Genomic DNA, 69,010 nt, shown 5'->3' on the forward strand with positions numbered 1-69,010 from the left:
CATTTTTTTTTCTCCATGCTACAGTGAAGGCAGTATTGCCTACAGTTATAAGCACTATTTGGAATGCTATATAGCAATTCACTATCAATTTTCAAACAATTTGACAGTAATTTGTGCCACTAATGCAGTTTCATTTCTGACTCAAAAATGCAAGAGCAGACAATGGGTTATTCCTCTTTCATGACCGGTAACAAGCAACTATCAAAAACATTTTATGATTTTCACTTTTTGAAGGAGAAGCATTTACAGAAAAGACACAATCTTAAAAACACACATACAGACCAAGAATAGCAAACAAATTATTGATTCCTTAACTGAAAGAAGGATGTGTTTAGAAATTCACAAAGTTATTGTATTGCCAAGTGGTACCAAGACACAGGAAAAATGCAAAGCATGATTGAAATAGACAGCAACTGACAAAATTATAGTGTTTTTAGCTGTTGTTGCTTCTGCATTGGTCATCACACATTTTACATTTTCAAGATTTCTCAATTTTTAGTTACTAGCATTTTTAAGGTACTCTATTTTATTATTAATTGTTATTTATTTTTAAGATCTAAGTAATTATTAAGGTTGGAAATAACCACTAAGATCACCTAGTCCAACTATTAACCCATTCCTACCATACCCACTAACAGTGGGCCACAGTGCCATATCTATCCTTTTCTTGAACATCTCCAGAGATAACATCTCTTTTTCTGAGATTTTTTTTTCCTAATATCCAACCTGAATCTCCTCAGGTGCAATGTAAGACCATTTTCTCTCTTTCTGCCACTAGGTATCCAGGAAAAGAGCTCAACACATCACCCCACTACAACTTCCTTTCAAGGAGTTACAGAAAGCAACAAGGCTTCCCTGAACTTCCTCTTCTCTAAACTAAACAGTCTTAGAACACTTATTAATTTATTTCCTGAAATTCATATCAGGGCCTTACCAAAAATAAATATTTTCCCAGTTCCATCCCAGATTTGAAAACTTCTTACCAACGGAGTTCAGGATGAACAGTGCAGTGCAACCAAGCCTCCAATAACTGCAAAGATTCTCAAGCACAAACAACATGCTTTTAGATAAAAGTTTTGAGATGTTTCTGATAAGCCATTAAGACCATGTCAGGAGAAGCCAATTTTCATTACTGAGAGATCCACCTTAAATAAGAGGCAGGTCCACAGCTTATTTAGAATACATGTTTAATGAAGACAGCTGTTTTCAATCTTGACTCATCAGGAACTCAATTTCATACACATGGGATTGTCTTATCCTTTCCAGTCTTCCTCCTGTTCTGCTTCCATTTTCTCTCTAAGTTGTCCTAAGGAAAAAATAGCCACAGAATAAAAAGAACTTAAACAGGGTACACAGAAGTACTTTCTAGAAAGAAAAAATAAAAATAAAAAGCAAACAGTAACGAGCCTAAATTTAGTTGATTTTGGAATTCAGATCTTCTGTTCAGGTTTTATTAGCATATCATAAGCTGAGAAAATCTGTTTTCGTGTTTGAAATCTTTTTTTAACTGCATCGTACAGTAATAGGGTTGCATAAATATCTATAAACTTCTGGAACTATTTAGACCAGTTATATTTCCAAAGTACTAAAACGTTAACTTACCATTTTCAGTTTTTTAGCTAAATTTAAAAAATAACACACTTTACCAGATTTTATGACATGAGCAGATATCTGCAGCCTATGCACTGATAATATTAAGGTAGCAAACTGCATGATTACTTGATGCATCTCCTTCTGCACATCTTCTGTCCTTTGTGCATTAGCCCATATAACTTCAAATATGTTTTATCTGCCATTTTAAAAAATCCATTCTAAAACTTCTTGCCTCTTGTGTCATATGTTAGCTTTCAAATGATTACTGCTCATTGCAAACCTTAAACTTGTTAACTATTCAAGGTCTATAAAATGAAAATATGATAAAATGTCACTCACCAAGGGGAAAAAAATTAAAATGGAAGAGCTATTGTGGTAGAAAACAAAAGCTATATTTTTTGCAAGGACAGAAAGATTAGGTCCACGGTTTGTAAATCAGTGTGGCGTGTTCAGCATTTTATGATCAAAAAGAATAAAAAGAGACTTTATAAAATGGAAGATATTATCATCATTCGCTCTTTCAATCAGAGAATTCATACTGTGACTGTAAAGGAATTAAAGATCCAGAAACTAATGTTGTGTTCACATAAACACAGAAGCACCTTGACAAAGTCATTTCTTATAATAGCTCTTACTAGGTTTTCATCTGTAACAATGTAATCCTGTAACAATAAAAGTCTCAGTAAACGACAGTGTTGGATTGCAAGCCCTGCCAGATAACCCTAGAAGAAACAAAACAAAACAAAAAAACAACAAAAAAACCTCTTTTCCTTCCTAAGTCATGCACTACTAGACTACACTTAATTCATTTTATCACATAAAGCTTTTCAAGCTATATTTATGTTTCTGAAAATAAGAGCGAGGGGAAAAAAGTGGGAAAGTCACCCATCAAGCTTAAGCCTTTTCATATTCCATAAAAAAAAGGAGGGAAGAGGTAGAACAGAAAAAATATGTATGGAATATAATTATGCAGAAAAGAATATTCAGTAGCAGATTTTATAATCAATAGCCCGAACCTAAGGAGAGCAGAGAGTAATATTTAAAATGAGCTCAAAGTCTCAGAGATATTGATTCCACTACAGTACATATCCAGCACTGCTATTCTCTGCAAGTCTTATGGGTATAATTATTCTGTCCATCAGGAATTATATTGGTTAAGAAAAAAAATGACAAATCTGAATACGTTTTGTCTTACATAATTTTTAGTACCATATTGCCCTTTATTACTGTGTAGGAAGGTATTTTTTTCTATCATTTATTCCATACTTAAGAACGATGGAATGACTGAAAGTGGGTAGCTTTTGACAATTTTCAGGTAGGCTTATATTTCATAAACTGTGCATCTCATATTCTTACATAAACCTAGAATGATTTCTGTTGTCAGGGCATCCCCAAAAATAAATCAACAATGACTTCATTTTCTCCTGTCAGGATAAAAGTTATGTTTACTGACTAACAATCCTACCACATATGATGTATGGGAGGATGAACCTGATGACAAGCTACACTCTGGAAGCTTAGTAAAGATAAAATATCTATTTAAATGTGTGGTATCTGTGCATTTCTACAAAACTGTACACATCGTAGAAGTACTTAGTTACTTTTTGGAAATAAGTGGTTGCTTTAAGTTGAAGATCTCAACCTTAGATAAATACAAAAGTAGATGTTTACTGGGCAACCTGGACTAGTACTGTGTCCGGAGGTTTGTGGCCCTGCCTGTGACAAGGGAGTCAGGACATGATGATCTTTGGGGTCCCATCCAACCCAAGCCATCCTATGATGCTACAATTTCAAGGCTTCTAGCACCTGTGAATACCAGGACATCTTGAGAGTCAGCATGTGTGATACTAGTGTATATTTGCAAATCACAGGACAGTGGCAACTGAACTGCTAATGGAGAAGTGTTTTCTGGAAATGATTGCATTGTATGCAGAAAATTCACCATGATGCTCTCTGTAGCTGCAGATTTTTTTTTCTGACTACAAAGGTCAGAAAGAAAAAATACAAGACTTCTTATGATTATGTTGTTAGTGAACTAAATGTAAATCCCAATAAGTACTTAAACATGTAGCAGTGTTATTCAACTTTTCCAACAGATTTTTTTGATACCTTTGAGCTGCACGGGGCATGTGAGAAGGCGTGATCCTGCAGAAGCATGCAGTGTAACATCAACAGTTTAATATATTGAAAGTTCTCTGTTTCTAAACTGTTTATGCCTTATTGTATGCCTTCAGTGTTGCTTACTGAATTCTCAGAACTTCCTGATGCTCTATTTACTAATTTTCTGTGTACTAAAGCACACAGTACACTTTAGATCAAGATAAATACTTGAATGTGTCCTTTTTGGAGTCTCGGATAGGACCCGTGAGAAATGAAATCTTGATGTCAATATGAAACCATTTTTTAAAACTTTTTTTTAGAAATACACTCAGCTTATCTGAATGAAACTGGAAAGGACTTTGAAAGCAATAAATTAGAAGTACAGAACCCATCTTCCTTTAGCAAAAGGTGAACAACTTCAAGCAAGTAGACTAGTTAAGCAAATGTCGCTACATAAGGATAACTTCTAAAGAAGCAATTTAGAAGTTTTTTTTCCTATGTCTACACCAAGAAGACTGCATACATCTTGATACGCACATATTCATATGTACAGACATGAATACACATTCAAATACATCAGTTTACTGATAGACAAAAAACTAAGAGGAAGGTTCTAGACTTGAATTAAATGCAATAAATATTTCATCCACATATAAATCCATCCTAGTTTCTAGATTTTAATGTTTCACATCAATATGCCATGATTTTAAATTCTGATCCATTATGAAAATTATCTATGTAATGCTTTAAATGTATTTTAGTTACACATTTGAAATTATACAGATAAGTAAATGACTATTATAGCAAGACTATTAAGATGTGTCTGCCAGCAGAGATCACTTGTAGCATACAACCTCATTATGTTAGTCTTGTATCCACAATTGCTGTTTATGTCTTCTATCGATAAAACTCATTAAAAATGAAAATGGAAGAGCTACTGCAGTAGAAAAAAAAAGCTATAACTTTTGCAAGGACAGAAAGATCAGGTCTATGGTTTATAACTCAGCATATTCAAAAGAATAAAAAGAACCTTTATAAAATGGAAGATAAAAAACAAGAATGTTGGGAGATGCTTATATGTTGTTCACATCTATCGAGTAAAACTCCCTGTTGTATTTTCATGCTATCATCCCCACTATCCAATGGAGTTTGGTTCTGATTTTAAGTTTCTTTTACCTCAGAAACAGTATTTTTGGCAGAGAGGGTCCAGTACCTGTAATCTGTAAATCCTGCAAGAAACTATATGTTTTTCTCTCCTAATTAGGCATTCATCTGCACCCAATAAGGGCATATAAAGTTATTTTACTGGCAGCTTAAAAACCTTTTAATTTAATGATTCCAGAGACCTAATTTTCTTCTATATGGTCTATACTACCATAAATCACGGGAATCAAATCCCCCTTCCCATTTACCCCACCACATTATAAAGTTAGTAAATTGAAGTAGTCTTATATGAGAATTTGGTTTGGCTGTTTAAAGATTATTAAGAAGGAGTATGAAATAAATTAAACTCTAATATAAGCTTTATGAAGCTGAATAATTTTATACAGCTCCATACTATGCTGAAATGTTTTGGTAGTTTCAACTTTTTTTTGGATGTGTCTACTCACATCTTAGATGTGGTCTCAGGGTTTCTTTTTTGAATGAAGTATAAAGAAATTTTTTTTTTTTTACAAGTACATCCTTTGAAAATTAATAGGATCGTATATTAGATATATTACAAAAAACTCATGGTTTTTCCTCATGGATAATATCCTGCATATAGCTAAATCATTTATCAGAATCCTCCCTTCCAGTAAGCATTCCTTGTTACCACCTATCTTGGTAACTTTTCATACTGTATGCTGACTTTCATGCAGGTGCATAAGTTAAAAATACTTGATTGCTTGCAATACTTCATGGATAAGCCATGTCAAAAATCCTGTCATTTTTTTTCCTCTGTGACATATCAAAGCACGGTCCCTTTAGTCCATTAAAACATCCATCTAAATTGTTATTAGACTCCATGTTTTCTTATATCCCTTTTCTACCCTTGACAAATTCTGTCTTGACCAAATTTTATGCGTGCTAATGCGAGAACCATTTTTCAAGGAAATTTAGTGGATAATGTCTAAACACTTACTTTCTAATCTATCAGAAAGACATATTATCCTCATTATCAGAAATAGTAGAAGACTATGTAGATCCTCCTTCAGCAAAGTACATGTAGTCAGAAAAATTTTTAAGCATGTGCTTAAACAGAGGGCAAGACACCCTTTAATGAACTACTGAAGCATAAATAGGGCCTACCAAGAGAACATTTTCTATGATGTTTCTTTAGACAACTTCAGCACAGTTCCATAAATAATGAATCAGAAACAGCTCTTTTTGGTTACGGTGATTTTCTGAAAGGTTCAAGAATGTCAAAGTGTCTTGCAGACTCTTATATAGCTCATTCTGATATGAGAGCATCAAGTACAACACTAGTCATACGTACTAAGTTATGTTGTGCTTGGTGTGATAATGCAGCACTTTTTGATGAATACATAAGAATGTTGCATATAACTATGATTAAGATACTGGTTTTCAGTACATTACTAGAGCTGTATGAACACTGCAAAACTGTGATTATAACTGATTAACAGTGAATTGTTTTCATGCTCAGCCATATTGCTTCTTATTATCTCCTATTCATGGACTTTTGTGAAGGCAAACTTACATTCTCATTAGTCCTGATGAATGCTTGTCGCGTATATCAGATCTTATATTTATAGATGACCAAAAGTATCTATGACAAAAAGAGTATTTCTCCGATTTTTTATTATTTTTTTTTTTAAATAAAATGAACCAGTCATCTATACAGAAAACAGCAATAGTATCACAATAATTGAGAAAGAGTTTCAAGAAAGAGTCCATAAGCCTTAATGTTTAACTAGTATTTCTACTGAAGAATATATGTAACACCTCTAGTTTCCAGATAACAGATGATCTGGATGTCCACATGCTTGATGTTCATTGGTTCTTCTACTAGAGTAGACACGAAACACAAACAACTTACTATGGAAATAACTTAGATCTTGAATTTGTCTTCCTTTTTCTTCTTGTGCAGAATTACTACAGAAGTTGAAACTGGTCACAAAGTAAGTTCTCTAAGAAGAGCAAAAGCACATGTTCAGTACTGTGATTAATCAGCCTGCTACTATCTGAAAGATCTTAGTCTGATCACTTTCAAGTATCCACTGTTTGGTCTTCTTCATTGCAAACCATTATGAAGGAATAACTAAAGCAGTTATGGAAAAAACAAATTCACAATAATATTCTATACTAAGTATCTTTCCTGATTACAGTGAATTTGAGTAATTTGAGTAATTAAAGTAATTGATGAATTACAGCTGTTAAATACAATTAATGCCCTTTGAGACAAGAGTTACCTAGCATTTTTCTGAATCAAAGAATTGGAAAAGAAACAGAAATGGATTACCTGTAAGAGTCCTACTTAATTTGATTGATCATTTTATCTTCACAATTTTAAATATGTAAATAAGATTAAAAAAATCTTTTAGAATTAGCAGGAATTGCATCTGTGACTTGAGAAAAGAATAGGTCTCCACTGATTCATTAACTGCACACAGTTCTGTATGTGGATCTTTAATTGCGTCTGTGTCACTATTTCTCACAGTGCTTAAGTCATTTTCTTTAGATGACAATTTTATGGTATGCTTAGGTGAGTATTTTGTGCTTATAGAAGTACATTTCAGACTCAGGGACATTATCTCCTGTCACTTCTGTGTTCTTCAAACTACATTAAGTGAAATTTTATCTTCACATTTCTCACCTATCTAGCCCTGTAGGGATATCCACACTAGTGAAGGGGTTCCTAGGGATCTCCATATATTAAGCATTGAGCACCTTAAAAATAAATAAATAAATATATAAATAAATTCTACAGGCCAAGATGTCATAGAGAGACTTTGCCTCACTTTCTTAAGCACTGAGGTACGTTCTGCTAATTAAAAGTGCGGATAATATCTTTTTACTGGAGCTAGCAATCTGAGCCATACCTATATAAAGACAGATGCTTCCTAGATGGTTAAATAGCGTGGAATATTAGGAGGCTGAGAAACAAGTTTTTATCTTTGCTAAGATGTTTCATTTCCAGATTCTAAAAATATTTAAATATTCATCGAGGCAAGGAGAATGTGGAAATGACTCCAAAGCAATGAAGCAGCACACTTTGCTGGAAGTTTTTCTTCTGCTCCGTGCATCAGTGAATATTTAAGTATAGAGTAATTTCTGTGTGGTTTGCAGACTGTTTTCCACAGTTGAACTTTTATTACAATTAACTTTATTTTTCTCATTTTCAGCTGAAGTAGACCATCCAAAGACTGCTAAGGCTAAAAGAGTATTTTTTTAAAGTACTTCTAATTAGACAACTTATCAGAATTGCTTGCGCTACTCAGCAACCAGTACCAGACAAAGAACCACAGAACAAGCTTATTCTAAATAAAATAGATTTTGTGATGATGAAGACCCCAATCCTAGGCTGAACATTTATTGCAGACTGTGCAAAGGTATACTCTGAGCCACAAATTAGATATTTATAGTTAAGGTAAACAGTTTTTGAAACTGCCAACTAACACAGGTCCCTTGCAGCTACCAAATATCCCATGTTCTTTAAAACAAACAAACAAACAAAAAAAAAGTAAATATACAGAGAAACAAAAAGTACACATTTAATACTCAGAACTGCACTTAGTTATCAGTTAAAAATAACTGAATATCCCCGAAAGAGTTTTCCCTTCACATAAACATCTCTTTTACTTAAGAAGTAGTTTAGAGTGAGGAAAATGAGGAAAAGAACTAGCCACGTTTCAATCTAGTATGTAAAAAAAGTAGAATAGTAAAAATCATCCTTTAGGAGTAAAATTTCTCTCCATATTAAGACTAATGTCCAGAATAAACCACTTTCTTGCTTTTGAGAACTGCATAGAAAGGAAATGCTCCCAGCTTTATTGACAAGATGGCTTCAAAACCTGAAAACTTATTCACTACTTTTTTTTTTAGGTACTACATTTCCATGATTAATTTACTCAAAACTTCAGCCATAAGATGCTGTATTTGTAAAGTACAAGGTCTTCTCTTGTAAGGTTGAATGATATTAAGATGGTAAGAAAGACGATAGCAAATATTCAAAAGGTTATTTGTAAAGGAAAACTCACCAATATCAGTGCCTTGGCTGGAAAAGCTGGGGCAATCTCCACCAGGGAGCAATCTCCAAGAGATGCTGCCTTGGTGGTGGTCAGCCCTTAAATGAAGTCTTAGAGGAGGTGGAGTTGAGCTCCACCCCTTTCAGGAGCACAGCTAAATTTCTCTCACCTGTGCTCCCACAGCTGACCCAACACTTGCCTCAGTTGATTAATCAGAGGTTCAGGCTGTGATTACCGATTTCCCATACACCTCTTATATTAAGGAAAAGGTAATCATCATGTAAAATGATGGCACAGAACAAATAATTCTACTCACACAGGTAGTGATGATTTTAGGCAGACAGACTTTGTTACTTTTTAGTTCTTACTAAACTTCTGAATTGCACTGATTCTGCTATTTTTTCAGAGAGCATAGTATTTTACTTTGCTGTATTTGAGACTTAAAGAGTGTTCCTTTCCTTTGGCTATTTGCAACAAATCTGTTATTGAAAGACAATGCACCCTTTATCTGATCAGGCGAAATGACCAGATTTGATGTGTGGGGGAGGAAAATAAATAAATAAATACATAATTAAAGTACGCATTTATCAATCACTTTCCCAACGTGATTTTGTTCTACTCTGCCAAAGTATTGTAAATGGCAAAATATTCATTGAATGTAGTGAGATGAAGATTTCCATTCTCTCCCTTTCATTTGTGTGAGATAAATTTTTTTGGGGGGAAATATGTATATTCAGTAATTCATTTTCTCTTGCTTCACACACAAGATCAAAACTATTGTTAAAAATTGAGACAGTGATGCATTCTTTTCTGGGGAAAGAAAAAGGGGGGGGGGGTGTGGGGGAGAATGAGATGTGATGAGTGCTGCAGTTTTAAGATACTGAAATATCAGTATCCTCTGAGATATCAGAGGCTAGTTTGCCTAATTCGGGGAAGAAATATGCAATATGGTGTTTTGCACCAGATAATCTATTAAACATTTCATATTGGTTTTATATTGGGTTTTGATCTTTTCCTTATCTCTTACAAAAATTTCAAAATATATCTATGAAATGAAATACTATTTTTCGTTTCACATTGTCAACAAAAACATTTATTCATCTTGCTTAGACAAGAGTCACTGTCTTAAAAATTCAATGCATTCAAAATATGTTTCTCCTACATTAAGATACTTCATGGCTGTTTGATGCTCAGTGAGAGGTTTTTTAAATTGAAACAGTTATGGTAGAACCTGATGCATTCTGGTCTTCAGGTCCAAGAGGAATACTGTTGGCTAAGATGAGTTTTGAAGAAGTTCTTTTCTGCAAACTATTCCAAAAGAGACTATTGTTGGCTGAAACAAACCTGGAGATACTCCTTCCAAAAGACTTGTCCATCATGACTTAACAAATTTCTTATGATTTCAAGTGCTAATAGAATAGAAAAGTTTGAAACAAAGTATTATTGAACCACAAAATTTTAGTTATGTGGGTCCTTTTATGTTTTTTATGGCAACAAAGTCATTTAAGAGCAAAGTGCCTACAAAGAATGAATGAGAAGAATATAAAATTGTATTCCTTATGAAGAAATAAAAAATAACTCTGATTTTAAGAAATATTTAATTCAACAATGTGTAGGACTGATGTTATTCCTTAACAGATAGACTGTTTCTGAAACACAAACTGCTTGTAGAATATCATCAAACAAAAAAAGAATTAAAGTGCTTCTTTGATTCTGAAGGCAAAAATATGATTTAAAGTAGTATTAGTCAGCTTTTATGATCTTTAATTCCTTTGAGAGTTGTAAGCAATAAATACAAAACACAAAAATATTGTTTTTACTGTCTAGTCCACTCAGCTCTCATTCCTGCAAGATGTTATTAATGCCAAATTTCAGGCTTTAAGAACAAATTAAAAATTTACATGGTTGGTAATAAAACTTTTTTGAAGAAGAGGAATTTTCAAGTGTTTAATTCCCAATAAAATCCAAGTTCCCAGTTTATATGTTTACAGACAGATATTAAAACTGTAAAAACCACCCTAAGCAAAACAATAAAACACAAGACTTTTGCATTTGAAAATAAAATTTAAAATCAAATTACTTTTTGGCATGGAATACAATGAACAAATATCTACAGCACAAGGCCACTTTAACCTGAATCAGTTGCCATATTGAAACACCAAGAAAACCAATTAGGGTATAATATACATATACGTATAAAATCAGTTTTATTCACAATCAATGTTGGAATCCCACAAACTGAAGCTCTTCATCATGATTAACAAATCCATTATAAAAATAGAAATACTGTCCTATTCACTTTCATGGAAGCAAACCTTGTGATTAAATTTTTTAGATGATTTCTAAAGTATGATTTTCTAATTATTGGGTTGTTTGATGTATTCATGTTATTTTCTTCTTTTAGTTCTTTTTATTTTCATTTGTGATCCTATATTTGTATCCATTGTAAATATTTATATATTCAGCCATTGACTCATCTTAGAAGGTGAGAGCCTATCAGAGGAATACAAACTAAATTTTCCATAGATCCAAAGCAGAGATGTTCAGTACCAGTGAAATGGAAATGAGCACTAGTCCAATAAAACGATTAAGCCAATAATAAAGTTTAACTACAAAGTAAATTCCACTACAGTTAATTTAGCTATTTATAAAGCATAAATAATATATATGGTTAAGTTCTTCGCTGGATCAAAAGCATAAATTGAAAAAGTGTCAATTTCAATAGCTTATGCTGAGCCCGTGGCACAATTATTTCTGTTACCGATATGTAATTAAAAGTGTTATATGTTGTCGCAACAAACACATTCTCCATAGTCAAAACTTTTAGGTCTGCCGTCTATATAAGAGGTGTTGCAATGGCATATAATAATTGAAATTTGAGAGGGAAAAATCACATTCCTATTTCCCTGGAAATAAAATAAAATTTATATAATAGTTGGGATCATCTCCAGTTACAAAGACTTTTTTTCAACACTTTCAAATGAATTGGAACCACGTTCTAAATCACCCTGTCATCCCCATGGTATTCAGACAGGCTTAACTTCCCAGGGTGCGTTTTATATTAATGCTTTCAAATTTCCCTTTGATTTCAGGAGCAACACAAATATTTCCTCATTATTCACTTTTCATTCTTCAAATGTCAAAAAGTGTATTTCTGTCTTAAGTATCTTTGAAGAGAGATTCTCTTCAGCATCAGAAATGAAGCAGCCTTGAAAAATCAGCATGCTTTGACAAAGAAGATTTTCCTTTCTAATACTTATTTGATGAGAGTTTCCTTCAATTTCGGTTTGTTTCACTTTTTTCTTTTTCTTTTTTTTTTTTTTTGTTCTAATCTATGAACATTATTCCCATTGATTAAAAGTAACATCAGTGTTTACTTGGCTCACCACCTTTCTTGCATCAAATCCAGAACTGAACAAGCCTTGTTACCAGCCAAGGAAAGGGTCTGTGCTCACTGTTCTTAAACGAAGACTGAGAGTGCTATCTTGAAACGATAGCACAATTGAGCCTTACTGAGAAAAGAGAACACAGAAGCATTGCCTGTACAGATATGAATAGTTCCAGTCATTTGTGGGGTTTTAGTAGTTCAGGTAACTATTCCCAGTTTCACTGCTTCTGTGATCAGATATATTGGATATCACAAAGCTAATGCATGAAAAACCACATCCTGAGTGGTGAATACTGCTTTACATCCTTTTACTTCCACAGTTACAGAATGTAGCCCTCACTGTCAGTCTTCTTGCTTCAGACTTGAGATCTGTCTATACTATTTCTTGATATACTAGAAAGCTTCTGATCAAGGCACTGATTTATTTTTTGTGATAAGAGGAAAAGAATATAATTATTTCCAGAATTCTAATCTTCCTGTAAATTTTCATCATGTACACACCAGTATTGATGGTACATTTTAGACACAGACACAGCATGATGGAATCACAGAAATGGGACTCCACATTAAGCATGTGACCAAAAGTTTTTTAAAGTATAGAACAAATAAACAAGAACTGTAATATCTCAAGATGTTTCTTTCCTCCACCATGACAATTTGCATTACATTCTGATAAGATCTGTGAAAATCGAAGTATAATACTGTATATCAAAAGCACACTATAATATTATCCCTGCACAATCATTTTCCCTAACATTTAAAAAAACGATTTTGAACAGCTCTAGATAATATATAGCTGCAGGCCATTCAAATGTTAATAAAAATTCACATGTTCTGTAGAATGTTAAATGTGGTTTACACAAATAGCAATAGAATTTAAGAGCCGCCTGCAAAATAAACACATTGTTTATGTGAGAATTAATGTTCCCAAATTCTTCTCTTCAATATTTGCCCATCACTAAACATTACTGCCCAATTTTTATTCAGCAGTAGATTGCAACTTGGTTCAGTATTATCCTGTTCATCTTGTAAATTTTTAACTTATGCAGTATTGCTTCTTTGCTTTGCTACAAACACATATTTTGTCACGTAACCCAATCAAATAAATGCTTTGTTATTTTTAAAATATTGAAAACGACATTAATTTCTCAATCATACTGTTGCATATGTCCCAGATGGATTTGTATTGTGGTGAGGTTTTTTTATTTATTTTCTCCCTACTTCTACCTTGTAATCATCAATGCTTTGAGTTTTGCTTTTGGAACATATGCCACTACAATAGAATAAGCCATCAAAACAACCTATATCAGCCTCAGTAGTAGGTTTGGTTTATACTTACTTGTTGTTGTAGTATACAGCTTAGTGCTTTCATCAGCCAGTTTCTGTGTTAAGTCATGATGAAACAGGGATAACTCAAAATTGCTAAGAGAATTAAGTGCAAAACTGTTATCCAGCAAGGGGATGGCAAATATCACTTATTCTTGGAGAGTTGTGAGATTTCTTCTTGTGGTGAAGACAAAGAAAGAAATGAATTGAAAAGGGTAAATAATGTGTGAGGGCATAGGGAGGCCATGGCAAAAACTTGCCACTGAAAGCAGGGAAAGGCTCTCTTTTCAAATCTTGTTTCTTTTTTTGGTTTCTTCTGATTGCCCTATGCTGGTTATGTTTCAAGAAAATAAATTTCAGAGCAGGAAGACATTTTGTAACTTCTCTACACAAATATGTTTAGCAGGTCCAATAGAGGCTATCTAGTTTCTATTAGAGTTAGCCCTGAAACGCTTTCCTCCCAAAGACAAAGCAGGTATATTTAAAACATATTATGCTAGTACTACTGCAAAAGTTTTTTGATCTTAAACAGTTTGTCAAATCTCTCTGATTATTTTCTGTCCCCGTTTTTAATGTAAACTCTTAATGTAAACTTTCTATTTAATGCTATAATTTTGCTTTTCCCCTTGTTTCATTATTAATTATTAATTCTCTTCCATTTCTACTCTTAATCAACATATTTTCCAAAAGTGTGTGTTCTCTAGTTTAGTAAAATGTTTTGTATTTGATTGTTAAATGTCACCGACATTTTTCTCTTCAGCTTTTTCTCCATGTTATTTAGATCATAATCACATGTGTACATATGCACATCTATCAATCAAGTTTGTACACTGTTGAGTTTACACAGCATACATATAATAAAATCATGAAAGTTTTGCTCCTAAACAACACTCTTTTTTCACTCTGCAGTCAGTCACAATGAAATAATACCAAATATAAAATCTTTCTATCTTTTGTGCAGCCGCTTTTGTACAATGAAAATTTCACCTATAACTTTTCAGCATTTCTAGCAACATTATATTAGTTTGTTTATTTAACTTTCAGGTAAGCTTCTCAAATTGAAGTCCCCTATGACTTTTGTGTTTTTGATTTGTTTTATCTAAACATAACAGTATGTCCTTAGGGAACCAATCGTTCTCTTCTTTCAGCCTCACTCAGACTGCGGTCTTTTTCTTAAAATGTCAGTTGCCGTTGTTTTCATCCACTTACATAGATCATTACCATTGATGCTAGCAATCAAGTCATATAAAACACATCATCAAGTTTCATTTATGTCAAATTTGTCCAATACATGATCATAAATTATATCTCTTTTTTGTTAGCCAGCCCTTGGATAACAGTCACCCCAAGAAATCCACAGATAAATTATGGTTCTAGTTCATATAACGTTTGTATCAACAGAGTGAATGAACTCTTCCATTATTCACTTTTGCATTTTGCTTCACCATCTTTAATCTTATTGAAATACATGAATAGGTAACCATAGCTGGTTAAAAAGAGGGCCCTGGGCAGTAATATTGTGCCACTTACTTTGATCCAAGTAAAAAACATGTTTTGCAGTCCTCCTATGTTAATGGACCTCTCACTGTGCTCACCCATTACTCTTAGCCCAATCCTACCCCTTTCTCTCTGTTGCCCTGAAACCATATATCATTTCAAGACTGTCAGTTATACTAATTATTATTTCTTTTAAGCTGCCTACACAATTCAATACTAAAAGTGTAAAAAACATTGCTTCCAACTTCTCCTACCACACTAGTAGTAGGCCTGTGCTAAGGGAGTGTAAATAGACTTGTAAAACTGTATTTTCATCAGTCCATTTTGTGCCAAAGTAAATTTCCTTACTTTCATATTTGTTTCAAAGACTCTAGTTTACTCCTCTCACACCATAGTCTACAGATTCATTTTCACAGGTCAAATAAGCCTGTTGTCACCCTATTTTTACTCTTCTGACTTGATCTAACCAATTAGACACTTGCTTAGCAGTCACACTCTGTCCTGTAAAGTTTGTGAAATCAGAATGACAGTTTTCAACCAGAGCAGAAGAGAATTCAGCGAACCAAGTAAATTATCCTGAATACTGGTATTCACTAGAGTGTCTCACAAGGGTAGGAGAATAGTTCTGATGTAATATTACCATGTAAAAATTCAGGTGCAAATGTGGTAATATATTTCTATAACTCTCACCCTTGTAGCAGAAGTGATCTATTGACTTTGTGACCTGTTGGAAGAAATGAATAATAGATTTCAAATACTAACCTTTAATTATGTTTTGAGAGAATTTTCTAATGATCATCTCCTCTAAATATAAAGTACTGACTTTCAGTACTAAATTTTGAAAACAATTTCTGGAACAAAGAAAAGCCTGCTAAACTGTAAAAATGAAAACTTAGTGAAGATATTATAGTCCAAGGTTGCTGTAGCATGTATCAGAATAGAAAATTGTGTCCCAGAGAACAGAACAGTGTTAGCCATCATCACAACTGAAGACAGATACATTTCTTGATACATGAAAAAGAAATGTGGATTTACAGTAACATTTAACGTATGAATCATAAAACACTCAAACAGAAATCAATGCTCCTCTTACTACCAAGCATACTATCAGCCCCCCCCCCCCCCCCTTTGTCATAGAATGTGAATTTAACTGATTTCTGCATCTGAAGTGAAATCTTGCATATAATAGTGAAAAAAAGTTTCGGTTTTTTTTTTTCCTATCATGTTCATTTGTCATCTGCTCTCATTTGGAGCAGATGTAAGATGAAATAGAACAAGCTGGGCCCATCACTCAATACCAATTAGGTTATCTGAGAGGTTCTCAGAGTTGACAAGATACCAAGACAAGAATAGAGAAGTGTTCTTCATCAAATTAGTAGAAAATTTCTACTATTCCATTCCCAAAATAAATTCATTTATTCTGCAAAGGCAGGAGAATTTAAGGCCTGCCAGAGAAGAAATCAGGGAAGAAGTTTACTACCATCAAGAAAGAACTGGGCTATTTTCATTTCTTCTTTTTCTTAAATGAAAACACATGCAAATAATCACCAAATCCCCAAGGCTTCTGGACAGCTAGATTTTAATAACTGAAATTCACATCCAATCAATGCGAATGTTATTAGACTCTGTGTTCCATTCTGTCTGTTCCAGCTGACTGAATTGTTGAGTCAGAGCACAGAAAAACAATGCACTTTGGTTTGCTTTCCAAAACCATGGATTACCAACTGACAGAGTCATTAAAACAATTCCTAAGGAGAAAATAATGCAATTGATATTAACATTAATCTTAGGAAAACTACAAAAACGCAAACACACACACAAATGTCCATACCAAATTAATTAGGCTAGAGGCACAGACTACATGTATTTTTAAAAATCATTAGGGCTAGTTCTTAGACTATTTAAAAATAACACAGATAGGAAAAGTGAGAAAAGAAAATGCATTGTCAAATTATGGTATATATATACATTTTCTGGAGAGTGAACCTACTAATGAATAACAACCGATCCTTTGGAGAGCAAATATAATAGGAAGGCAAAGAATGGCAGTTTCAATTCATCGGTGAAGGAGAATGGAAAAACAAAAAGATTTTACTGGTCTGAAGGAGGAAACCATTATACTGTGTGTAAAGGAAGGAAATACAGTAGATTTGTAATAGACTGTGATCTCATGTCATCTTAATACAAGAACCCAGCGGCATGCACAAATGTGGTTCCAAACTCATTTCAGATTTCAAACCTTTCCAAGTCCCCTACTTAATAGCATCATTACTAGTAATACGTTTCATTTCAGAAAAATAAAGACAAACTGCAATTCCATCTATCCTCTTTGGGTTGTAATGGTAGAGCCATCATGAAGAAACAGGAAAAAAAAAATCCATCATCATTTATAGCTAAAATGAGAGATGTGTACAATCACTGAAATTATTTTTACAATGGTACCTTTCTCTTCTTGAAACTTAATAGCCAAAATCATAGTGGGGATGATCTGAGATTTGAAGACAATTTTCTGTTGCATAAAATGATAAGAATGAAATATTGCGCATGACTAGATAGTAAAAATGTGTGTGGAAACAAATTGTCTACCGATAATTCAATTACCTGTTGCTTACAGAACTTCAATTCGTTAATTATTCATTCTGAATCACTTCTCCACTACTGAGATTCATTGGAAGTCCATTCAGGTCTCACAAAGTACTTAACATCTTTTTGTGTCAAAGAAAGTACAGCATCATGAACCTCTCTAACTTCAAAGATAGGGCTATGTCCTTGGATATATTTATGTATCTTAATCTGTAGTTAAATAATTCGAATACAAAAATTATCATGGTTTTAGCTGCGGTAGATTTAATTTTCTTTGTTTTGGCTTGAATTCTGCTGTGTTTTATTAAAATAGTGGTGATAACTCACTGCTGTTTTAGTTGTTTTCAAGAGCATAGGAAGGAAAAAAAAAAAAAAAAAAGAGGGATTTTTACTTTATTAGTAGAATGATCTTTAAAAGAAAACTTGTAGCTAAGCATCAATACCAGAATGTCTAATTATTCCAAAATTACTGCTGAAATTTTAAGTATTTATTTCTTGAGTACATCAAATATTAATTCCTGTAGAGGAATGTTACTTTTTTTTTTTTTTGCAAGGAGCAATATGTGTAGTAGCAGTGGTATTCTCCCATTCTCCCTATTTTTCACCAATGAAACTGATAAGGAATGTATTTGTAACTTCCCTACCTGTTCCAGAAGAATAACTAGATTTGCATAGACATAATGGACACAGAATTTGGCAGAATTTCATGAGAATTAATTAATATAATTTCATTATTAATGAACATCAGAGAACAGTTCAATTGGAAGGGGCTTTCAAAGATCAAGGTCCAGTAAATTGACCTCTTCAGGGCTAACCAAAAGTTAAAGCTCTTTAATGATGGCATTATCCGAATATCTCTTGAATACTGACAGTCACGGGGGCTCAGTTATCTCTCTATGTGTTTGACCATCTTCACAGTAAAAGAAATGTTCCCACTGTCTAATCTGAAAATCCCCCATGCAGGTTTTTTGCTGTTCTCAAGTGTCCTGTCATTGGTTCCCAGGAAGAAGAGGCTGACACCTCCCTCTGTGCTTTCCTTCATCAGGAAGTTCCAGAGAGCAATGAGATTTCCTGTCCGCCCTCTTTTGTCTAGATTGAACAGACTGTCCTCAGTTTCTTCTAGCAGAACATGTCTTGCCTAGGCACACTTCTGGTTCATGATGCTGTCACCAATACCCCCAGGTCCACTCTACTGAGCTTCTCCCCAGCCACTTGCCTCACAGTATGTGTCTGTGTCCAGCATTGCTTCAGGTCCTGGAGCAGTACCTGGCATTTTCATTTGTTGAACTTCGTGCTAATCACCCTGTGCTCCAATCAGTCTAGATCCCTTTGCAAGTTTTCTTCTCCCTTTATAGAGTAAAAAGCAATTTAGCAAGGTTGCTAAATGTGGAAGACAAAACTTCCTCTGTAACTACTAGACAAAACCCAATTGTTATTATGGTTAAAATAGTACTCTTCCTCTTCCCCCAATACTCCTTCACTTACAAACTGAAGACCTTAGATCTGTAGTTTCTGGATTATATAAAGAAAAAAAACAAAACAAACAAACAAAAAAAAAACAAACAAAAAAACAAAAAAAACCACCAAAACAACAGAACTATTTCCAGCACTGAATGAATCTCCCTTAGCGTGGGAACCTATTTATTAACTCTTTGATACAAATTTCCTCTAAAACTTGATTAAAAAATCCAACCAAATACAGACTTGGTCCTTTCTGCTACTGTACCATGCAAAATGGTAATGGAAAAGAATTTAACTACCCCTGAGATGTATTCACATCGCTTTGACAGCTGCAAAGATGCATTTCTAGGATTTTGTTACTATAAGTTAGAAGGCACGGCTTACACTTTTCACTCACACTATGACTCTAAAGATATGATAATTGATCCTTTTCCAGTGTTTATGAAAACCTGCAGTATGCCAAGGATATCTTACAGCTTTGGTCGCATAACAGGCAGCTACAAGCTGTTAAACTATACAGAACAACAACCTGGATAGAGACTGATGGCTTACTTTTTTTTTTTTTTTTTAAGTGTAAGAAATACTTCCTTAATATTAAGGAACTACTAATACTGAGATGAAAAAGTGCTTAGTGTTACAAATGTATTATATTGATATGAGAACAACTTTTTAAACTTAGCACCTTAAAAAGGATGTAATTTCCAATATCTGATCAAATCAAATCTATTTCAAGACATATTAGTCAGCCTCCTTGGAAGCCTATAATTAGTGAGCCATTAGTTAGGTCATCATTTTCATATGCAAAATCTGTTTCTAAATAGTTTGCATTTCTTATATGTACTTTTATTCTAAGTCATGTTAAGGAACAGGAAATGTGCACTGCCTGTAAAACAAGTCTCATTGAGGTTTCAGCTCATTATTTTCAATACCAACAGACAAAAAAACCCTAGAAGATGCCATTTAGAAGTGCATGCATCTAGAAGGATATAAACTCAAAGGGTGGCAGTGTCAGCCAATACAAAGCAAGAAGAAAACCCACTTTTCCCATTCCCATTCAAACACAGTCCCAGATTCTGTGAATCATTCACGTGGGTAACAGCAGCAGAACTGGGATCAAATACCAAAGTCACTGCAGGTTAAAGACTGAAAGCTTTGAGGTGAGCATTAAAAAGAGGGTAATGCAAGTTATGTACAGAGAGTTACTGATGATAAAGGACCAAAGTGAATTTGCTTTAGTTTTATAATCTCAAAGAACATCAGTCCAAACTTTCTTCATCTGTGCTGTAGTGTTTGATAAATCCAGAGAGAAAATTTGACACTCTCATGTCAGGCTACTACACTGAAGCTGTCCACTAAGGCAGGCTAGCAGGCAGGAAAAGAAAGAGCACAGTTAATTAGAAAAAAAAAAAAAAAAGATAACAATTACAAATAAAGAATGATGAGTTCCTAAACTTCATGTGTAAATTTATCTCAGAGATCAATTGCAAGTTAAATGTTCAGCATGAAATCCTTGCCAGACCATGTTACCCTTGTCAATCTATTAAGACCGTAGCACTTAGACGCATGCACAGGCCTACTTGAAAACATTAGAGAAAATAAAATATTTTTGCTATTATCAGTATCACTTGTAAATTTGGGGGGGGGGGTGGCATAATGACTGATGTTCATAAATGCCTGGGCTCATACATTCAGCTGCTAGCAAATGCTCACACCCAGTAAATATTTGAAAGGATAGCCCCTGGCCAACCCCTCCTTAATATCTCCTTAAGGTCTACTGAGATCTGTTCCCAGTTAGGACTTCACATGAAGAAATATTGTTTGGTAACAAGAAAAAAAATTCAGAATACAGATAAGAGATAAATCATGTTCCTTGTCTTAGGGTCAGAGAACACTTGCTGAAACATGAACTTACATTCAAGTAGAGCACTCAAACCTACTGCCTAGTGACTAAGATTGTCTTACACAAGACAGATTTAATCCTCAGTAGGCTCAGAATGTATCTTGTCAGACAAGAAGGCTAAGAGATTACCATCAATACCTACAAAACAGGGATTAACTTATTTCTAGTTACAAATGGTTCCAATGTACAGCAGCATTAGAGTAGCATTTCCCAGCAACATGAAATTCCTCAATTCTGGAACACAAGGAAAAGGGGAGATGGGATCCTGGACATACCTATCTTTGAATAGTTTCCCATAAACTCACTCTAATTATGAGGCTTGATCATCAACTTTATGATCAAAGTTGAGTTCTAGTATCAGTATACAGAAGCATTCATTCTGTTCATGTACTGTATCAGGAGCACAGATGCATTCCCACACTCAGACTTGAAAAATTCCCAGGCTATAATAGGCTAAAGTACTGCTATACCAAGGGTCCAGTCCCTCAGTAATACAAAAGCATTAAATCTTTAATCTTCATCGTGTAGGAATTACAATTAGCTCATTTTGTAACCAGTAGGATTTGTTAAACAAACAAACGTGAAATCTACATTTGTAATGGGAAAACAGAGTAAGTAATTCTGGATGCGGTAGTAGATATACGCATTTTGAATTTATAGAAGGCACACACTAGACACAGTAATATAATTTACATAAAACCAAACAGCATAATGACTACCTCTAGATTTGTCATTTCACCTTGTTACATCAGGTACAGGAAAATCATGAATGATATGGATAGGACAAAAATGACTTACAACATGTAATCATTGCTATTTGTCCTTGGACTACAGAAAAATAGTATCTCCAGATCATATCAAATCGCTTTTTCATGAGATAGCTCTTCTATTCCCAGGTTATAAAAGACAGAATAAGATTGCATGATCCCCTAACAGTAGGTATTGCCAAGACCTAATACAAACTTTTACACAAAATCAGAACCATGAATTTACTGCTTACAGTTAACAGAAAATATATTTTAAAAAGTATAAGTCTGTAATTGGATCTTATGTTATAAAGGAATGAGCCCAAACGCAGGAGCTGCCATAGATGCAGAAAACCAGAAGAAAGAAAGGGAAGAAGAAAAAAAACAAAGAAAAAAAGCCGCTTACCTTCAGAAAACCTCTACTGGGCCACGATCACAAGTAAGATGCTCTCACCTCCACCGCCGACCCTAAAATGAGATCTGCGAGGCGGTGGATCCTGGCTCCACCCCTTCCAGTCACTAATCTGTATTGCGTACACCTGAGCTCCCCTGGGTTGGCCCTGCCTTCCCACCAGGTGTTCAATCACGGCTTCCAGCTGAGCCTTTTTTTTTTTTTTAAACAATCACAATGTATGATTGCACACACACTGTAAGCCGTTCCTAAGTTAAGAGCGGAGCACTGATGTGGTGTCACGGAGTTCTCTCTAGAGCTCGCTCCGTGACAGCGGGAACAAACGCAGGGAGACAAGGAACAAAGGCACCTCCCTTCTCGAACTGCGCGGTGCGGTGCGGTGCGGCCCGGACACGTGCGCTCCGGGAGAGGGGAAGGGAAGGGAGATTGCGAATGGGACTAGGAGGGGAAAAAAAAAAAAAAAAAAAAAGAACGAACGGCAGTTTAATAAACCCAATAACACTAAACAAGGAGAAAACCTAGTCCCAGTCTCACCGGAGGGATGACGGAGCGCGAACTTCTGACCACGCCGTCTCCTCCCAGGGAACCGATAGAAAAAAAAGCCCAGTCCCCTTCCCGACCTCCCCTCCGGTGCCCCCTCCCCACATGCCCATTTAAGGCAGTCCACAGAAAAGAAAAAAAAACTTGTCCCCTTAACTCCCATTATCCCACATGATGTGGAATAGCAACATCAACCAAATTACGAAACCCTAACGTGTGGTTTTTGATCTGGACTGCTTTTGATAAAACTTTTTTCAGCTTTGGAAAAGTATCCGTTGTACAAGTGATCCGTACCTCTGGTGATCACGTCACTGAATTCACGTACAGTTTAATACTCTTCTTCTCACTAATGCTCTAACAAACAAGTACTAAAATTCAGACCACTTACTTGCCTTGAAGTACAACACCGCAATTGGTAGGACTGTGCAATTACACAAACAACCAAAAAAACCTGAAAAACCAAACTTACACCTTCTCTATGGTGAAGTTTAGCCTACACGAGGTATTTAATATCACATAGGTCACGTTACCAATGCGCAGCAGAAAGTAATCAGTTATTGTGGAAGTCATATTCTCTGGCTTCGTTGTGAAACAGGTTCCAGGTTACTTGGAAGTGTATAAGTGTACACGGCTGCTGAACACTCACCGTCTTCTTGATGTATTCTCTTATAAAAATTGATTCTCTCGGCAATGGGAAATAATTCTTATTTCTAGGCTGTCATTTTTGTACAACTTCAGTCAAACTCAAAATATTATTCTAAACGAAGTTAGAAGAATTAAAGGCTATGTCTTTAACTGCTACCTATTACTTACTCTAACAGAGACAAATGACAAGAAGCGCGGATCTGTTCTATCTGGCAGTACCTAAAAGTGAACTGGCTTGTATCACGACTAGAGCAAATCTCAAACCTACATTTGATTGCTCAGTTTCTTTCCAGTGAAGTGGCTGAGTGTCTGTGAATGGTTTCTGATGCTGCGGTGAGTTGGCCGCGGCTAAAGGACGCGCTCCCGTCTGGCCGTTCTCTCGGTGCCATCGCGAACTAAAGGTAGAAATCTCTGACACCAAAAGAACGGGGAGACAGATCGCTTACTGATTCTGTCCTGAGAAAAACAGGCTCGGCTTGGGAACATTAATTTGCTGTCAATTAAACAATTACTGATTTGAGTAGTGGGAAATAATAATTAAAAAAATAATAATATTCTTTGGGAAAATTCCCTATTTCCTGGGCTGCAGTTCTCACTAAGGACCTCCTTATTATCGTAAGCTATGGGTCGTGGGTTGTGCTGATACCCTTCTGTGACAGAGTAGACAGTGAAGGACTATGTCGTGTTTTCTCTCCACTGTTCCTTCTCTCTCCCTCCTTTTTCCTGCTCCGTTGTGTGTCCCCTGTACGCTGCCGTCCCTTTGGGGTGTACCCGATTCGGCGGCGCTCGTCCGTGGGCGGCGGTCCCTTTGGTGAAGTGACTCCTCTCGGGTGCATTATCTGTGTGCGGGTCGCCCGCTCCGCCGTGGCGCGTCTCCGTCTCCGACCTTCACGATCCCCCCGCTCCTTTTCACTCGTGTCGTATCCCCGTCCGGTTCTGCCGGCAGAGAAACGCCGCCAAACTAAGCGCGGGGAAGCAGGTAGCCGACTCAGTATGAGTGATAAACAAGTTTCCACTTTATTGCCCAAAAAGCCATACTTGTACAGCAGACAGATGAGGGTGTTTGAAAAACACACACGCTAATTGGAGGAAAACTACCGCAATAACAACCCTAAAACCCCCCTTCAAAGCTGCGAGCCGTTCATTCTTTTCCTAGAGGTGCCCTCGGTTCTCACGCTGTTTATCCTGCTCCGCAGCTGCTGCTCTGTGAAGTCCTTATCTTGATCCATAGCTCTGTACAATCCTGCTTGTACCGCAACGCGGTTCTTTCTGTCCTTTCTTACATTCCTTTTCACCGGCAGCTCCGCTAACAAAATAATCTAGGTCCTGGGTCACAGGCTGTTACTCGGTGCTATTCCTAATTCGTGAATGATGACACGGTTTGATATTTTCCTGCTCGGAATCAATGCGCGACAATCAGACTCTCAGTGTAGTTGGAGTCTACAGGTAACCAGAAGAAATCCTGATATTAAGATACAATGTTAATTCCGGTTCTGTTAACTTTTTATGTTTCCAGACTTCAAATCACAATTTTTACTCCAGACAGAATTCAGCTGCACACCCTAAGAGCCGTGCACAAATTACTTCCTTGGAGATTCAGTTTAATCTTCAGTATATAACATTGCTCTCAGCTTTACTGCAGGAAAAATATTTATTTTTTCTAGATGATGGGTAATATGAAGTTCAGCTCTGTCCCAATATATTCACATGAGACAAAGCAAGTGAAATCACCGCCTATTAGAAACTGAGCCAAGTGCTGAGCTTCTCTCCATACATTTCAAAACCGATAGGCTTTACAAAAATAACTCAGGGATTTTTCATTCACTCGCTGTTACTGAGCACGGAGCCCTCTGTCCCTCTAAGCTTTGTCAGCTCTGCATGAGTATTATTTAATGGTAACCTCTGTTATCTTAATGCTGACTGAGGTACAAATGTCCATTTGGGTAACTGAGTGATACAGGGTAGTCTTTGTTTTGTCGGTTCATCATGCTATACTTTTATTATGCATCGTGATTTAAATGCAGCGTGGATGAAAGTGAATCAAATTGCCGTACAAACGGAAACATTTTAAAACAGAAAAACATTTATGTCACATACGGACATCTGAGAAAATATCTCAACATTGATCAGAAAAGAAACAACCCACTTATACTGTAACCCTGACTTTTAGCAAAAACATAAATCTGTTCCTTTGTATTTTAAGTGACATTAAAGCCAAGTTTCCTGCGCTCTCACCCAGAGCAGAATGCATTTGAATCGATGTAAAACATGTTTACATTTAATGACATAATTCCTTATCATCTCCACAAGATTCTCTGCTAGAATCCAGAATCTAAATGAAGCTTTGGGTCCCTCATATTGCCCAGGTGAGGGCCATAATGTCATCTTTTACCATCAAAAATTTCTATTCCATTGAGACTTTTAATACAGTGAATTGGAAATTCGTGTTGTCCCTGAAAAACCATTAAAAGAGAGTTCCCGGGAGAAGTGGAAGCTGGCCAAATTCTCCGATGCTGTGGGATATACGTCCTCGTGTGGCTCTCCAGTCCTAGCTTCCAGGCTTGTGCGGCAATCGGTACCTAAGTGGCTGCTTAACGGGCAGAAGCCCTAATACTAACATAAGGGAATGGGCAGCGGCAGCGGCCGAGCTGCCTGGAAGTGTGCGAGGTGAATATATCCAATAGTTTCCAGGTCTGCGCAGGGCCGGTTATCTGATACGCTGTTCAAACTGAGAGACCTGTTTCTCTGTTGGAAATAGCTCAGAGAAAGCTGGCAATACATGAAGGTACTATCCCTAAGGAAACGAGATGGAATAAGGTACCTTTATTTCAAACAAGGAAAATTAAGTGAAGAATCAGAACTCCCATTTTAAAATTTCCATACAATGCAATGTATAGTCACTTTGTAATATATATACACAGGAAGAAACAAGAAAACAGACTTTCACTACATTAATTATCTGGTATGCTAGCGAAGGCCAGCAACTCATCTTACAATTTTGCTCAAAACCACATAAAAGGGACCACTGAGAATCACCAGTTTGATCCTATTTTTGGCCAATATCAGGGACACAAAATTTGTTCACACACTGTGGTGAAACACCTTGCTTCCAGTTACTAAAGCCCTTCTATTGTGTCGTGAGGATACCCAGTTAATTACCTGCACATGGGAATGCTGGGACAGTTTAGCCCTTATTATTACTTTTATTAATATTACTTTGATTCTGTACATAGCAAAAGATGCCAGTCAGCATTTGCAACCATCTGATAGAGAAAATTAACTTTGTAATACGTTGAAAACAATATATATGATATATAATATAAACACATTTTCAATGTAAAAATAATAGGCTTTCAAGCTGTGCCTCATGAAACCATTATAAGAAATGAGTGTGCCTTTCTGAGTGTGCCTAACATCTCTTTCCATTATATTAATTTTGTGTTTCACTGTACAATACAAACAGAAATTCTCACTGTGGAACACCTATCGTAACATTTCGAAAGGGCTCCAATGCCTTTTTGGGCCACGGCTTTTGCCAACCGCACAAATTCAAAACCCTTTTGCACATCTCTTGCACCTCTTGTACGTCTTTGTACAAATTAAGTTGATTTTCCATAAACCTAACATTCCAAATAATCAAAGCCCAACCAGAATGCGTGACACTAGGAAATTATATAATTACTAATTTATACTGTGTTGTAGTCTGCTGTGCATTTCATTTGGCAATTTTTTTCTGTCTTGGGCCTCTCGGCTTTTCCTTTTTCACCCTTTATAACATTTCATATTTGTTTCCTCAGTTCACTTTTCTGTGGCTCAGCCACATTTTCCTCTGGTCAATAATTTAGTTCCCACCCTCCTGAGTGAAGCACCGTTATGCTTCTCATTAGGAGGAGTCTGTATTAACTTCACACTCAGTTACAGATTCATGGAATACCTTCTGAAATTCTTAAAGAAAAAATTCACTCAAACAGATTAAAAGCAGAGGGAAATGAGCTCATTTTCAAAGAAAGGAAGGCATTGGCACACAAACTTTCTGATTTACATCCATAAGAATAAAATTTAGAAAGGCAATTTTTGCAGTTTCTTCAGAGCGCTCTATGTACTCTACAGAGTAGAGAAGGTCTTCTATCCCTCAAACTGTTTCTGTGGCCCTTCTCTGGATGTGCTTCAACAGTTTCTTGGCTTTCCTGTACTGAGGATTCCACATCTGGATGCAGAACTCCAAGTGACATCTCACCAGTGCAGAGCAGAGGGGCAGGACCACCTCCCTTGCCCTACGGGTCATGCTTCTTTCGATGCAGCCCAGGACACAGTTAGCTTTCTGGGCTGTAAGGGCACATTGCTGGCTCACATTCAGCTTGCTGTGCAGCAGTACCCCCCAAATCCTTTCAACACAACTAGCAATGAAGGCAATATAATCAGGCTTCATATTTTTGGCAGTGAGCTTTTACATTGGAATCAATACAGTCTAAAGAGTCAGTCTGGATGCAATTCATAGCTTCTGGCAACAAAGACTGCATGGTTGGTGAGAACAATTTGCTGATGTTTTTCTAATATCTGGAGTCTAAAGCCACATCAGCGTTACATTTTCTTTGTTTTTACAGCTAAATGAAGAACAGAAAATAAATGACAAACTGAATTGCTTAGCCATCACCCCGATAAGATGATCACAGATAGAGGCAGAAGGTCACTTTTACCTGATTGTTCCCAAGACCTGGCAGACAGTGGTATGTTAGATATTCGTAAGAGAACATCCTAATGATTATTGCACTGTTAGTTTCAGAGCTCCAGCAGTATCATTTGGACAATATCTATTTTTCATTGTACAGGTGTCTTCTTGTTGCTGTTTAGTTTTGTTTTCCATTTCTGCTATGCATAACAGTTAGAAACTAAAAATGCAACATCTATTATTATTATTTTACTCCAAAGTTAACTGATTCACCCCAAGAGTTGATCTTCTAGTTTAATTTCATCCTAAGGGAATCTAATTCCAGTCATACTGACCGAAGCACAATAACTAAGATAAATATGTAATATTCTGCCTGGTTTTTTTTTTGGTTTTTTTGTGTTTTTTTTTTTCCCTCTCCAGCAAGAACACTATTTTAACCATACAAGAAAACTTCACAGAATTTCTACATATGTTAATTCTGTCACATATAACTCTTACCATTCATGCAACTTATAATATAGTTTTCAGCAGCTGCAGACAATGTAATAAGAAATTTCATTGATTTTTATTGTTTATCAGGTAAGTCTAAAGGACTTCATAAAGTAATCACAGTGGTTGAATGAAGTATCTATATGCATCACCACAGCAGTAACTCATCAGTTACATTTCAAGAGCACAGCAGGGCATCGAGCTACATTTCAAAAAGTAACACTTCCCAAGAATTATTTGGCAGGCCACTACATTGTAAGCCTGTACAAAACCAATGTACTCTCAACATTGCTGCTTTAAGGGCACTCCTCTCTGAGAAGATCTGAATGATTCTTAGGATGAAAGGTGCTGTAAGGATATATTCAGCACACTGCATGTACTCAAAATACAGATCTGTGTCTTTAATGTTACTTGTGCACTGACCTGAGAGCATATTGAGATAAACTACTTCTATTTCAAGGCTAATTTGGGGGGGAAAAAAAAAGGGAAAAAAAAAGCTGCACAATACATAGAATGAGCAAATTATCTATAATGAAAATTCAGTCCAAGTTTCCAAATAAAAATCCCACTCCTTTGACAATCGTGTAGGTTCACAAATACCACTGCATGTGTGAAGGAAATATAGAAGAAACACCAAAAATTCCAGCAAGTACCAACCAGCATAAAATCCTGACAAAACACAGAAAGAGAACACCATCACTGCATAGAGGTTGTTTGTATTACTACGTGGTCCTCTGCTTAACATTCAAAACCACATTTGTCAAGATGAATGCTACATGGTCCAACACATCTCAGTCTCACACATATGAGTAGTGGCAATCTCTGCATAACTTCAGCAAGTGGTGGTGTGCATCACTGATGGGTATCCACAACATACCAGTTCTCAACCCATTTACTAATTTATAATGACACAAATTATAAAATTATAAAAAAAGTTAAGGACTGCAATGCAGAGAAATCTTCTAAACTTCAGCACTAGCACTTCAACAGCAGTAAGCAGACATCCCTCTCCATCTTTTGCTTATTGGCACATAACTTCCTATGTTCCAGTTAACAGCCATTTCCCTTTGTCCTGTTCCCACAGACTACTAAAAAGAAGCTGGTCATGTCCCTTTGTCTCCCACACTTATAATACTTATAAACATTAATCACATCCCCTCTCAGTCTTCTCAAGGCTGAACAGACCCACTCATAGGGGAGGTGGTGCAGGCACTTTTATCATCCTCCACTGGACTGTTTCCAGGAGATCCCTGTCTTTTTTGTACCAGGGAGCCCAGATATGGATGCAGTACTCCAAGTGAGGCCTCACCAGGGCAGAGTAGAGGGGGAGGATCAACTCTTGACTGGCTGGCCACGCTCCTCTTAGTGCACCCCAGGATCCCATTAGCATTCTCGGCTACAAGGGCACACTGCTGGCTCATGGCCAGCCTTTCATGCACCAGGACCCCCAGGTCCTTCTATGCAGAGCTCCTCTCCTGCAGGTCACGAACCAACCTGCACTGACACTTGTGATTATTTCTTCCCAGGTTCAAGACTCTACACTTGCTTCTGTTAAACTCCATCTGGTTTCTCACCGCCCAGCTCTCCAACCTGTCCAGGTCTTACTGAATAGTATCACAGCCATCAGGTGTGTCAGCCATACCTCCCAGCTTTGTTTAATTGACATACTTGTGAGAGTAGACACTAACTCCTCATCAGGGTCATCGATGAAGATATTGAACAAGACCAGATCCATCACAGACCCCTGGGGGAGCACTGCTAGTCACAGGTCTTCAACTGGACTCTGCACCATCGATCACCACCCTCTGAGCTCAGCCAGTCAGCCAGTTCTCAAGCCACCTCACTGTCCACTCATCTATCCCACACTTTCTCAGCTTTGTTATCAGAACGACGTGAGAGACAATATCAAAAGCTTTGCTGAAGTCAACATAGACAATACCCACTGCTCTCCTCTCATCTACCCAGCCAGAGATGCCATCATAGAAGGCTATGAGGTTGGTTGAGCCTGATTTCCCCTTGATGAATCCATGTTGACTATTCCTGATAACCTTCTCTTCCAATTGCTTGGAGATAGCATTCAGAACAAGCTGTTCTGTCACTTTCCCAGGAACAGAGGTGAGACTGACTGTCCTGTAGTTTCCCAGATCCTCCTTCTTGCCCTTTCTGTAGTGACACTGGCTATCCTCCAGTCTTCAGGCACCTCTTCTGTTCTCCAAGACCTGTCAAAAATGACAGAGAGCAATTCAGCAAACACCTATCAGCTCCCTCAGCACACATGGACATACCTGCACCCATGACAGCCCCCTCCTCCCTCAGCACTCGAGGGAAACTCCAGATACCAGAGCTCCCCCACAGTCAACAGTGCTGTTGTTTTAGTGTTCATCATTTCAGTGAATTACAGAGTGAAACTCAATCACTGTTTTTGTTTGTTTTCTCCCCGTTATTATCAGACCAACTCTGCTTTCCTCAAGCTCCAGACAGGAAAACAAAATAGTCCTTTGCCAAAGCAGCACATGACCAGACGTCAGCAGACAAAGTGTGCGACACAAGAACATGATACCTCTAGGTAAGTACAAGGACCACGGATGAGAGCAGTTAAGACATTCACTTAATGCACATTACTTCTGACTAACTTCACACTGCTAAAGGCAGCATCGTTCAGAATACTCAGGTGGGCAGAAGCTCAGAAATCACATGCCCATCTATTTAATCCTCATTAGAATTTTCTTTTAAAATAGCTTGCCATAAGAGGGGACACCTCTCATCTTTATCACTGGTAGCACTTTCTGAGCCAGCACAAGAATCACCCCATCAAATCTGGTTAACTCAAACCATGAAGCAATTGAGTGTTTTTTTGTCTCTATTTCATAAGTGCAGTTGCACCCAGCACCCATGGTGCAGCTGGGGATCTGTCCCAGTCTCCTAGCACTTCCCTGCCCCACCAACAGCTGGATGTGTGACACTTGAGTGTGAAGAGGCAGAAACCAGAGCAACACTCCTGGTTAAAGACCAGTTCTTGAGCTTCACAAGCATAACGCTGCAACACCTAAAAAGTTCTCCTAACTGTTCACATGTCATAGATGGACAGATTTCCTGAGCCACCAGACCAACATTTATAAACTCTTGATTTGCTTTTGGAACCAAGAAGCAAGAAGTTTTCACCTGCAGTGTCTGTGACTGTCTATCGCTTGAAGTCCTGCACAGAAGTTCCCAAACACAGTAGAGAGGAACACAGCTTATTAGAGCTCTGCTTTCAAGTTAGGACCAAGGCAGAGTGCACAGCCTGAGCCTTGCTTTGCCAGCTGGCAGAATTTTGCCCACACACATTAGATCTGAGGTATAAATTTGAAAATTCACTGTGAAACTACAAAGGCTCTAACCGTAACAATTCAGAACAGCTTACCATAAATTCGCTCTTTGGACTGTCAACGTTGACTTCTTAAATACCTACCATCCACTCAGTCTCAAAAAAGAGACAATCCATTTCACATTAGGATTCACAGAACATCAAAACATAGTTCTCATTATTACATAAAAGCTTTACTGTTCCCAGGGAGGAGCATTCAGCATTCCAGAAAGGCAAACAGATCAACCACCAGTGCCCAGTGCAAGCAACAGCACCAAGATACCTCACAGAACTGCAACACAACTGAACAATACCTGCACAAAGGTGATGGGACCAGTGCTGAATGGTGCCTTTTGCTGTTGAGGCAAAAGGGGAGGCCAGACTGTGCTGACAAACTCCCCTGCTTTGTGTTGGTGCATGAGCCAAGCAGTAGGGCAGCAGCATCAGGGACAGAGTTTCCACCATCTATAGCACTTAAGGCTGGCAAAGTCTGAACATTTATCCTTAGTGCAGTCATGCACAGCCTGCTTCCACTTTTTAGCTTATGCAAACAGAGATCTGTTTATCTTCCTAGCAAGAACCTTTTCCTGAAACATTGTTTATAGTGGTGGTTTGCTCCAAAACATGGCAGTAACTATGTAATTAAAGAATGACTGTACAGAACTTGCTGTAGCAATGCTTGCAGTAGCCTTAAGTAGTACAGATCAGCACTTTGAAGGAGAAAGCTCAAGTCACTTATAAACAAGCACCACAGTCTAAACCTTAGTACTGCTCTCATACATTTATGTAGGCATTTGACATATTCTGTCCATCTGTTTCATCCCCAGATCTATGCCCTCATTGTACTATGCTTGGAGCAGGGCACGTTGACAAAGAAATCAGATGAATGCAGACAAAGTGCATAAGCAAACCTGTTTTTTCTCAAGACATTCATTTCTCCCTTATTTCCTTTCAGGTACATCTGAACCCTACGTTGCTATTGCAAAACTTGTTCCATTATGAAGTTGCCATTAACAATAACATAGTTTACAGACAATACATGCTTGACTGGGATTTCTGTGTAATGAAAAAGCAGTTCCAAGAAACTGGAACTATTATAGTACCCTCCATCATTCACTAAAAGCTTCAGGAAATTAAAGACTTTTTAATAGTCCTTTGTTTAACAATGAAGCTTTGAACTCTAGACTCAAAAAACCACATTATTCAGAGAAAAAAAAAGAAACAATTCCCTTCCATAGCAGAATTCTGCCTGCATGCTGTTGGAACAGAGGGCTGGACAGGTAGACAAAAGATTCGTATTTTGCATCAGTTTTCCTTCCTCTGACTTGGCTAGATATTCTCCACTCTGAATAATAATAAAACAAAACAGAAGATCTCTGGGACAGGAGACATCTTACACAGACATGACCTTCAGCATCTAGACCAGGGAGCTCTGATTTATGCAGAGATAGCTGCCCAACATGGTTCTGACAGGCCTGCATCCAGGCATTCAAAGTAATTCTTCATAGAGTACGCTGCACCTTAGACATGCTTAATGAAAGATAGAACAGGAGAGGAAAGACCTTGTTAAATCAGAGTAGTCTCTCCAATTGCTCAAGAGCTGATTTAAAGATAAACTTGCTAGACAGAATTTCCACAGAGAGCAGGTTTCAAAGAGTACACTTGTGAATGAAAATCAAGGGTTTCAAAGGCCTTCTCAGAGTGAACTAAGCCTATTGGGTAACAGAAATAATAATAAAATCATTTAATTAAATCAGTACTCTAACTGCCTCTATCACACCGCTCCTTGAGAATGTATCTGTTTTGGTCAGAGAATGTACCACTTCACTTGGAAAGTTACTGAGGAATATCCTTGCCAGTAACTTACATCTGACAACGTATGGGTATTTCTAACCAGATGTTGTATGGAAACAGCCATCTTCCTCAGACAGCAGCAGTAGCAATATGGATAAGGCATTTCTGGGTTAGGGTGATGCAAGTACTTTATGACTGCCAAAGAACCCTAGGCTAGAACTGGCAGCAAAACACATAATAAAGCAGATTATTTGTGGGTTACACCAGGCAACAAAGGAAAGCTGAGGACCAGGCTGGGGGAAGACCTGCTGGAGAGGAGCTCTGCTGAGAGGGACCTGGGCGTCCTGGTGGACGAGAAGTTGGCCATGAGCCAGCAGTGTGCCCTTGTAGCCAAAAAGCCAATGGCATACTGGGGTGCATTAAAAAGAGCATGTTCAGCAGGTCAAGGGAGGTGATCCTCCCCCTCTACTCTGCACTGGTGAGGCCTCATCTGGAATATTGTGTCCAGTTCTGGGCTCCCCAGTACAAAAAAGACAGGGATCTCTTGGAAAGAGTCCAGCAGAGGACCACAAAGATGGTGAAGGGCCTGGAGCATCTCCCCTATGAGGAGAGACTAAGTGAACTGGGTCTGTTTAGCCTTGAGAAATGAAAGCTGAGAGTGGACTTGATCCAGGTTTATAAATACCTGAGGTGCGGGGGCCATAGTGGCAAGGCTGGTCTCTTTTCAGTAGTGTGTGGGGACAGGACTAGGGGTAATGGGCTGAAACTTCAGCATAGGAAGTTCCACACGAATTTGTGCAAGAACTTCTTTACGGTGAGGGTAACAGAGCACTGGAACAGGCTGCCCAGGGAAGTGGTGGAGTCTCCTTCTCTGAAGATATTCAAAACCCACCTGGACACCTACCTGTGCGATGTGGTGTAGGGAAACTGCTTCGGCAGGGGGGTTGGACTCGATGATCTCTAGCGGTTCCTTCAATTCTGTGATTCTGTGATTCTATGATATGAATGTTTGGATTAATACATTCAGTCTTCCTCATACCAATTAGTAAAGCCAATTCCAGCATTACTGACCTTAAAGCAGGATACTTACATATTTCCATGTATATTCTCTGGCTTTGCTCATATTTCTTCTTTCACTGTGCAGGATGGAAGCAAATATATTATGCTTCAGCTAAACTGGGAGAAGCAGAACATGAGCAAAAGCCAGAACATACCTTGCTTTCCACTTGCAGTTCAAGACTGCAGGCCTCAGTCTCTGCAGTCCAATGAACATCTTTCTGCATTGTCTGTATTTCAGAATTTGCTGTTTCTATAGATGCTTATAAATGCGATATATGAACTCATAAGGTGCCTGTCTCAGATCCTGTGCAGTTTAGGATCAGTGGAATCGTTCCATAAAGCAGACAAAGTAAGAATTTGGCTGTCACCCACGTGAGAATGATTTTTAAAATGAGGGTCAGTTTTGTGAAATAGAACCAAATTATTAGATCACATTTGCCAACTAGTCAGCTTTGGAAAGAATACTTTCTCTGTCATTGGCTTATTCAGTTGAGGAAAGGCTGAACTGCACGAGTGCTGCTTCTACAAGGCAAAGTAGAATCTTAGAACAAATACAATACACACAGATTATTTCTGTGTAACTAAATTTAACACAACAGGGCATGTTGGCAAACACAGAGCACCAGCTGTCAGCACTCAGAGCTGACAGGGTTGTTCTCTGTTCAGATAATTATCTAGGTTGGTTCATTTCAACACTGAAGTCTAATTATAGTAGGAGTTAAATGAGAACTCCTTTCACTTGGCTCCATAATCAAATCTTTCAGAAGCAAAATTATCTCATTTTTATCAGTTTGGCACTTCAGGTTGCATAGATGAATGATAAAACTATTCTTTTAATTTCCCTTCATCAATTCAACAGCAGAAGGGAGTTTTAATCTTAAAAACTCACTTTATTTCAGGTAAAGAATATTTGAGAAAGGGGGATATTTCATTAATTTGTTTGGAGTGTAGGATTTATGAAGCTCAGCACACAGCAGTCATCAAAGAAAGTCTCAAAACAATCATCTTAAGTTTGTTCACAACTGATGTCCTACATAACAGACCTCTGAAATCTAATAGGGATCGGAAAGTTTTGACTCAATAGGCCCAAACATATTTTTATTTTATCAATAGGCATCCCAACCCACACAGTTCATTCTATTGTTCCTACTGGGCAGTAATGGAAATTTCATGAGAAACTCTACTTATGAAACAAGATAATAGAAAGTGCTATTTCTGAATATAATAAAATAAAATGTTCTCACAAAGGCTGATTGTATCTTTACACTTTGTATGGAGAGTCTTGTCATTTACTATGTGGAACCATTTAACTGAAAAGCACAGATTTCTTTTAGATTCCTTGGGTTTTTATGTAATTATTTTGCTGTGTTGTATTTCTGACATTTTATTTGGATTTCAAAACAGCACAGATTAAGTTACTTAATCTGGGAAGCACAGCTCATGAGCAAAACACTGTCACTACACTATATCACCAAGAAAAAAGTCTTATTACACTCAAGTTTCACTTTCTTTTTAATCTGTGAAAGAAGACAGGAATGAAGATTAAAGCACAGATCACAGATTATATCTTAAAAACTTTTTTAGAATAAAGCCACATTATTAGGAATTCCTAGTTCTGTGTTTAACTATTCTATTCTGTACTGAAACAAATGGCAGTATATTCTGTCACCACTTTAAAGGAATGCATTTACTGAGTATTTTCTAAAAGAATTATGAAAATCTGGGTGTTCAGCTGGAAGGGTACTGCTGCATTTGTTTTTGCACATACAAAGAAATGCTACTGAGGTATTGTGAAAGCTAGTGTTTGCCTTTAGTAATCTAAGGGAAGACTGTAGTCTGTGCATTAATACTCAGCCTCTCTATAATGCAGCACCGCACCACACATGATTTTACCTCTTCTATTCATAATGTAAAAGTTCATTTATAGCACAGAATAATGAGCATTTTTATTTCCAGTTCAGATTACTCATCTACACAAACCCATCAAGATTTCTACTGTGCTTTTAATTTATCATTGCTTACTTTAATGCACCCAGTTTAATCACAATAGCACCAGGAATCAGATCATTATAACCAGAGCTGTACCAAACTAATTTAATCTTCTCGGGGAAAATAACAAGGGAGAATGTGAGAGAACATTTTAAACATATGTGGGCTTTTCTTTTTGCAGCATTACTTACCATCTTCAATTTTATTTAAAAACTGCTTAAAATGATGAGGTTGATATATCAGTTTGAGTAACTGTGATCCTAAACGGACAAAAAAATGGACTCTCCATCCTGACCTGTACAATACTAAAATATATATTTATGAAGAAAAAGAATTGATTGATGTAGTAGTAATGGAAAAATAAAATGAGAGAATGTAAAGACAGTAGCTCAGGACAAAAATTTGCTAACATTTCTTAGAATTACTATTTTTTATTTCAGACTTAGCACATTTCAAAAGCACCATAGGAATTTTCTGATGTCTGTCTATTTTCATGCAAGAGAGATCTAGATACAAGAGATACTAAAGACAGAGATTTAGGTGTTCTGACAAAGATGCATCAGGTGTACTGGAATGTTACCTTAGAAACTACTCCAAGACAAGATCAAAACACTGTGTTGAAAAAGCAGAGTTACAGATAAGAATTACTACTGCTTGTGATATGCAGGAGAGGTGAAGGAGTGTGAGTTTTGATACTGCAAATACAGGAAGGGTTAGGACTGTGGTGAAGCACAGTAACAGCTGAAAGATCTTCCACAATGTTCTGCTACAAAGGCATTTCCAGGACTGAACAGACATATTTGAAATATACCTTTTTAGAAGTAGACACCATTTCAAGTTAAAACTTTCCTGTTTGTTCACTTAAATCCAAATCTTTCATTACGAGGGCTTATCTTCATAATGAGAGTTATTTTGCAGCGTATAGTAGAGATGGGTTTATACTGCCTGTAAATACTAAAGGCATTTTTCACTCTACAATACAGCAATGCAGCTGATCTTTGAAAGTTTTTAAAGCTAGTGATATATATTATATATACATTACTGTTGCAAACAATTTTATTTTCTCAGCATATTCTTCTACACTAGTATCAATTTTGTACTTCTTTGGAAAGCTTCCTTTTGAAGGAGATAGCAAGAATTCCAGTCAGTACAGAAGTAAAAGTCTCAAAGGTTACTCTCCAAAGTGAGTACTTTTAGGGCTGGCTTACCTTCCCCCAGTCACTGTTAGGAAAAGCATCTTAACCATTCAGTGTTTGAGGGGGGTAAAAAGAAAATCCTTTTTCATTGAAATTTTACTCTGTTGGCAGCCCCTTCACATTCTGCATTCAGTACAAATAATCACAGCCTACAATGTAGAGAGTAAAAACAATCTCTTAGGAAGAGAAATGTCCTCAAAACTTGAGATGGGATTCCTTATAGAAGACTGAAACAGTGAAACCTTAATACCAATACCAGCTTTACACATATGCATTTCTGTTCAACAGAGTCCTAGAAAGAGAAAAGAAGTTGGTGAAGAACTATCTTGCATCAGTAATCAGTCTCAAACATACAGAAATAGAATTTAGGGAGTGTTTCAAGCCAATAACAAAATCCATTCTTGGAAGAGGAGCTGATTACAACAAAAACCTAAGGTATGCCACAAGATGCAGTGATAAAACTTTCAGAAAGTATTAAATACTTATAAAAGTACTTTCATAAGTATCAAAGATGTTGCTTTTTGTTTTGTTTTTCATTTTTTAAAAGTATCAAGTACTTCTTTTTCTTCTAGGTACTCATGCTTTACAAATCGAAACATATTTACTGGTAGAAGGTATTCTGGGAATATTGAGAGATGTCAATATTGAGAGATGCTACATCTAGTATATAAATACTGGGAGATTCCAGGGAGCTCTATCCTAGACATGCCAGTAAATAAACTTTCAAAGATTTTCTAAAATTACACCCACCTTTTTAGCAAATAAATATTAGGAGAGACTTGTTCAATCTCCTTTCCTGCAAAACAGCTAGAGCTCACATCTTCTTTTATATCTTATGTGCACTGCAAAGTATAAACAGAATGTCCATATTGGAATTTGGAAAGTATTCCATATTGTTTGTAGACTGTAGAAAACAAAAGATTTTGGAAAGAAGAAAAAAGCTTGAAAATAACAATGTTAGTTACGTTCAGTTACATTCAAGACAATTTGGCATTTTACAGTAAATTCATACCTCTAAACTGAATCTGCTTCAGACTGTATGTAGCACACGGGTAAGCAGAAGAGAGTTATGGGAACCTGAAGGGGTCAGTTCATTGCTGTGAATAAAGAGAACTTGCTTCTGCAGAACTGTAAATCTGGCCTTTTCACACAACATTAAATTAATTAAGTAACAAGACAAAAGCATTCGTCTGCCTGAATAGCTTCATTTTTTCCTGAAAGTGACAGAATATAATTACACTCACATATGCAAAAGGTTCCTATAAAAATAAAAATCTATTAATCAGTTGATCAGGCCACACTTTAATAGAACTTTTAATGCTGTGCATCCAGGGGCGTTGTGCCCAAAAGGCACATTAGAAACTCAATTAATTATGAATTATTCTAATAAATGGTTTGTAAACCTGGATTTAAGGGGGCTACATGCTTGCCAACGCAGCAAATTAACGTGAATATGGGAACTCCAAAGCTAGGATGAACTATGGCTGGAAACATAATGAATAGATAATAATAAAGCCTGCTTTCTTTATGTGAATCAGCAGAATAAATTGAAAGCTACTGAATTTTGAAGATCCTACGGAGAAATCTAGCCATGCAAGTCAAAGAGAAGGACAACATACCAACCATGCAAACTTTCCAGTGGTTACCAGTATGATAGATACTAATCTAGTGCCAAGATTTGCAGTAAGAACCATAAGAATCTGGGTTAAATGGATCTGAAAGGAAAAAAAAATAAATCAGCTTACAGTAGAACTGAATCTAAGTAGGTTACTTTGTGTATGCTGTGATCTGGAAAGAGAGAGAGTAGAAGTTAGGTACAGCAATAACCATCAAAAATCCATGCATTTTCCATTCCAGATACCTAGTAAATGTAGCATATTAGCATGCTCAAAATGCAAAGTTGTTGTGGTACCACATTACTGTGCATTATGAATGCAGAGTTTTTAATGGTGCCTGCAGAATCAGTAATGCATTTTAAAAACTGTAAACATGTTGTATCATCTTTATTGTGGATTTAAAGAATTTATGGCCTCAAGTTGCGCCAGGGCAAGTTTAGGTTGGATATTAGGAAACACTTCTTTACAGAAAGGGTAGTTAACTACTGGAATAGGCTCCCCAGGGAGGTGGTTGAATCGCCATCCCTGGATGTGTTTAAGAGCTGTTTGGATGTGGTGCTCAGGGACATGATTTAGCAGAGGGTTGTTAAGAGTTAGGGTACTATGGTTAGGCTGCGGTCGGACTTAATGATCTTCAAGGTCTTTTCCAACCTGGGTAATTCTATGATTCTATGATTCTAATTGAGTTTAAGCTTTCTGTTTCTTAAGTACTATGAGTTACTAGGGACTTTGTTCAACTGTTTGTATGAAGGGAAAAGAAAAACTGTCAAATGTGGTGCCTCTAATTCCTCAACTACTCAGAGATCTGCACAGTGAAGGCAGTAAAATGTCATACTATAACATTGCTTATATGAAAATAGAATTTTACTATGGATAGTACTTGAGCATCATCAGCTCTTTCTTTCAGTTATGTTTCCTTCCCTAGCAGCAGTTTCACTCCTGATACCTTGCTTCTTCCCCTCAATGACTTTCCAAGAGTGAGAACTTTCAAATGACTCTGACACCTTCCCATTGCTCTCTACATTATTTTATAAACCAGTGAAAGCCTCTCAGGCACGTGGCCAGTCTTCTAGAAAACAGAAAAGAATGGCTCAAGAGATGTGATACTATCTTTGATGAAAAATGTGTAGATTGCTGATGCACGAGAGATGACTGACGACTGGAACAGTTTACTATTTAGCTGCACGTCCAGGCATAGAGATCTCAGTGAATACTTCTTACATAAAATGTTTTCAACTGAAATGGTCTTAAAACAGTTAGCACTAAATAAATCAATCTGATATTCTTGTAGACACTTGTGATAAAGCATATATTGTTCAATAATTCTTCCCTAACTTCTGGACAGTAGTTTCTTCCCAGTTTTTTGTTTATTTGACATAGTTCAAATGTATTGTATTCTACTGCACTCAACAGAAAGATTTAAAATAATTAGCGAAGTAATTGTATTATTGTGGCAATATGAACATTCTGCTACCTCTGGGTTGTACATGGAATATATTTACTCTCTTTAATTGTATTAATCCAGTATCTTTTTCTTAATTTTTTTTTAATTGAGTACCTTTTAAAGGTACTTAAACTGCACTTCTCTTATTCTTTTGATTGTCATCACAAAATTGCTCTTGGAACACAAAGTGGGAAAATCAAGTGGCTTATGATCAGAAATCAGTAGCAGGCTTTGCTGAAAAAAAGAGCTGTTGTAGAATTCATGGTATGCTGGTGATAGAACTGTTGCACTGTGTTCAAAATTCAGGGACTCAAGGCTAAGAAGAGAGAAGGCTAAATGCTATAGAATGTGGCAAGAAAACAATGTAGATACTTTTGAAATATATCTTACCCGGGTTGAAGAAGCTAAGGAAGATTAGGATCCCTGTCTATACAACCCTGAGAATATGTAAACTCTGAGAATAATGTAAACAGAAAGCTGGTTTTCATGCAAATGTTAGTCTAGTCATAAAATATATAATAAGAATTCACCATTCCATTCATTTAATCCTGAAGATAATTCTTGCAGTAAGAGCAAGACTTTATAATATATTATGCGTTATAGCAAAGCACAAAGACATTCAGCAGTATTGTCCAAAACCAAGAGCTAATCAAGCCTTTTCTCCATAAGACCAGTCATGCCAAAGTTTCTGCACCTGATAATCAACTAATGAAGGCATGGGTGGGCACTTGATCCAGATGCATACAGTCATGGCACAAAAGTGATCACAGACTGAAAAAGGAAAAACAAAACAAAACAACCAAACAAAACACACACACACACACACACACACACACAAACAAAACTACACATAAAAATGAGGAGATTCTGCTTTTTCTGTTTCTATTACAGTTGCATTTTTATCTCCATACTTTTAAAATTCTTAATACCACACATTTGTTTTCTTCACCTCAATAGTAGCATATAAATATAAAAAATAATATATATGTTAATTTCCAGATGCCTGATCATAGAACCTGAATTCCACAGTTCTAAAACAACTTTTTATCTCCTTGATAAATTTCCTCTATCATAATAGTATCATAGTATCATCATGGTCTTGTGCGGGTTGGAAGGGACCTTAGAGATCATCGAGTCTAACCCCCCGGGATTTGAGCCTCCTGTGTAGCAGAGCGGCACTTCTACCACTTGTGCCACAGGGGGGATTCGAACCCAGGGCCTCCGGTGTTGCAATGCGGCATTCCTACCACTTGCGCCACCGGGGCACACAAAAACTATAAGCTGAGCAACTTAAAAACACTTTAAAAAACAGTATATCCTTAATAGCAATCTTTGCATCAGTACAAAAAGGACAAGTCTAATTTAAATTCTTTAAATAATACAATGTTGTTTGGTTTTTTTTTTTACAATTAAGGTATAGTAAAAAATATTTTTTATTGAATATGCAGCCTGTTTTCATGATTATATTAGAATTAAAACTGGAGGGCTTTAGGTATCGTTAAATCATTCATTTTAGTCTCCAACATTGCTATTTGTCTTTATAGTTCTGAAACAAAACTACTAAACTGTTGACTGGCATACTTACCGTGATATGCTTCACTGCTTTCTTTCTGGAAAGGTAAAAGTCATTTTTTTCTTCTTCTATAAAAAATATGGTTTCTTCAAGTATCTGATAAAAATCATTAATTTGTTACATGACAGCCTACATATTGATTTATATCTTGCATCCCTGCATTTGGGAGCAACTGGAAATTATGCTTGCACTGATATCTAGTGGTGGCAAGAGGCAGCTTTTGCTTTGGATTTCCCTCTATGAATGATAACAGACATAAACTGTTATCTCCAAACATTAAGTATTTTTGTGATGAATTAGAAACATATATCCACACATATGCTGCGACGGGATAAAAGCATTGTTTAGATAGTTTTATGAGATTAAAGGAAGAGATTGCAGTCTTCCCCTGCACAAGTGAAGTTCTAAACACTGGATATATTTTGCGCTAGAAGAGTCTTAGGTATTTCCCCACTGCCTTTAAAATGAAGTATAGAAAGCCCTGCATAGTGAACATCAAAATAAGTAGAAATAATGAATAAGCAAACATCTCCAGAAATCATTTGAACTAAATAAATTCTAAGTGAAGGTAATATTTCATGTTCAGTATACTCAAATTGCCTGCAATGCCAAATCAATAGATAGCAATCATTAGAAACTCATCCTTGAAACCAATTACTGTGCGTTATTTCACTCACTGTAAGTTCATTACCTTAGAAAACAGCAAGAAAAAAATATTTTTTAGTCCTGAAAGACATAGCAAAATAACAGCTATTTGGATTTTCTTATTTCTATAACACTAAAACACTAATTACAAGCAAAATAATCAGTGATTAGAAAACACAATCAATACGTACCTCTTTACTTAGAAACAGGTAGGCTAAATTGTGTTTCTGTTCCATTGTCTCTGTTGTTTCCTTCATATTTTTAAAAATTTATTTCCTTGCATTCAGCTGTGGAAATCATTTTGTTTGTTACAGAAATTTAGAGAACTCAGAGCCTGAACTTTAAAAGTGCTTTAAATTACAAGATTTAATATAAATGGAAATTATGGCTATACTCTAGTAGTTATAATTGAAATACAGAAAAAGTTTCCATGGTTCTGCCTTGCACATACCTTTAAAACAGATACCTCCCTCAAGGTGAAAAAAAAAAAAATTATACTTGCAATGAGCAGTCCTTTGCAAGTAATAATTGTTTTATTCCATCACCACTTTATGCATGCAAAACAAAATAACCCATACCTTCACAAGGGCATAAGTAGCATAAAATCAATGAGCTGTAAAGCTGAGTATGTTTTTGTATTGTATTACTGAATGTGAGAACACATGGTCACAGGCTGCACTTTATTTTCCAGGCGCAAAGTCCTTGACAGCTTGAAAATGTTGGAGACTGTTCTGCCCAGTAATAATAATCCAACTTCCTTGATTGTTGAATGTCAAAAGGCATTTGTGTGATTTTTTAAATTAGAAAAAAAATAAATAAAATAAATCACTTATTTCTAATGGAAAAGAATTCAAATGGGAATAACCATTGTACAAGACTCCATTACAATTTCAGGGCAAACTTTACCTAATCTTCTGCATAGCTGGCATTTTTCAATTTTTAATTATCTGAAATAGTCGATCTGTTGTGGACATGAAACAAAATAATGAAATTTTCAAAGGTCATCTTAATACAATGGTAAAACAAAACAAAACAACAACAACAAAAAAGAAAAGAAAAAGAAGCAGGGAATGTACTACCCATGATTAAAACATATAAGGCAAAATACAGGCAACGAAAGAAACAGGGGAAAAAAAAAAAAGTAAACAAAACAACTCACAAACATATTCAACAAGGGAATATCTAGATTTCTGCGTAGCTGAGTCATAGAATCATTACAGTTGGAAAGACCACTCTAAGATCATCTATTTTAGCCATCAAAACCTGTCCTTATCCACTAGAGTAAGAAGTTGCAAGATGCGAAACTGAAGGTCTTTACAGGCATTTAACTTGGTTTCCTGCTTAGACAGATTAATTTCTTGTAGCTTATCATTCATAAATAACTTATGATATATGTTTAAATTGGCTGTATTGTTTTCTCTACTTCTATTTTCCAAGTGCAAGAAAGAACCTTTCCAACAACCTTATTGGCTAACCTCACATCTAGGCTGTTTACCTCCATTTATTTTTGTACTGAAATTGTCCTCAGGTTCAATGCACTTCTTATATCTCTGATGATTATTCTCTCAGATAGTCATAGCTACTAACCACCTCCCTTCTCTCTCTCTCTGTTCTCCCAGTAATTATTTGCTTCTCTTTATCTGATTGTAAGTCAGCAGCCTTGTACGCTTTTTCTGGATGTATCCTTATTAGTGCATTTAATACTTTTCTACTTGTTCTGAAATAACTTTGCCTTTTGCAATCTAAAATCATATTTGAAGTTTCCACATCCATGTGTCTGAGACTGGTAAGGACTGTCTCAAATCAACATGAGACTATCAACATCACTTTGTGGACAATTTTACATTTGAAAGCATTTCTGTTTGCATTCGAAAGGGAGTGCTAAAGAGTGTTAATTGGCTGAAAACCTGGCTTGGGACCAAATAACTCCAGCTTCATACCAGAGACTGGGAAGTGCGACCACTGTATCCTATGAAGGTGGGGTACAAGTTGGCATCTCCCTGCTTCCTTTTATCGGCCGACTTCAATTTGCAAGGCCAGATTCAGACAAAACTTACACTTATTTATTTTTAAAAATATTTTCTGATATTGCTTTTGTCAATGTGGTTTCACTAGCAGCTGTTATCTTTAAAGGAAGCTTGGGATTTTCAGTATCACAAGTATTGTGCATATTGGAATATTTTTTATGACTTTAAAATCCCCTTAGCTTTTGTTAATGCCCCACTGTGTGTTGTCTCCTTAGGGTTCTCAGGGTGTGCTAGCAGGATAAACAGACTGTAGAGCAAAACAATTGATTCAAAGACTTAGCATCCACAGTGACATTACAGATGCGATTCACTTTGGACAATCTCTAGCCTTGTCCCAGGGACTAAGCATTCATTAGTGGCTGCAATTATTAGTTTACTCCTGGAGAACATGCTTTGTTTGAGTTTATTCTGAAACTGACACTAAGAGACTGGCTTCAAAAGCACACTCATGATCCAAATTGGAATGACAGGTAGCTACATCCTTAAGCTAAGTCTGTAAGGGAGATCTGCAGGTAACAAAGGCAGTATGTACTTTAGGTAATAGACTAAGATATACAAAGATGTCTGAACTGCACTGCAAAACAAAGAGACGTATATGCTGCCTTAGAGAAAGTTTAAAACAAAAGAGCTTGACAACTCCCAGCCACCTTTTCTCTCTACAAACGCATTATTATCAATCAAGTTCTGTAAGGAATGTTAAAATATATATCAAGAGCTAGAGAAGGAACATGCACTGAATTTATTCAAAATATGTTTGAGGTCACAATCCCAGCTAAAACTTACCTACATTCTTCAGGCAATGAAATTGCTATCAGCAATGGAACTGTTTCTAACATCTTAGTCAGTCATACATGCAGTGGCTCAGGATTTGGATAACAAAGTCCAAATCCTTCCTGAGGAGGAATTTTCCGCAGTGCCAAGTATGCTATTGTTATTTAGTGATACAAACCTTTTGATTTCCTATAAGAATTGTTCCCACCTTATCTATAGTTTCAAAACAAATATATTAGGATACCTCAGAAAGAGGAACAGATGCTCTAAAAGAGCATGACACGCTGAAAAATATATGCTGCTCATGGGACAGCTTTAATATTGTGTTGCCATAACGGTTAATGAACAAACAAGAGTGATGTCCTGATGAACTGCAAAAGAAAACCCACTGTTGAGTCTCCAAAGCACAAGCCTCAATGAAACTTCAGTGATAGAAATTAGCTCCAATAACTTTAGTTAAGCATATGTACCACAGAAACAATAAGTTGGCCTTCTTAGAATTGATTACAAATATCACTGACTCAAACAACTCTGGAACTATACTCTTTTGCCTCATATTTGTGAAAGAAACAGACTTTCCAGAGATTCAAAAAACAGGTAAGCTTTCCCTTAAAAAACATGTACTTAATTCTGAAGTGAAAGTAAGGTTAATGACCACCACTCCAGCATTTTGTTTACTTTTAGCTCTACAAACAGATCATAGTGTTTAAATGTACTGTACCTTATTTAGTAAAAGACTGTGTAACAGAGGAACATGGGAGTTTTCAAACTATTTCAATAATTTTATTATTATACTTCGTATATAGATTCATATATGTGCATATATTTGTGTGCACGTATTCATATATTTTTCCATATTCACAGTGTAAAGGAACTTACCATTGTATTTTTTTTCTACTTATTTCACTTTTAACTGAGAATAGATGCTGTGTGGTCACTGACTTACTCGCCATTACATTTCACCTCCCAAACCTCAGTTTATCTGAAAACCATCATTGCAGTAAACATTGTCTGGCCATAACAATTTATAGGGAACCTGATGTGTACCTTAGAATCTTTGCATTCCTACCTATGAGATTCAGTATACAAATTTGAGGTCGTATACAATGGTATACAACTCCCTTCCCCTAACCTATTCCTTTGGTCAGACCTTGCTCAGGACTGGTAACAGTCTTGCTGAATGCTGAGTCAATCATCTTACCCCATAAATAGTGAGCAGCCTGAGAGCCCCTTGAGCTCTAATCCTAATAACAAGATGGAATTTGACCTCTCCAATTTCTTCTACATAATGTTAAGCTTGAGTGCCTGTAGTTTCAAAGTTTGACTGTTGCTTTAATAAACTTTCTTAAGGGTGGTTGTGAGAGCCTCTTCAAATGTGACTAAATGAATTGGACAGTGCAGTATTTTTGAATCTATAATTGTGACAGTTTATATATTGAATGTGACTGGATTTATAGCACTGAATTGGGCATCACTCTAAGAATCTAAGCTCAGTGACTGCTGCCCCTTTGACAAGAGAGGACAAGCCGGAACTAAAGGATGGGATGTTTATTTTCTGCCAAACTTCTCTGCTCTTTTTGCAGGATACTGTTATATTTGTTAATTAAAAAAAAATAGAAAAAAAAATTACAAAACTACAAACTACTTTATCTACTACAATAAAAACAACAGAACTGAATAATGAAATGGCATATTGTTTTGGTCTCCCAGCTTTAACACCCATTAAAACAACTGCTGATGAACAGCAGAAAACACAGTTCAAAATATTAAGTAGTCTCCCACCCCCAGAAGCCTAAGCACGGGGACACTGATTACCTATGGATGCAAGCAGCTGAAAGTAAAGACATTTTAGATAGTGTTAGCAAAACATAAGTACTTAAAGCCACTGGGTTAATACAGAATGAGTCCCCAGACCTCTGCTTACACTTCAAGTTTCACTGTTGGCATCCTTGTGATAACTTGTAGGACTAGCTGAATGATGCTAGCTATAAAAGGAATTCATTTTTTTTTTTTGTGCAGGGCTTCTTTACCTCCCAGATAGAGAAATTATGGTACATCTTTATAGCTCAGTTAAGTTAATAAACTCTTACTTGGGCACAGGAAGCAGAATAAGTTGGCAGGGTTTGTTCACAATGCAGTTCTCCATCACATGTCCACAGTGGCTGCCAATGCCAGGTGCCTCATTCTCTGCTACAACATGAGATGGCCTCTAACTCCATCAACACAGTGAAGCCTGGGCACATAGGAAGGGACCTGTTCACTCCTTGCAAAACTGATGAACACATTAACAAAAAGTTCTGTTGCCACTTCTCGAAAGTATTAGACTGGGCCCATTTAATTCTGATTTTTATTTATTTATTTATTTTTTTCCTCCACTAATTATGAAGCAGTTATGATATAGAAAGACTGGAATGAATTATCCTTGTCCCTGTTTACCCCAGTGCAACATATCCATTTAGAGAATGGTTGATTACAAGCAGGTAATTCTGAGACTATAAAAGAAAATACCATGGCTTCCACCTTAATACGTAATTTACTTTTCCAGATTTTGAGATCATCTGCTTCTTAACAGATGAACATCATAATATTATTATTAATTTCCTCTCTTCTTTACTGTGTCTTTTCTTAAGCAAATTTCAATTGTACTTTGTATCTGATGTAACAGATCCTACTAATGTGAGGGGTCATGTTGAGTATACAAAATTGTTTTTAAAAGTTGTGAGAAAAAAAAACCAAAACAAGATTTTATAGTACATGCTGAAGAGCAAAATACAAGTCCAGTCCTTACACAGAAAGATTTCTGTATTCACCCTGCAGAGGCTTAGGACTTTACAGAAAACATTCATAACAGAGAAGACTGATCACTCACCTACACATTTGTAAAACTGAACTATATCTTTGATCTGATCTTTGTGGTTTAACTTATAGTATCATTTCTCAGTTCTGATCTCACTCTCAATTCTGATTTAAGTTGCCAGTGGAATTTGCACCAACTTCTGCAAGAACAGCACTGTCATCAGCTTAAAGCTTCAACTTTGCTAAAAAAAGGACAAAATAGCAGTCAGTAAAAAACAGCCAGTAATACCAAGTTCATTGTTCCATTTGTGTTTTACCAAGATGTGTGCTCAGCTCTGAACCCAAATTGAGTACTCCCATGGTGATGGTAATTTCAAAAGCTTTCAGCTTAGTCCCAGTAGCATTCTCAGGATATGCTCACGTTCCATTATATTTTACATTGCTTTTGATTAACGTTTGTAAAGTGGAAAAAGATAATACTTCCCTGCACCAAATGCTACTTAAGTGTTGTGAGATATTTTATTACTATAATGATTAACACCAGAAAGGCAGACAGTGAGATCTCAGCGAGCAGGCTCTACAGTATTTGAGTTACACAGTGAACTCCGTATTCTGGAACATTTTATCTGGTGCAGCTCTTTGAAAGTAGATAAAGTGAAAGTAGATAAAGAGATAAAGAAGGAGCAACATATAATGCATGTTTAGAGATACTTACATGTTAAACAGTGGTAATATATTATTCTGAGACAGAACTTTGAATTTAAAAATTCTTTGAATTTTTAAAAGCTGTTTGATAATTAAATCATAACTAAAGCAACATTGCCTAAAAGCACAGGACAGAAAGTGGCAGAACATTCCAATGCACCTTTGGGAATTTAACCATGTGCTACTTCCTGCTGCTTTATTTAGTCTCTAAAATTAATGCTAACATCGATAAGCAACATCCATCACAAATTCAGGTCAGATAGTGGTTCTTTACCTCATCCAGAGAACAGAAATCATCTCAAAGTCTTATATCTACTTCTGTGTGGTGCTCAGAGACTTGAATAACACATAGGGCACTCAGCCGTAAGCAGGGTTTCTATCAGAGGAAGATCAAATTACTCTTTATTTTAATATTATATTACTTGACACCTCTGTACCTGTAAATAATATTTATTTTCCTTGACACAAGGATTGGTGACAGTTTTTCATTTGTTTTCCTTTAGAAGTCTGATGAAAAAAATAAGTCTCTTTTTTTCTTTTTCTTTCTTTCCTTTTTCCCCAGGTCTATAAGAAGCAGAACAAATCTTTCAAGATAATTTGTGAATCACAAATGGATTTGACTGGGTAAGCTCAAGAGACTTGTAACAAGATACAAAGCACTTCACTCCTATGACAATAATTCGGAATTAGCCCAAGTGAACAGAAAGCAGGAGTCATTTTCAGCAAATGTCTGTCTGTTCAGCAGCCTACACAAAATGAGTTGTTGTGATTTAATGCATGCATCTCCTTCAGGTCACAGAGCCACTTTACAGAAACCAACATTAATCAGTAGACACCTTGAATTATTAATGCACACAAACTAACTATAGTATGCAGTGTGATGCACATGGGGAAGGAATTGCTCTAATTAAATGCACATGGTGCATGCTCCAAATGATATTTTGTTATTTGGGAAATAATCTTTATGTCAAAGTGGGCAGTTCTTTGAAAACATGAGCTTGAAGCACTTAGCTTGACAGCAATCAAAAGGGCAAAGATGTTCAATTATTACTCAGAGGTACACAGAAAACAGAAAGTACTGTTGTTCTCTGTATGAATCCACATTAAACCCTCACCTGGATTATTATTTTATTTTCACATTGCTCCATCTTAAAAACTACAGAGATCTAGAAAAGTTCCTAGAGAAGACAAGGGATCGAAGGGGATCGAAGGGAATGAAGACAGATGAGTTAGACAATTATTTCATTTTGAAGAGGGTCAATGAAAGCATGAAAAACTACTGAACAGATTGAAAAGGGAGTATTAGCATGGTTCCCTCCCCCTCCCCCACCCCCCCCATAAGAACTAAGGGGCACTGAATGAAGTTATTAGCAGGTATAAGATAAACAAATGTACTTTTTCACACTACACTTGATCAAATTAAGAAACACCTTGGCACAGGATGTTACAAAAATCAAATATGGTTAGAAAATGGTTAGTTAGATCCATGGAAGTGAAGGTCCACTGAGGATCACTCCCAACATAGCTGCAGCTTCTAGTGCTCAGTTAGCAATATAGCTGATTACAAGAATAGCAAAACACCAACATGGGAAGCATTTTTCTATACTGACATCATTTTTCCATTTTCCAAAAACAACTTTCTGGACATTTACAATTAGACCTGCCAAGAAAGGCTATGAGGATGAAAGGTACAGTAATTTCTAGTCCATGGTAAAGTCCTTCTTGTTTGTTTTCAACATATTCATAAAAACAATAGGTAATCAATTGTTCCTTTTGTGGCAGTGGTGGTTATATAATACCCAGCATGTGATAAAAATGAGTATAGGAAGCAAATTGTTCTTCTAGAGCAAGATACCTCCTAGAGGTTTTTGTTTATTTTGAAGGGGTGTTAAATGCAACTGCTTTTTTAACAATTAATTCAAAAGCTCCATACAAATTGGTTGTGAATATGCACAGCAAGAAATGTTTGATGAATTTATTGGAAGAATAACATCAAATTCAGGGGAAAACTATGCATAATACTTCAGAAAAAAAGGAAAAGTATGTTCAAGATGTTTGTACTTTATACAAAAAACATTCCTAAATTTAACTTCTTGAGTACTTTTCTTTCTATTTATTATAGAGGCATTTTCTAAATGTGAGGAATGAGGGATATAAATAAACATCATATGCAGGCAGCTCTGAAATTAAGCCTCCTATTTTATTAGGTTGGCCCAGAATATCAGAGGTTGTTGTTGGTGGCATGGCAGTAGAGGCTGAACATTCCTATCAGAATTCTATTTTATTGCCACTTGACAAATGGCAGCAGAGAGGAAGCGTGATGTGGAAGCATTTACAAAGCAAAGGTAACTAAATTCCCAGTGCCATTTTTTCCACACAATTAACACTGACACTTGTTAAATGTTTATGGAGACCAAACTCTATATGTAAGCACAGTGGGTAGTGTGTTTCAGCAGTGGATCGCCACTGCAGAGGTGTTGTTTTCTATAAGTACAACATGCAGGTTCTTGTTCATTGCTGTCAAAAATGCATAGCTAATGACAGTGACCATGTTAAAATAAAATAGAGCAAGTTTTCAGCTATAACTCACTAAAAAATTGTGTTACTGTGCTCTTTTTTTTTTTTTTTTTATTTTTTTATTTTTTTTTAAGTTTCCATGGAATCTAAGCACTTATTTTTCTTGTACTTTTCAGTTTCATTGTTTTTCAGTTTCTTCTTTTTAGGAAGTCAATTCTAATTATTGATATGCTCTTGCATTTAAGTCTTACCTAAACGCATCCTGCATTTTAAAAATTATTATGTTGTGTTTTCAATCAGTTTTCAAGCATATAATATAAAAGTAGCTATATTCTGCTTGGGAGGAACCAAACAGACATCATAAGAGCTGTATATGGGCCACAGCAGTAGCTGCAGAAGCAACTATTATGCAACCGAAGGACCATTTTATCCATCAACAAATATTTTGGAATGAGCCTGGGTTGCTCCAGCACTCTGGCATGAAAAACTGAAATACATCATCATCAATTATTTCTCAAAATCTCCACACATACCGAGAGTTTACATTCAACTACATTTGAGATGAATATCGCACACACACACACAAAAGAAACAACAAACCCATGATGGAACACAAGGAACAACAAGGAAAAGGCAGTTTTATATGATGGAAATAATAAGAGCAAGAGAATTGGCCACTGTTGTAGTAATCAAATTTGAATGTCTCAATCATCACTGAATAAAAGAGTTGTATGTTTTGTTGCTTTCTTTTTTGTGTGTGCACGTGTGTTTTGTTATTTATTTGCATTTAATTTGAAGCATCGTTTAGAAATTTTATTCAAATCTGATCTTTGAACTCAAACACTGGAAGCTATTCATCAAAGATATGGAAAAAATATATATTTTTAATACATTTCCGATTAAATTCTAAGTTGAAATGGAGCACGTACATCTCCTAGCTGTTACATAATGAGAGACCTTTGCTACATTTAATAAAACTCTGACAAAGTAGAGGATTATTACCAAACTGGTCACTGTTTCTATAACTATAGGAAACTTTTGCCAACTGACATGAAACAGATTTAGACTCTTGCCAAAGATTGCTTCTACAGCAGAGTACTGAAGTCCTAGATCAAGCCAAGGAAGCAAAAACTTCATGCAGACTCCAAACAAATACCAATAAATTAGAAAGCAGTTGAACTCTTCCATCTAAATTATGCACAGTTTCAATGAGCATCCCAAACAGCTACTGAAATGAAATTGTTTTAGAAAATAAGCCACACTTAGAAATTTTAAACAATCATCATGCAAAAAGATACAATCAGCCTGACTACAGCTTGAAACATCACTTTTGCAGAAATGCTGTTTCAGATTCTAGTCAGTGATGAGAGAAAAGAGAATGAAGATATTAATGATGTGAAGATGATGGATTACCCAAGATGGTGAGTACTGACACTATACAATCTGGCTGGGAAAAATGTCAAAAATCAGTTGTGTCTGTGCAGGAAGTACATGGTTTGGTAAAACTTAATTTGCATATAGCTGTTCATTCTAAACCTAGCCTTAGTTTCTTGATATGTTAATCACATGTGGAAATGAATTATTCTTTTTATTTTTCTATCTAAAGAATATTCTTCTATCACAAATTTCTTCTTAGAGCACATGCTAATATATACACATACACATAAACACATGTATATTTGGCAATACATTCAGTTCCGTACTTATTTGCATTCAATAAAATATTTTTGCTTTAGATAGAATGAAACTTTTAAGTCTTCTATTATAATTATATTTATCTATCAGACTGGGTGAATAACTCACAAACTGTCTTTTTCTCTCTTTCTTTACCAAGTGAATATCTTAGTCCCAATATATTTCTATCCACCATCTCCAAGATTACGTGGTTCCTTCAACGCTTTTTACATAATTCCTCATGCCATACATTTGCATCAAGTTATTCTTATGCTAGTAAGATTTTGATTTCTTCCTTCAGCTGAAGTTCTCTAGACCCATGACTGCAATGAATTCTCCTCCCTCAGAACCACAGAGAAAAATCTCTCTTTTAGAGTTTAAGTCAGAAAAAAACAAAATGAAATAAATAGAAACATCAGTTTCCTTTAACATGTTACTGTTTCACAAGGCACAATAGGCAGCTCCTTTGGGGACTCACTTCTGAAAGCAAACATGCAACTTAACATCTGTACATGAAATTATGAAAAACAGGTTGTGTCAGTACACCAGTATTTCCAGGTTGTATTTCCATACTTTTTTTTTCCTTTTTTTTTAAGCTTTGGTTAATAACTTCTCCCTTGAAAGTCTGACTAAAGCAAGATAATCTCTGCTTTGCTAAGATGAACCTCATTAATATCAATTAATGCACAAAGATAAAAGGTTTTAATGCTTTACAGAAGAAGACTAAGGGGGAAGGTACAAAGGAGGATTAGAGATGATCACCTGTATCTTTAGTTTATGACATCTCATTAAATAATTTATAATAACCATCAGATATTTTATAATCAAGAATTTGTAAATGCTTAAGCAGTACGATGCACAACTGGTAGTGGAAAAGAGAAACTTCTTTTATAATGATTAATACAGAAGCAAAGATGAAAAAGACAAGTAAGACTGAGGTCCTAAGGAAAGAGAGACTCAGAAAGTAGAGTTGCTGGTCACCCTCCCACTACTGGGAGGATAGTAATTACATTTTGCATTCATTGTGAAAGAAAACAAGGCAGAACAATATTTAGGCAGCTGCCACATTACCTGGTCCAGAACAGGCATGGCATTTGACCATTCCTTCAAGTTTTGAAGCTCACAACATGCACTAGCATCATCTTTCAGTAATAACACTGCCATATTTTGGTCATACCAGCTCTCTGTTGAGCCCACCTGTCCTGTAATGAATTCATACAGAATTCAGCTTTTGTTTCTTCATTTACAAAAAAAGATATTCTCCCCCTCATAACTTCCACAGAATACAAATATTTGCTGGAAACATTCTGTAACAGGGCTTTGTTTAGAAATCTCAAAACACAAAACAAAAAGCTACTACAGTCCTCACTTAAAGCACTCTGAGTTCAGTGGAGGAATTCCCTTTTTCTGTTTACTAATACTGACTGCATTGGCTCAGTTTCTTCTTTTCACACAACACAATGTCCCAAAGAAGGTCTAACCAGTGTCAGTTAGGCAACATTACTTAGACCTTTAAAACATTCTACTTTTCATTTAAACTAACAAGTGCATATTTTTAAATAGAATTAATATCTTGTTTTCAAATGAGAGCAATTACATTATTCCTAGCTCTCAAATAAATTCCTCCCAACTTTTAGATGACTGAGAATAATATTTTTTTCTGCGCTACAGATCTCTCCTGCCCTGAGATCTTTACATGGGACAACAGAAAGACAGGAAATATAAAAATTCAAAAAATACATCTTATAACTTGAATTTATAGCTGAAGTCATCTTGAAAACCCTTTTATTCTTCAGAATAACCACACATACTACACACATACTTTCTCTGTTAAATGGGTATGCTTGGATAGTCATAAAAAAATAATCTTGTTAGACCTACGAAGAACTGATTTCTTACAAAGTGAGCAACCATTAATTTATATTAGTTGTTTAAAATGTTTGAATGAATGCATATTGAAGTCTTTGAGAAATATACATCATATTTCTGTGCAGACAAACTTTGAAAAGATTGTCTTCCTCTGCACAAGATGCTACCTTTAAGAGACAATACAAAAATTAGATATTTGCATATTTGATAGTTGACCATTAATCTCCAGTCAAGTGCTCTGTTCTGCTTCTCTGCTTCCATCACTTTTGACTTCTGCTTATATTTTATTCTTCTTCTAAGCATCTAAGAATATACTGGGAATAGAAGCTTCTGTTCCAGGAAATTCCAGGTCAGAAACACTCTCAGTTAGTACACATTAATAACTACATTAATTTTACACACCTACTTAAATACAACTGGTTATATAAAGCATTTCAAAATTGAATTAAAACCTGTAATTGCTAAGATATAAGAGGACAATTTCATGATCTTAATTCCTAGAGAAGTAGTTAAAAAATTCAGAAGCAAGTATACCATCATCCAGTGAAAAGAGACACTGCAACCCTAATTGACATTGCTGGTCCACAAATAGATTTGTGCTAGTAAGTAAAACCAGAAAAAAATAAAATCTAGAAAGAGAAGTTCTAAAAAAGTCATCCTTGCTTTTTCCATCCCATTTTATTTTCCTGAGCTGCTGCTGCTGCTACTGACACAGGTGCACTGACTCAGTCTTCATGCTCCCACACATCCTTTTCACTAGTTGCTAGGTAACAGGAAGGATTTTGTCAGCCAGACTCAAACTGGCTTTCTAGCCTGGGCAAGAACTTTTGTAATTTGTTAAAGAGCAAACACAGAAATCAGAATTTGTTAGCTGATGGTAAAGTTACATCTCAAGAATGCATGTGTATGCATTGCTGTCCATGAAAGCACTGTCTGTCAAATCAGAGCCAGAGTGTGTTTACAGTATATTCAACAGGCACACTGAAACTGAAAGACATCTGAAAACTGCTCTCCTACATGAACATTACATACCTTCTCAGAATTTCAAGAGGGCATTATGAACAGTATGCTTTCAGTTGCTGATATGTCAAATATGCCTTAAAACTTCATATATATAAGAGAACACGCGCTTGAATGAAGCATAATAAATGTCTACACACAGAAATGCCTCAGAATGTTGTGGAAAAAGAGAAATAAAGAATGTGTTCATTTATTTAGTTTGGTCATTAGATATCTCTGCTTTCACCATGTAGACTTAAATGGCAATCTGCCTAGCTCCCTTTTTCTAGTTACAGAAAAGAACAATTTACATCCATTACTCTGTTGCATAAGATATATATGCATCATGTTCACTATCTCCTCCTATTTCCTCAAAACTTATTTCTGATTTTACTACTCCTACTCTTGTCATCATACTTTCCTAAATTACAACACATTAAGGCCTGGAGACTGTTGCCTTTGTTCCCATCCCATGCTCTGCTTCAGGCATTTCTTTAAAAAAGATGCACTTTTCAGAAGACTTATAGCCTGAGGATACCCCTTTGCGCTCTCCCAGAGACACATTAACAAATCTTGTGACAGCTCAAATTAGACAACTGCTGGCAAATCACAGAATTTCAAAGAGTTTTGCTAACATAGCCCTAGTCAATTAGTTGCCAGCTTTCATTACATCCCATATCTTTTCAAGAAATTCCCCTTGACTCCATTTGACGTTGTTCCCTGTTTGTTCACTGAGAAGATCAGCATGCCAGAATACTTTCAGTCACCAAACCTGGACTCAGTACATTGAACAATAAGAAACAAGTCAAAAAATGAGTATGATACTCCTATTCAGTCCTCTGTATTTTTTGGACTACACAAATAGTAATGTTGCCAAACAATATAGAAGACCCTACACTTGGGATTACATTTGCCTCCTAAGGTACTTTAGCTGGCTGGAATAACACTCCTGTGTATCTGAAACCAGCAAATATCTTCAAATGCCAAAAATCTGATCATATCAGATTTAACCAAACCTAATATTCAACATATTACATTCTAAAGATTTCACAACATTATGTGATTTTTTTTGGCTCTACAATGCAAACCCATCTCATGTAGTCTCCACTGACTTTATATGAAAATAAGGAACAGTCCTCTCAGTTTTCTAAAAATAAATAAATACGTGGGGAAGGCCCTTCTGTAACTCTCATCTGAATCATTTCTCTGTACTTCAGACATGACCCTGCATAGCAAAGTCAGGTCTAGGAATGATGTAAACTATGCATTGCCTAGATGATTGCAGTTGCCAAGGGAATTGTGATGCAGAGATCTCTTATCCTAGAGATGTATAATTGCAGGTACTCAGAATAGACATGAACACCTACCCAGCTTTTGAAGATGATCCATGATCTGCTTTATTATTTCATAGAAAAGAAGGAACAGAGCAACATTAAAAATGCAAATGCACAATGTGGAAAGAGTGGATGGTAATTTATTTAATGTTACATGATATATTTGGATTAAATCCTCAAGCAACGTAAGTTGTATGAGGTTAGCATGCAGGCTCATCTCAGACATGCTGAGAATTCAGACAGAGAAGTCTGCATGACCATCTCAACATCACATAGTGACCAACACTGTGCAATTTAAGAAGTTCTTGCAACCAAGATTGATTACAAACTGTCTCTGTTCTTTGTGCAGCCCAAGTCAGTGCCTGGGCTAGGTACAGACAGACAACCAAGGGCTGCACAGAACTTCAGCATTCCCCAGGGGAGAGCTTTGCCTACACAGCAATGCAAAGAGCTACATAAATATAGAAAGTATGATTTATTTATATGCCATGATGTTCTTGTATTTGAAACTCAGACCAGCACAGATGTTTCTAACTCCAGCACAGAAACTATGGAAACCTGTCAAAAGGTTTTGAGAAGCACTGTGCCAACAGTGATTTCACTTCACTGTAATTAGTTTTGAGCTTCCATTTAAACTTTACCTTTTTTAGGAAACAAAACTGTTTCAAACATTATGCCACCAAATTCAGTTTCCAGAAAATCCATAAGGTGATGTGAATGAGCATAATTCTCAGCGTAGATTATTCCAAAGCCCAACTGATGAGGCAATCATCTAATATTACTTGAGTTTCTCATGAGGATCAGCTGAAAAATGCCTGCACCTCTTCAAGTCAAAGTCTTACATTATTTCCCTCATTAGATTTGGAGCATGAAAGTTCTAATCTTCATACTTACTCCCTACGTTATATGCTTAGATGTGGTGGAGTTAAATGTGAAGTTTACTCTTCTGCTATTTTACATCAAATATTGACAAAAGTCACTGCTATTAAATGCTGGCATAATTCTTAGAAAATGGAAATCACCGCAAAGAATAATTCTAATAAATCCAAAAGAAGCACTGCTTTACTTGCAGGCAAATCAAACCCCATCATAAACAACAAAAATACTTTCACTGATTCAGTGACTCCACACACAGTACATGCCATAGTACACAGTCAAGATTTAAGAATACTGCATGTTCCCTCACATTTTCAGAAAACGCACATAATAGAGTGAGAATAATTTGCATTTCATATTAAGTCTTAAGTCTGAATACTTTCTTTTGTAAACTGAAGCCATTGGCTAATAGAATTTGATTTAGAGAAAGGAATTTATGGTAGTTCAGTGGATTATTCAAGTTGGCTCCACTGAAACACTAACAAAAATTAAATTCCACTGACAATCAATAAATTACACCAAAACAAATAAATATGAAAAACAACCACAGCATTTAAAAAAATCCTGATAATCTTTAAGAAAGGCAGCATGGGATGAATTCCACATGAGAGCTAATGTCTTCCTTTATGATATATAGATGTGTTAACATATTTGTTGGCATGATTCATCTCCATTAAGATATTAAGATAAGTAAATATCTATGTAATTGCTTCTCTAACAACATTTGAAGGTATTTGCTGTCTCCAGTGAGTATGTGTTTAAAAAGAATAAGTCAAAGCTGCTGTTTTTCATTTACAGCAAAAAAGTTTGAATTCAATTAAGGATATAAGCTTTCAGATTCACCCCAAGAGATTTACAATTTTACCAAATGAAAGATGTTCTCTGCTGCATGTGCTGCATGTGAGAGAAGGAAGTTGGCAAGACTGTACTCAGTTTCACGTAAGACATTTATGAATGCAGTTTCTCATATTTGGCCTCTTATGAACATCAATCTCAGATTAAATTAACATACAGGACAATAAGCCTAGTAGGTGTGATCACTTTTCATGGTAACACTCTTCATTAAAAGCCTCTAAGACCAACCATTTTAATCCAGCTGGCAACTAATAACAAGCATCCTTCATTTTAAAGAAAGTTACTGGAAAATCTGATGCAAATCAAAGGTGTATGATACATGGAACAACAGTCTCTTTCCTTTGCAGTCATTCCCTTGCCATTAGGAAAATAGGTGTCCTAGAAATGTGGTTAATGCCCTGTCCCTACAGACTTCCAAGGCAAGGCTGGATCTGGCCCTGGGGAACCTGGTTTAGTTGTGCATGTCCTTGCTCATTGCAGAGGTGCTAAACTAAATGACATTTAAAAATCCCTTCCAACTAAGGATTCTATGAAATTCATGAATTCCAAATAAGTAGGAAATACTGTAAAAATGAACAAACTGAAGGACTGGAAAACAAGCTGTAACCTACTTCCTCCAGGGTGGGTTTTTATAAAATAAAAATAAAAAAAATCTTTGACGTCCTCATCAACATTCAAAAAAACTTTACTGTATGCACTTAAAAATCAACTCAATTTTTTTTGTAGAAGCATCTGCATGCCAAACCAGAAATTTATAACCCTCTTTTTGGTTATGCAATGTCTGTGGAAATGCACAGCAGTCACCCATCAGCATAGGTCACTACTCCACACTCCAAATGCTCCTTTTGGTACTGGATAGCAGGAAAGAGAAGTAAATTAAACACATCAACTGATTTACACTCGGACTGATTCAGGAAAAAGAAAAAAAATCCAATATACACAGCATACAAAGCTAATGCAAATCATGTACCTTGCTATCTGAACTACAGCCACCCTGGCTTTACTGCTGGAAGACGTCATACATGCATAACGAATCCTAAGGTACAATAGGCTTATGAATTCAAATAAATGTATGAACTATGGCTCTTCACAGCACAATTCAGTTACAGTCTAATCCAGCTTTTCCACGTTACATATATTCTTTGATGAGCAAGCTACGCTTTTCTTCTGCATTGAAACAGAAATCATTCCTTGGTACAGGTGCCACTTAATCACTTCAAGACCATGTGGCCTAAAGCATAAACGAGGGTTAATAACCTTAGAAGCCATCACTAAGAATGCTTTCGTGCTATTTATTCAGAAGCATAATTTCAAGTCTCTCAGGTACAGTCTCACAATTTTTGTTTGTTTCCTTAAATAATTATTATCCAAAACATAATTAGAACAACCACAAACTATTTCTTTATCTACTTTTTGTGACAGCTATTGTGCAGAAGAATGTAACATAATTGTGTTACTTCTGACAATAACATGGTCATCCTCCACAGAAAAAATAACCAGCTTAAGACATGGTTGTGATTGCCTTAGCATGCAGATTATGATTTTAAAATACATGACCATGTAATCCTGAACGTGGTTTTGTCTTAATTAAAAAAATAAAAAGTAAAAAAAAAGATCATGTAATAAAACAAATATTACTTTTGGGGGTTAAAATATATCCAACATTAGGAATTATTTATTTTTTTCCCATCCTTTTTCTGTCTACTCATAACCTGTATTTTTTTTAAAACTAATACGTCTTTTTTGATAATTTACTAATAACTTTTTTTATAATTTACTGAGATACTGTGAGAATTACAAGCAGTTAATAGATCCTACAGACAAGGATGCCATTGGAGTAGGCTGGAAGACAGATGTAGTTACATCAAGAAGAATACATTCTTCATAGCATAAAATTTACTTATATAGACTTCACAGACAAGCCTGAAGCACTGAATCCAAATGAAATTGATTGACATCACATACACCAACCATCAAGTTAGGATCTGCAACTTCATCGACTAAGTGTTTAAGGTCTGTCACATAGACTTTTTATTTAAGTCCCTAAGAAGACAGAGCCAGCTGCATCCATGATAGCATTTGATTTTGGAATTTATTTAATGAGTATCACTACCGTATCAGGTAGCCCAATTCTATTAATACTTTTTTTGAACAAAGGACATGTAAGAGAAAGGAGGTAGGGTGCGTATCTCTTCCTTCTCCTATATCAATTTCCATTTGACTATCACACCTCATGTTCCACAGGCCTTCCTAAGCAGAGTAACATATTTTCCAGCTTCCTGAGATGAGTGTCTCTCTCCAAAAGATGTTCTCTCCTTAGCCATGCCATTCCATATTCTCCACCTGCCCTTATTTTGGCTTCAGAACAGGCAGAGACTCATTTGACCTCTGGAATAGCACACGTGGCTCTAAGTAGGAAGAAGGAAAAAAAGAAAATACAAGAAACCAGACTACTATGTGTTTGTCTGCCTTTGCATCCACCTTATGACTACTGCCAGAGCAGGCACCAAACAGCTTTGGTGTTTGAGATCACGTACATAAAAAATGTGTTTTCATTCAAAAACAAATATATTGTTCTTCATCTAACAGTAAGCCAACACACAAAGAATGATTAAATCAAGCTGGTGTACCAGTACATCTATTGCCTGCAGCACAGAGATGAGCATCTCCTTTGCATCATACCAAATCTTTCTAAAACAAGTATTTTATAGCCAACTTTCTCCTCATATTTGAATTGCAATAAATGTCTCTCTTCTCACAGTTCAGTAACCACAGTACTGTAACTGCCGCTTAATTTCTTTTATGGGCTGGGTACTCTAAATCAGCAGCCCCATTAAAAATCCCCAAACTCAACAAATGTAATGAAATTATATTATTATCATTGTTTTTATACACAAGTTCAAGTTTGCCTCCATATTTCCTTTACATCAGAATTAGTAGAACAATGTGACCAGGTTAAACACCAGGCAAAGAAACATATTTGATTTCTTAAGCTATGCTGCTTATACAAGATTTACTTTCAGTGACTCTACCTCCCAACAATTATTTATTAAATTTAACAAAATTAAGGTTTAAATACATACACTCTTCTTAATCACATACACACTCCTCAGCATTTATTTCAGGGGGAAAAAAAAAAAAAAAAGAGGAAACGCTGTTTTTTGTTAGCCTTGCTCTTCAATTCTCATGAACTGGAAGAAGGCAGAAGTGTTTGAGTTGCTAATGTTAGCTAAAGAGTCCATTTTTGCATGTCAATGCCAGAGTTAGGAAACATTTGTTTTGGTTTTGTGTTCTTTCTTTAACTGAGAGAACAGTGCTGAATTTTAAAAAACATAAACTTGTATTATAGGAACATATTCAGCCTCTGTTGCTCAAAGAATTTTGTTCAGTCTTGATAGAATAAGTAACACCTTTTTGATCCAATTATCTGTCAATTATGACCACTTAGAGACTTCACAAGAATAAAGACATAAGCATGGATATTAAACTATCCAAATTTTTCTTATAAAAATATCAGTGTTAATACATAAATATTGATAAATTTTAGTAGAAATATAATGTATATCAGGGCCCAGAAGTATGTACAGTATTCAAACACAGTAAGATATGACACAATTCAATTTACAATTGTTATCTGTCCCAGACTACTTCGTTATAAAATAGATATCATGCTTTCCTAACAGGAATTCAAGGCAACCTGAAATTGGAAGTTACACTGAACTGCTAGCAGCAAACTCTGTGGCATCTCAGAGTTCCCACAGTTTCTTTCTCTGTCACAAAAAGGAAAAGCTTAGTGCCTCTTTGCTGCAGGATTTCTCCAAGATTCTTTCCCTTTCCAAAAATGAGCCATAACAGACACTGCAGTCTCCCATTCCTAAATGGGCCCCACTTTTCTACAGGGATGAGCGTTTGCCCAGCATCTGAGATCCACTCACTCTGGTCACTCAATATGCTATGAGTAGCGCTCACAGACTGGAAAGAAACAACTCACACAACTTTTACCTCAATTACTCTCTTTTAACAGATGACAGGGAGGGAGATTTTAAATAAGTGTCTGTAAAATGCCTGAAAGACCCTTATGGAAAGATTCGCAGAAGCAATAAATAACAGCAATCCACCTTACCAATATATCCACAAATATCCACTCTGTTTATTCACGCAATTTGTTCAGTCAGCTCCTAGCTCTTTAATGTGCTACATTCCTTCTCCATAAGTTCTGTTCTTTAGTTGAAACAGTCTTCTTGAAGATAGAACACTTTACAATCCATACTAAAAATAAGGTTGAAACATGTAAGGCTGAATGTGATGCTAAAAGGAAACAAAAATAAACAAAACCACAACAATCTGCAAAAGTTTACTTACTAGAGAAAAGCCTTTCCTCCAGCTTTCCCAGGTGAAATACATACCCCCAGGTGCTCTCATTTCTTCTGATTGCAGCTTTCATGCTGCTGTGCCTTTATCTTTCTTGTAACCCTTCACTTTCTCCCTAGAGAACAGAAAATGTCTGATTTACCCTTTCTCCCAAAGCTAATGTTTGGGAAGGCTACAAGAGAAACAAGGATTGTGTTGCAGTATTTCTTTATGTCTCATACAATCAGTGTGCTGTTGCTGGCAACAGACATTGGCAGCAATATCACAGGTGTGCCACAGGCACAAAATGTGACATACATCAATTAAATCCATCAAGTCATGCATTACTTTTATTTGCTCATCCTTCCAATTGAAATCCTTAGAGAATCAGTGAATGATTGAGAAATGCAAAGAAAAAAACATACTTCAGCAATAATAACAACAGAATCATTTACACCAAACATTATTTAAACCACTTTTTATATTTATGTTTCCCAATACATTTTGGAAATAGGGAGGCTATTTCAAAAGATCATTAAAAGATTTCTCAAGTGGCCATTATATAACTTTTTGGTAAACTTCTCAAACGTGAAATAGACTTTAACCTTCTTCCTAGAGTGCTCCAAAGTGCTTGGTGAAGTGTCTTACCTTTTCCCCTTTGCTATACATAAAGAAACCTGAAGAGCAGACTAGAAACTACAAGATTATGTATGTATATGTCTATGTTCTTATTTGTATCCATACATTTGTGCATATGTATACATTAAAGCAGGGGTTTTATATTTGCTTTGAATCCTTTAGGCCCTGAAGTTCTATCTCCTAAGATTTATTTTTTTTTTTTTTTCATGGGCTCTTTTCACAAATATTATTTGTATTCATATATAACCTTGGAGCAAAACCACCAACTTCTTTCTTCTTAACATTACTTCTGCCATTCCTTGGATAACCCCTGAGAAAAGAAATGGAATAAAGAGAATTAATCTTAACAAGTAACATTGTAATGAAACATGACTACTGGAATTTACTGTAAAGGATGGGCAGAGAGCAGTTTATATTTAAACAACAGGAAAAATGTTGACTAATTTACTTATGCATAACTTACCCTCCTAAGAGAGGATCTTAGCAACCATTTTACAGCTTCACCATTTCCAGACAAATTGACTGAAACTCAAATGAAGATTTATAATGCTAACCCAAGGCCAAACTCAGTAGGAAGAGATATTATATTTATTACTCCATAATGTGTATGCTGTGTTCTATTTGCACTGTGTCTGATAGAGTTTGTATCTTGGAGTAAATGTTCTTAAAGAGAACTTCAAGTGTCACAGAACACTGATTACATAGGAGCAGATACAGAAACTGAACATCCGTCATCCACTATTGCTACATCCTTAAAGTCAAAGCTGCAACGCTGTCACAGTGAAGCAATGTGAAGAATACAATTCTCTGCCCAGCAATTCTCCTAGAACATAAATAACATCAAAAAGAATAACTCTCTCTACCAAAGTATTATAGCAGCATGTCGGGTTACAACTTTAAATTGAAAATATACAAAAGGACCACTATGAGTAAATTAGATGCCATGATGTGGAGATGCATAACCATAAAATGTTGGCATTGTTTATAGCAATGTGTTTTCACAAATATGCTATCAGTTAAGTATAGTTACCCATAGTTAACTGTGGTCAGCAGAAGAAACTGCTTTTAAAAACAGGCTGCTCTGACACATTAGTGGTGTTGAATAAATACCAGTCTTGCAGCACCTCCATAAACAATGCGTGAAATATGATAGCAGAAATCTAAATCATCAATGGAGTTCAGAGATTTTAAGAAAAAAGCTTACTGCAAACAAGCATTCCCTTGTTACTGTGGATGTCTGACAATCTTTAGAGGAGAAAGATTGCTCTTTTCAGAGAAAGCATCTTCCCATGCTGCGATATACACAAGAGATGAATTGCTCACATCAGTAGGGCTGTTCTGCTGTTTTTCTATGGCTAAACCCCAATCACTGCATAAGTCTGGAAACTTTTGAGTTTTCAGGGTTTTGCTCTCAAAACCTGAAACACATGTTGGTCAGCTTGTGCTCCTCCACTCTTCCATTAGACAGCAACACTGTGTGATAGTATGCTTTAGGGACTGACTGTAATAAGACACTAAGGATGATACAATAATGATGCAAGGATAAGGACTGACAGCAGAAAATAAACTTCAGCCCTGCCAGGAAGTTGGGGAAGACATGTAGCAGGACAGTTCAGACTTAGATCCTACTACAATGCATCATGAAAAAAAAGAAAAAAATAGGACTCATCTTCTGAGGAAGTTTGTTGACTGAAAAGTAAAAGGCTGAGACTGTAGAAAGAGGGAAGGAAAAAAGGCTTCTAATCCATAGCATAATAAAATCCAAAGAAAATATATTTGATCAGTGGTGGAGAAAAATCCTATTCAAAAACTAGAGAATGGTAAGCACAAATAAAACTTGCACATTCACAGACTTCATGTGAATAGTCATCTTTTCATCTTCCTTTTTCATTTCCTTAAATTATGTTTGTTTGTAGAAGAAAGAGGAAGCAACTTTGAGCAAAAATCAAAAGTAAACTACCAAAAAATAAAAGGAAACACTGCAGGAAACACTGCTTCTTTAGGCATTTGCTTTCTAGGAATTAAAAAACATTGTTATTTATTGTATTTATTTCTTTTTCAAGTGTAATTCTATACAATTTGCAATAATTTTATAGCCTAAAGCTTATATTCAAAGATATTGCTATTCTTCAACTCTTTAGAATTTGATCAAGTACTTCATCACAAAGAAAGCTATGCTCCAACAGGGGAAAAGGACAAAAAATATTATTATTATTATTATTATTATTTGTACTAGCTTCTATACACTATTTAATTAATAGTACACAATGTTTCAGTCTCAAAAAATGGATAGTTAATTAGCATGGCAGGTGATAACAATCAATCATATACAAGATTCAAAAACACAAATGATTTATGAACCCATTACGCAGTATAGAATAGGAATTAGCTTTTTAGCAGTTAGATTACTTAAACAATTAGTAACCAGTTCTTCAGAGGCTCTACTTTGTGTTACAACACTGACCTGTTGTCTGCCCCATTGACTACTGCAATTCAATTTGAAGACAGGGTGGAGAGGTGAGTGCCTTATGAAGACAGCTTCAGAAAATAGATGAACAGTGTGCAGTGAATGGCAAACCAAGTACAGGGAAAAAGAAGACAGTGGGTACTGTCAAATTCCCACTGACTCAGATCAGTCAAGTATCTGTCCTTTTGAGAAATGAAATGAGGAAATTAAATCAAATTGAATTATTCATTATGGAATTAAATTATGCATAGGAGTTGGATTAACACTGTGATCTACTAACTCCAGTTCTATTTTACCAGATTCTCTGTCAGGTAACTTATTCCATCATTCTTTATGCATTCTCTGTTATGCTTTTCTTCTGTTCCTTTTATCTCAAGTGTAGAATCACTTTTTAAATACTACACACATCTAGACCCTCAGGTCACAGGTATAGCTTATTTTTTAGTTTATTATTATCATTATTATTTGTAATCTAGTTGTGTTTAACAGCTTCTGTTAAAGGAACAGAATTGCTTTTTAAGTTAACAGGATTCAACATTGCCTACCAAAATAAAATAAAATTTCCATTTATATATTGAATCTGATCCAAATGAAACCATCTTCTCCAAACTGATACATGAAGCATATATTGAACTAGATTATGAAAGAAACTGAGGAATCTTTCACTGCACAAGCCATTTCAATACTTAAGAAAGCGCAAGAGAATTTTAAACATGAATGGGCAACAGATGAAGTGTGGATGAACTGTCTGAGAAACTGTTCCAGAGTTGAAAGACCAGATTACATCATATATATGCAATATTCAAATGAAATGGAAATCTCTGGATAGGGCAGCCAGAAATCTTTAACATTTTTAACAACAAATAGAGAAGTCACTAAAGTTTTTGTTTTCTTATTGTGCTACTGAAAAAGATGTTAAGATTACCTAGATTATCTGACTTCCAGGAACAGTTCCATTTACTGTTATTTCCAAGAATATTCCATTTTCTTTTTCTTTCTTGAACTATTTTCTACTTCAGCATTAGATTAGGGTTTCAGTGTTCTCAAAAATGACAGATATTATTTTCCTTTTTTTCCATACAGTCATAACCTGATATATCATCCTTGCAGTGTCTTCTTATCATTCCAAAATTGAGATGATCGTTAGAATTACAGAATAGAAAAGACTTATCTGTTTTAAAAGTCAGTTGGGGTTCACCGATTTAGCCCTTTTGAGATTACTCTGTATAACATCCTAGGTAAAAGTTTATGAAGTACAAAAGACAAAACTAAAACCAAGACAAATTAAACACAGTGTTTTGTCCAATAAAAGTCCCCTAAGCAAATCATGAATTATTCTTTCTGAAGCAAATAGCATGTAACTACACCACCACAGACCTCATTTGTTCCTGAGAGTTCTTAATACTGCAAAGACTTACCCAGATTTCTTCAAACAAGTTTAGCATTCTACTGAAGAATAACAACTACCTTGTTTGTGTAAAATGTACACTGTAGACCTTTTTTACCATACCATGCTCTTTCAGCCCCAAGGTGAATACAGCCACAGTGTTTCTGTGGGACACCACCACAGAGGGAGTATGCAGTGCAAACAGACATTTATCAGATAGGTTTTCCAGAGTCTCCTCAAGTCCATTCCATTTTCATGGACTCCCTGCTAACACTACCATGTTTCAGTAGTGGTAGCTGTGGATCTCCTACAGTATCAATAGACAACATCACCCAAAAAATAAAATGTCAACCACTATAGCCTATACTCAGCCTAACTGTAGACTGAATTTCATGTACAAGTTTGAGCTGAAGATTTCTTGGGCATCTGCATGAATGAGAAAAAGATATATGAAATAGTTAAATCTCATTATTACATCTTGAAAATAAAAATATATTACTTCTTTGTTTCTTTTTTTTTTTTTTTTTTTTTTTTTTTAAATATCAAA

The 69,010-nt window shown here is 36.0% G+C and overlaps 1 long non-coding RNA gene across 1 annotated transcript; it reads right to left on the minus strand.

Moving 5' to 3' along the window:
• Nucleotides 1–28,349: 28,349 nt before the first annotated feature.
• Nucleotides 28,350–40,019, minus strand: LOC116653503. The gene is made up of 2 exons (XR_004307495.1): nt 34,580–40,019; nt 28,350–30,754 (listed from the first exon to the last, which is right to left on the minus strand). It is a non-coding gene; the product is annotated as an uncharacterized LOC116653503 (long non-coding RNA).
• Between the last annotated feature and the right edge of the window lie 28,991 nt (nt 40,020–69,010).

The sequence above is a fragment of the Coturnix japonica genome, chromosome 5 (genome assembly GCF_001577835.2).
Source record: "Coturnix japonica isolate 7356 chromosome 5, Coturnix japonica 2.1, whole genome shotgun sequence".
Classification (NCBI taxonomy): Eukaryota; Metazoa; Chordata; class Aves; order Galliformes; family Phasianidae; genus Coturnix; species Coturnix japonica.